The sequence below is a fragment of the Ranitomeya variabilis genome, chromosome 4 (genome assembly GCF_051348905.1).
Source record: "Ranitomeya variabilis isolate aRanVar5 chromosome 4, aRanVar5.hap1, whole genome shotgun sequence".
In the NCBI taxonomy this organism is placed as follows: Eukaryota; Metazoa; Chordata; class Amphibia; order Anura; family Dendrobatidae; genus Ranitomeya; species Ranitomeya variabilis.
In genome coordinates this window covers 579,106,150-579,178,238 of record NC_135235.1, presented here as the reverse complement: position 1 = coordinate 579,178,238, position 72,089 = coordinate 579,106,150, and the positions used below count along the sequence as shown (strand labels likewise).

At 44.3% G+C, this 72,089-nt stretch overlaps 1 long non-coding RNA gene across 1 annotated transcript; it reads left to right on the top strand.

Annotated features, from left to right (window-relative positions):
* The first annotated feature begins 29,066 nt into the window (after nucleotides 1-29,066).
* On the top strand, nucleotides 29,067-69,631 carry LOC143769184 (uncharacterized). The gene is made up of 4 exons (XR_013214250.1): nucleotides 29,067-29,207; nucleotides 30,760-30,818; nucleotides 67,990-68,138; nucleotides 69,227-69,631. It is a non-coding gene; the product is annotated as an uncharacterized LOC143769184 (long non-coding RNA).
* Nucleotides 69,632-72,089: the final 2,458 nt, after the last annotated feature.

Genomic DNA, 72,089 nt, shown 5'->3' with positions numbered 1-72,089 from the left:
ACTCCAGGACAATCCGAAGATTCCACTTGACCGGAGGAAAATCGAGGATGAAACCCCAAATTACAGAAAAACGGGGACACCAAGGTGGCAGAGCTGGCCCGATTATTGAGGGCGAACTCCGCCAAAGGCAAAAAAGCAACCCAATCATCCTGATCCGCAGACACAAAACACCTCAAATATGTCTCCAAGGTCTGATTAGTCCGCTCGGTCTGGCCATTAGTCTGAGGATGGAAAGCAGACGAAAAAGACAAATCTATGCCCATCCTAGCACAGAATGCCCGCCAAAATCTAGACACGAATTGGGTCCCTCTGTCAGAAACGATATTCTCAGGAATACCATGCAAACGAACAACATTTTGAAAAAACAGAGGAACCAACTCGGAAGAAGAAGGCAACTTAGGCAAGGGAACCAGATGGACCATCTTAGAGAAACGGTCACACACCACCCAGATGACAGACATCTTCTGAGAAACAGGCAGATCCGAAATAAAATCCATCGAGATGTGCGTCCAAGGCCTCTTCGGGATAGGCAAGGGCAACAACAATCCACTAGCCCGAGAACAACAAGGCTTGGCCCGAGCACAAACGTCACAAGACTGCACAAAGCCTCGCACATCTCGTGACAGGGAAGGCCACCAGAAGGACCTTGCCACCAAATCCCTGGTACCAAAGATTCCAGGATGACCTGCCAACGCAGAAGAATGAACCTCAGAGATGACTCTACTGGTCCAATCATCAGGAACAAACAGTCTACCAGGTGGGCAACGATCAGGTCTATCCGCCTGAAACTCCTGCAAGGCCCGCCGCAGGTCTGGAGAAATGGCAGACAATATCACTCCATCTTTAAGGATACCTGTGGGCTCAGAATTACCAGGGAAGTCAGGCTCAAAACTCCTAGAAAGGGCATCCGCCTTAACATTCTTAGAACCCGGTAGGTACGACACCACAAAATTAAACCGAGAGAAAAACAACGACCAGCGCGCCTGTCTAGGATTCAGGCGCCTGGCAGACTCAAGGTAAATTAAATTTTTGTGGTCAGTCAATACCACCACCTGATGTCTGGCCCCCTCAAGCCAGTGACGCCACTCCTCAAAAGCCCACTTCATGGCCAAAAGCTCCCGATTCCCAATATCATAATTCCGCTCGGCGGGCGAAAATTTACGGGAAAAAAAAGCACAAGGTCTCATCACGGAGCAGTCGGAACTTCTCTGCGACAACACCGCCCCAGCTCCGATTTCAGAAGCGTCGACCTCAACCTGAAAAGGAAGAGCAACATCAGGCTGACGCAACACTGGGGCAGAAGAAAAGCGGCGCTTGAGCTCCCGAAAGGCCTCCACAGCATCAGGGGACCAATCAGCAACATCAGCACCCTTCTTAGTCAAATCAGTCAATGGTTTTACAACATCAGAAAAACCAGCAATAAATCGACGATAAAAGTTAGCAAAGCCCAAAAATTTCTGAAGACTCTTAAGAGAAGAGGGTTGCGTCCAATCACCAATAGCCTGAACCTTGACAGGATCCATCTCGATGGAAGAGGGGGAAAAAATGTATCCCAAGAAAGAAATCTTTTGAACCCCAAAAACACACTTAGAACCCTTCACACACAAGGAATTAGACCGCAAAACCTGAAAAACCCTCCTGACCTGCTGGACATGAGAGTCCCAGTCATCCGAAAAAATCAGAATATCATCCAGATACACAATCATAAATTTATCCAAATAATCGCGGAAAATGTCATGCATAAAGGACTGGAAGACTGAAGGGGCATTTGAAAGACCAAAAGGCATCACCAAATACTCAAAATGGCCCTCGGACGTATTAAATGCGGTTTTCCACTCATCCCCCTGCTTGATTCGCACCAAATTATACGCCCCACGGAGATCAATCTTAGAGAACCACTTGGCCCCCTTTATACGAGCAAACAAATCAGTAAGCAGTGGTAACGGATATTGATATTTAACCGTGATTTTATTCAAAAGTCGATAATCAATACACGGCCTCAAAGAGCCGTCTTTCTTAGACACAAAGAAAAAACCGGCTCCTAAGGGAGATGACGAAGGACGAATATGTCCCTTTTCCAAGGACTCCTTTATATATTCTCGCATAGCAGCGTGTTCAGGCACAGACAGATTAAATAAACGACCCTTAGGGTATTTACTACCCGGAATCAAGTCTATGGCACAATCGCACTCCCGGTGCGGAGGTAGTGAACCAACCTTGGGTTCTTCAAAAACGTCACGAAAGTCAGACAAGAATTCAGGAATCTCAGAGGGAATAGATGATGAAATGGAAACCAAAGGTACGTCCCCATGAGTTCCTTTACATCCCCAGCTTAACACAGACATAGCTCTCCAGTCGAGGACTGGGTTATGAGATTGCAGCCATGGCAATCCCAGCACCAAAACATCATGTAGATTATACAGCACAAGAAAGCGAATAACCTCCTGGTGATCCGGATTAACACGCATAGTCACTTGTGTCCAGTATTGTGGTTTATTACTAGCCAATGGGGTGGAGTCAATCCCTTTCAGAGGTATCGGAGCCTCCAGTGGCTCCAAATCATACCCACAGCGTTTGGCAAAGGACCAATCCATAAGACTCAAAGCAGCGCCAGAGTCGACATAGGCGTCCGCGGTAATAGATGACAAAGAACAAATCAGGGTCACAGATAGAATAAACTTAGACTGTAAAGTGCTAATTGAAACAGACTTGTCAGGCTTCTTAGTACGCTTAAAGCATGCTGATATAACATGAGTTGAATCACCACAATAGAAGCACAACCCATTTTTTCGTCTAAAATTCTGCCGCTCGCTTCTGGACAGAATTCTATCACATTGCATATTTTCTGGCGTTTTCTCAGTAGACACCGCCAAATGGTGCACAGGTTTGCGCTCCCGCAGACGCCTATCGATCTGAATAGCCATCGTCATGGACTCATTCAGACTCGCAGGCACAGGGAACCCCACCATAACATCCTTAATGGCATCAGAGAGACCTTCTCTGAAAATCGCCGCCAGGGCGCACTCATTCCACTGAGTAAGCACAGACCATTTGCGGAATTTTTGGCAGTATATTTCAGCTTCATCTTGCCCCTGAGACAAGGACATCAAGGCCTTTTCCGCCTGAAGCTCTAAATGAGGTTCCTCATAAAGCAACCCCAAGGCCAGAAAAAACGCATCCACATTAAGCAACGCAGGATCCCCTGGTGCCAATGCAAAAGCCCAGTCTTGAGGGTCGCCCCGGAGCAAGGAAATTACAATCCTGACCTGCTGTGCAGGGTCTCCGGCAGAGCGAGACTTCAGGGACAAAAACAATTTGCAATTATTTTTAAAATTTTGAAAGTGAGATCTATTCCCCGAGAAGAATTCAGGCAAAGGAATTCTAGGCTCAGACACAGGTGCATGAACAACAAAATCTTGCAAATTTTGTACCTTTGTGGCGAGATTATTCAAACCTGTAGCTACACTTAGAACTAGAGGAAAAAAAAAAAAAAAAAAAAAAATTGTAGCAGACTTCTTTTTTCTCTCCTTTCTCAGCCAGTAATTTAACCCTTTTTTGGGCCGGTCAAGCTGTCATGATTCTCAATGGCGAGAGAACATAGCCCAGCATATATGAGAACTAGCTCTTGGAAGATGGAAACTATACTGACCATGAACTAAACCTGCCGCACAACTAGAAGTAGCCGGGTAGCATGCCTACGTTTTTTAACCCTAGATGCCCAGCGCCAGCCGGAGAACTACCTAATCCTAGCAGAGGAAAAGACAGTCCTGGCTCACCTCTAGAGAAATTTTCCCAAAAGGCAGACAGAGGCCCCCACATATATTGGCGGTGATTTTAGATGAAATGACAAACGTAGTATGAAAATAGGTTTAGCAAAATCGAGGTCCGCTTTCTAGATAGCAGGAAGACAGAAAGGACACTTTCATGGTCAGCAGAAAACTCTATCAAAACACCATCCAGAAATTCCTTTAAGACTCTAGCATTAACTCATAACACCAGAGTGGCAATTTCCGATCACTAGAGCTTTCCAGACACAGTAACGAAACAGCAGCTGTGAACAGGAACAAAATGCAAAAACACACAAGGACAAAAGTCCAACTTAGCTGGGAGTTGTCTAGTAGCAGGAACAAGCACAGAAGACTTCTGATTACATTGTTGACCGGCAAGAAACTGACAGAGGAGCAAGGTTATATAGCGACTCCCACATCCTGATAGGAGCAGGTGAACAGAGGGGATGATGCACACAAGTTCAATTCCACAAGTGGCCACCGGGGGAGCCCAGAATCCAATTTCACAACACTACCCCCCACAACTTTAGCCAAATGACCCCCAATTTCCAATGCCTATCTATTATTAATAATAATAATAATAATAATCTTTATTTATATAGCGCCAACATATTCCGCAGCGCTTTACAGTTTAACAGTTTCAAACACAACAGTCATAGGTAACAATGTTAACAATACAGCAATAAAGCAAAATAAGACGACCCTGCTCGTGAGAGCTTACAATCTACAATGAGGTTGGGAGATACAAAGTACAGGTGTGTATTTACAATGATGTATTTACAATGATGGTCCAGCCATCTTCAGGGGGTGGGGGGTAGGTGAGATAGTGAATGGGCTACACACACACACAAACATAAAATGACTGATTAGGGAACGCGATAGGCCGCTCTGAACAAATGAGTTTTGAGTGAGCGCCTAAAGCTATGCAAGTTGTGGATGGTCCTAATATCTTGGGGTAGAGCATTCCAGAGGATTGGCGCAGCACGGGAGAAGTCTTGGAGTCGGGAGTGGGAGGTACGGATTAGTGCAGAGGTTAGTTGAAAGTCGTTTGCAGAGCGCAGAGGTCGGTTAGGCCGATAGACAGAAATGAGGGAGGAGATGTAAGGGGGTGCCGCACTGTGGAGAGCTTTGTGGGTGAGAACAAGTACTTTGAATTGTATCCTGTAATGAATGGGCAGCCAGTGTAATGACTGGCGAAGAGCGGACACGTCCGAGTAACGATTAGCCAGATGGACGACCCTGGCTGCTGCATTAAGGATAGACTGGAGAGGGGAAAGTCGCGTGAGGGGGAGGCCAATTAAAAGAGAGTTACAGTAGTCCAGACGGGAGTGGATTAGGGCGACAGTGAGAGTTTTTGTTGTCTCCATGGTGAGAAAAGGGCGGATTCTAGAGATGTTCTTTAGGTGTAAGCGGCACGAGCAGGCAAGAGATTGTATGTGGGAGGTGAAGGAGAGATCGGAGTCAAACATGACACCCAGACAGCGTGCCTGCTGCCGGGGTGTTATTATGGTGCCACCCACGGAGAGGGAAATGTCAGATTTAGGGAGGTTAGTAGAAGGCGGGAGCAGAAGAAGTTCAGTTTTGGAGAGGTTGAGCTTCAGATAGAGAGCGGACATGATGTTAGAGACTGCAGACAGACAGTCAGTGGCGTTCTGTAGTACAGCGGGGGTAAGGTCAGGGGCTGATGTGTATAGTTGTGTGTCATCAGCATAAAGATGGTACTGAAAGCCAAATCTGCTGATGGTCTGTCCAATTTGGGCCGTGTAGAGGGAGAAGAGAAGGGGGCCAAGGACTGAGCCCTGAGGTACCCCGACAGTGAGAGGAAGAGGAGATGAAGTGGAGCCGGAGAACAGAACACTGAAGGAGCGTTCAGAAAGATAGGAAGAGAACCAGGAGAGAGCAGTGTTCTTAATGCCTAGTGACTGGAGCCTAGAGAGTAGGAGAGGGTGGTCAACAGTGTCGAAAGCTGCAGAAAGATCGAGGAGAATGAGCAGAGAGTGGTCACCGTTACATTTTGCTGTCAGAAGGTCATTGGTCACCTTGATGAGTGCAGTTTCTGTTGAATGTAGGGGGCGGAACCCGGACTGTGAAGGGTCTAGGAGGGAATGAGTGGAGAGGTAACGGGTAAGGTGGGAGTAGACTAGGCGCTCCAGGAGTTTTGAGATGAAGGGTAGATTGGAGACCGGTCTGTAGTTGTTTGCACATGATGGGTCAAGGGTGGGTTTTTTTAGTAATGGAGTAATGATAGAGTGTTTGAAGGAGGAGGGGAAAATGCCAGAGGAGAGGGAGAGATTAAAGATTGCAGTTAGGTGAGTTGTGACGACTGGAGAGAGAGACTGGAGGAGGTGTGAGGGAATGGGGTCGGTGGTGCATGTAGTCGGACGAGAAGAGGAGAGGAGCTTGGAGACTTCTTCTTCTGTGATGGGATCGAATGTGGAGAGTGAGCCAGGGGAGATGCAGGGAGGAATGGGAGTCATTGCACTTGGTGTCTGGGAGCGTATTTCCTGACGGATGTTATCTATTTTCTCTATAAAGTGGGAGGCCAGGTCATCAGCACAAATGTCTGTGATAGGGTCTTGTGCTTTTGGCCTGAGGAGGGAGTGAAATGTGTCAAAAAGTTTCTTGGGGTTGTTGGATAGTGAGGAGATCAGGGTGGTGAAGTAGGTCTGTTTGGCAAGGTGAAGGGCAGAGTTATAGGTCCTTAACATAAATTTGAAGTGCAAGAAGTCTTCTGGGGTGCGAGTTTTCCTCCATAAGCGTTCAGCACACCTGGAGCATCGCTGGAGGAATCGGGTTTGCGATGTGAGCCAGGGCTGTTTCACTCTGTGTTTGGAGGGTCTGAAGGTGAGGGGAGCTACTTGGTCTAGGGTGCTTCTAAGAGTGTCATTGAAGTAATGTACAGCCAGATCAGGACAGGGACAAGAGGAGACTGGGGACAGTGATGAGTGTAAGGAGTCTGAAAGTGTGTGAGGATTAATAGCATGTAGATTTCTGAATGTGTGGTAGGTAGGAGAGTGCTGGGGTGGGCGAGGAATTGTGAGTGTGAAGGAGAGAATGTTGTGGTCAGAGAGGGGAAGTGGTGAGTTATCGAGGTGGGGAATTGAACAGAGCCGGACAAAGACCAGGTCCAGGGTGTTACCGTCTTTGTGTGTTTCAGAGGTTGAGAGCTGTGAGAGGCCGAGAGAAGTGGTTAGTGATAGAAGCTGGGATGCAGATGTGGACGTGGGGCTGTTAATGGGAATGTTGAAGTCTCCCAGGATAAGGGTTGGTAATTCTGAGGACATGAAGTGCGGCAGCCAGGCTGAGAAGTCGTCCAGGAAGTGGGTAGGTGAGCCTGGGGGCCGGTATATGGCCGCTACTCTGAGGGAGAGGGGACGGAAGAGCCTGATGGTGTGGACCTCAAAAGAAGGGAATGAAAGTGAAACAACTGGGGGTATAACCTGGAACGTGCATAACGTGCATTGGGGGGACAAGAGTATGCCGACTCCACCACCAGGTCTGTTAGTGGGTCTTGGGGAATGGGAGAATTGTAAGCCACCATGGGAAATGGCAGCAGGGGAGACAGTGTCAGAGTCTTGGATCCAGGTTTCAGTGAGGGTCAACAGATTGAGAGAGTTGTTCAGAAAGTAGTTGTGCAGGAAAGGGAGCTTGTTACATACAGACCGTGGATTCCAAAGGGCACAATTGAAAGGGAGAGGTGAGGGAGTGCAAGTAATATTAATAAGGTTAGTATGGTTTTGATATGAGATAGGGTAGCAGTTGAGGTTGGGGGATGGGGGACCGGGGTTGGGGGATATGTCCCCCGAAATCAGTAGGAGTAACAAGATAAAAAGCAAGTAGTTTTTTGAAGTGTTTGTAGTTTTTTTGTGCAGTGTGTTTGGGTAAGATGGGCTGAGGTTTTTCATGAAGGTGAGAAGTGCATGGGAGCTGTTCATGGGAGAGGGAAGCAGTGAGGAGCTGATGAGTATGAGTCGTGGTGGAGGGGGGATTGGGCGGTGAATGTGGATTGCAAGGGAGCATAGGAGGATAGGAATAAGGCACATGGTGAGAAGGGAAAAGAGAGTGTGTGTTACCTGACTCCTGCCCTGACTAACTGCCATGGAATAACTGCGGTATCACGACGCTTATCTTCCGTGACGCTTTGCTTATGTGACGCGTGCACCCCCACTAGCGTGCCCCCCTAAGGATGGTTCTACATTTATAGTCCAGTGATGGGTCAGAAGAGATGGATTATTGGACCAGGGTGGGGATAATTTGGCAGCTGGGGCCAGCACACCAGGGGGTGGTTAAATGATCAAAGGCATTGTGGCTGGCAACATGCTATAACACCTTCACCTGATTGTATCTAGAGTGGCCACAGTAATTGATATACATCAAACAGTGAGTACATCCTACAATACAACCAATGAATTATACCAAACATTACGCAGGTGGAGCGCCCCCACACCGCCGCAGGGCCGAGGGGTACCCGGAGCCGGGCCTCTGGGATCTCAGTCCTGGGGTTGTCACGGTGGCTAGACCCGGTCCGTGGCCCTGTCTGTCAGTGGGGGACGTCCGTTGCAAATAGGTGCTGTTAACGGTGGTATAGCGGTGCAGTTGTGGGGTGCAGGTCGCGGTAAATAACGAGGACACCAGGTTGCAGTCTCTTTACCTCTTTACTGGAGATCTCTCGGTCCTCAGTCCAGAATCCGGTCCACCAGGCTGCGCAAGTCCGGCCGGTCCAATGGCACCTCCAGAGTTCTCCTCACAGGTGGAAATCAGTGCCTTCCTTCTTAGCGCTTTGTGTTGTAGTCCTTCCCTGCTGTGCTTACGGAAAGTACCCCACAACTGTTGTGTCTGTTTCTTAAGTTCCCTCACAACTCGATTAACTGATCTTCTGCTAATCTTCCGTCCCTTCCTGATGTTACAGTAAGAACGGCACCCGTTTGTCAGGTAGGCCTGGAGTTCTTCCGGGACCCTAGAGACGCCCCTCTCCCGCAATTGCCCCCCAAGACTTCATAGGTGATATGTGGTAGACAGCCCGCCTGAGACTGACTGTCCTGCCGCTGTTTGGAGTATGGCTTAAAGCTGTATATTATTCCACTCCCTCGGCGTTCCGGCCACCGGTAATGCGCCTCAGCAAGGTGCTGCCTCTTTCAACAAAACCCCTGCTGGTATTCTCCTTCTGCTCGATTTCGTTTCTCACTCAGCACAATCTATCTCGCTTCTAATCCTTTCTTAGGGCACCGCCGCTATTCTGAGCAGGCACGGTCCCGTTACGTTCCTTCAATGCCAAGCCTCTGCCAGGATCCCACCCCTGGCAGAGACCCTACTGTCTCTTCCTCCACAACACCCTCTCTCACTAGGTGTTGCTTCGTTCGATCCAGTCAGCTTTCTCTACTAACTTCCTGCCTGACCCCCAGTTTACCCACTATGGTGGGGAGTGGCCTAATGAATAGCACCCTTAGCTCCCCCCGGAGGCCCAGCTGTGAAACATATTGGTGTCTGTGATACCTGATTGGAGGAACTCCTTCAGTGCCATCGAACGCACCATGGCTCCCCTTAGTGGCGGAGCCACAGTACTGCAACGACCAGGACTCTGGGGCGCTGCACTCCCCCCTGGTTAAACACAGTACTCCGGGACTGGGAAGAAAACAACAATACAGGTTAGCAAAAAGACATACAAATTTGTTGAGTGCAAAACAATAAGCATACTTGAACAGGCTTCCCTTTATGGGAGGTGAGGACACTTTAACGTTACAAAACATAATCAAATATCATAGCAACAGGCTACAATTAACTCTCATTACCCAACCGGGTATTCTACTAAGTGCAAATGCTGGAACAATAAATTAACATTGCCTTTAGGAAACATACACTCTTAGTTTACCAAAGGCCTTCCTATAATCACATTACAGGGCAAGATAACTTCACATTCTCCTACTTTGAACCTGCAGGACCGCCTGTCCCTATGGCACCAGACCTACTGCCTCTCCTTTCTTTTACAGGACCGCCCCGTTCAGCCAGGGCCTACTGCCTTTCTCTACTATACATAGTATAGACATAACATTCCTTTCAATTTGAGAGCATGGAGCCCACTCTGCTTGGCTCCTATAAGGACTCACTCACTAACCCCTACGGGTCTACTTTCTGTCCTTAGTAACGAACTAACTTTCTATGGGGACGCAGGGTTTACCTTCTATCCTCACCTTCGTTATTACTTCTTTACTTTTAGTTAAACGGAACTCTACATCTACCCCTACGGGCTTTCTACATCTTTCTCTTCAAAGAACATTATCTAGGTTTCACATTTTAAACAAATTAAACACACATAACTTTTCCATGAAAAACAGTTACATTTCCTTCAAAGCTTTATCTTGACATTACTGTTCTAAAACAGTATCACTTTCAAGTTCAATTCTAACCTCCCCTTTAAGAGGAGATCAAGTCTTTCTGAGGTAGCTCTTCTTCTCAGCCTACCAGTCCATGCAAAGGCTCCGGAATGGTATCTTCGCAAAATGTCTTTAAACAAAACCAGTAGGAAGCACCTTTAAGAAGGTGCAAACTATTTACAAGAAAGTTCAAATCATGCACAGTCCATGATTTCGCAGTTTGTGTAACTTTGTGCAAAACTTCAAGAAAACAACAATAGTGACCCCGGGTCAACAAAGGGGTCACCTTTTTAAAGTTTACCCTGGACGGGTTTAGCAGCAACTTAAAGAACAAACAGTAACTATTTACATTTTCAGGTTTCCGAGGTTTACTCTTGCTCAGGTGGCTTGGGCTCCTGCCCCCCGGCCACTGTGGTGCCAGTGTCCGCGGTTCGAACGTGCAGATGAACTCGACTGGCCAACTCGGTGGCCGCTACCAGGCGCACTGTCGCGATGGTGACAAGGTCGGGTGCTCCTGGGACCAGATCCGAGGTGGTAAGGGTCGCGGCTCCAAACATACACCGCCGAACATTCCGTGCATACCACCCGAGCGGGTTCTGGTGGCGGCTGTAGGTCACCTGATCCCCCTTTTGCAATGGTTCTCCACTTCGGCCACAGCAGGGAGCCCTCACGTTACAGTGCGCAACAAAAACGTCAGTATCCAATCCCGGCTCGTGTATGAGGCCCCACCCCCTTCTTGCATGGTAGGCCAACACAGTGCCCCGCCTTATCACGTCTCTGTCATCCCATGCCGGAGGGGATTGTTGTATTTTCGGTGGACCCATCGGCTCGGCCTCTTTCCGGCCTTTCCACTGTAGAATCAAGCACTGTCTATATTGTTCCCACGTAAGCACCGCAAGAGTGGACCCGTTCTCCTGGGATCCATCTGTCCCAACCCAGGGACTGTCCCACCGAAGAACTACTCCATCTAGACTCACATCCACGGGCTCCCCCACTCTAGTCGACAGCGGTGGCACCATCCTCCCCAGGTCACCAGGGGATAACACCATTAACCCTGCCGAGAAGGGTCGACCTTTACTGAGATGGAGGTGGGTCGTGGAAGCGGACTCGTGAGGGGGAGCAGGGGCGTCTTCCGTACCTACGCCTGATGTGGTTCCACCGATGTCGATCCGGTCCGCTGACAAGAACGCTGGAGTTGGCTGCTGCTCGGACCGCGGCTCTTCCGATGCGGCCCCCGAACGCTGCTCCGCTCGCTGTGGTTCCTCCTCCACGGACTCCAAGGTCAGGGTTGGTGGACTCAGCTCTGCTATCTGTTCCAGGAGTTTCAGGTCCTCCGGCTGCAGGGGACATAAGTCCGTCTCCGGTGAAGAGGGGCAAGCCGGAGTCGCATCTTCCTCGCTCAGGCACTTGCTGTTCATCATCGCTGCCTGATAGTCGGTGGCAGTGCATGCACCTGACTCCGCCATTTCTCCGAGTAGCACACAGTCTCTCAATAAAGCTACAGTTCATGCACAACAAATCACAGTCTCTAGGCACACATGACCTGATTCTTCAGGCTTAAGTAGATCCTGTTCGTGACGCCAAGATTTGGAGCGCCCCCACACCGCCGCAGGGCCGAGGGGTACCCGGAGCCGGGCCTCTGGGATCTCAGTCCTGGGGTTGTCACGGTGGCTAGACCCGGTCCGTGGCCCTGTCTGTCAGTGGGGGATGTCCGTTGCAAATAGGTGCTGTTAACGGTGGTATAGCGGTGCAGTTGTGGGGTGCAGGTCGCGGTAAATAACGAGGACACCAGGTTGCAGTCTCTTTACCTCTTTACTGGAGATCTCTCGGTCCTCAGTCCAGAATCCGGTCCACCAGGCTGCGCAAGTCCGGCCGGTCCAATGGCACCTCCAGAGTTCTCCTCACAGGTGGAAATCAGTGCCTTCCTTCTTAGCGCTTTGTGTTGTAGTCCTTCCCTGCTGTGCTTACGGAAAGTACCCCACAACTGTTGTGTCTGTTTCTTAAGTTCCCTCACAACTCGATTAACTGATCTTCTGCTAATCTTCCGTCCCTTCCTGATGTTACAGTAAGAACGGCACCCGTTTGTCAGGTAGGCCTGGAGTTCTTCCGGGACCCTAGAGACGCCCCTCTCCCGCAATTGCCCCCCAAGACTTCATAGGTGATATGTGGTAGACAGCCCGCCTGAGACTGACTGTCCTGCCGCTGTTTGGAGTATGGCTTAAAGCTGTATATTATTCCACTCCCTTGGCGTTCCGGCCACCGGTAATGCGCCTCAGCAAGGTGCTGCCTCTTTCAACAAAACCCCTGCTGGTATTCTCCTTCTGCTCGATTTCGTTTCTCACTCAGCACAATCTATCTCGCTTCTAATCCTTTCTTAGGGCACCGCCGCTATTCTGAGCAGGCACGGTCCCGTTACGTTCCTTCAATGCCAAGCCTCTGCCAGGATCCCACCCCTGGCAGAGACCCTACTGTCTCTTCCTCCACAACACCCTCTCTCACTAGGTGTTGCTTCGTTCGATCCAGTCAGCTTTCTCTACTAACTTCCTGCCTGACCCCCAGTTTACCCACTATGGTGGGGAGTGGCCTAATGAATAGCACCCTTAGCTCCCCCCGGAGGCCCAGCTGTGAAACATATTGGTGTCTGTGATACCTGATTGGAGGAACTCCTTCAGTGCCATCGAACGCACCGTGGCTCCCCTTAGTGGCGGAGCCACAGTACTGCAACGACCAGGACTCTGGGGCGCTGCACTCCCCCCTGGTTAAACACAGTACTCCGGGACTGGGAAGAAAACAACAATACAGGTTAGCAAAAAGACATACAAATTTGTTGAGTGCAAAACAATAAGCATACTTGAACAGGCTTCCCTTTATGGGAGGTGAGGACACTTTAACGTTACAAAACATAATCAAATATCATAGCAACAGGCTACAATTAACTCTCATTACCCAACCGGGTATTCTACTAAGTGCAAATGCTGGAACAATAAATTAACATTGCCTTTAGGAAACATACACTCTTAGTTTACCAAAGGCCTTCCTATAATCACATTACAGGGCAAGATAACTTCACATTCTCCTACTTTGAACCTGCAGGACCGCCTGTCCCTATGGCACCAGACCTACTGCCTCTCCTTTCTTTTACAGGACCGCCCCGTTCAGCCAGGGCCTACTGCCTTTCTCTACTATACATAGTATAGACATAACATTCCTTTCAATTTGAGAGCATGGAGCCCACTCTGCTTGGCTCCTATAAGGACTCACTCACTAACCCCTACGGGTCTACTTTCTGTCCTTAGTAACGAACTAACTTTCTATGGGGACGCAGGGTTTACCTTCTATCCTCACCTTCGTTATTACTTCTTTACTTTTAGTTAAACGGAACTCTACATCTACCCCTACGGGCTTTCTACATCTTTCTCTTCAAAGAACATTATCTAGGTTTCACATTTTAAACAAATTAAACACACATAACTTTTCCATGAAAAACAGTTACATTTCCTTCAAAGCTTTATCTTGACATTACTGTTCTAAAACAGTATCACTTTCAAGTTCAATTCTAACCTCCCCTTTAAGAGGAGATCAAGTCTTTCTGAGGTAGCTCTTCTTCTCAGCCTACCAGTCCATGCAAAGGCTCCGGAATGGTATCTTCGCAAAATGTCTTTAAACAAAACCAGTAGGAAGCACCTTTAAGAAGGTGCAAACTATTTACAAGAAAGTTCAAATCATGCACAGTCCATGATTTCGCAGTTTGTGTAACTTTGTGCAAAACTTCAAGAAAACAACAATAGTGACCCCGGGTCAACAAAGGGGTCACCTTTTTAAAGTTTACCCTGGACGGGTTTAGCAGCAACTTAAAGAACAAACAGTAACTATTTACATTTTCAGGTTTCCGAGGTTTACTCTTGCTCAGGTGGCTTGGGCTCCTGCCCCCCGGCCACTGTGGTGCCAGTGTCCGCGGTTCGAACGTGCAGATGAACTCGACTGGCCAACTCGGTGGCCGCTACCAGGCGCACTGTCGCGATGGTGACAAGGTCGGGTGCTCCTGGGACCAGATCCGAGGTGGTAAGGGTCGCGGCTCCAAACATACACCGCCGAACATTCCGTGCATACCACCCGAGCGGGTTCTGGTGGCGGCTGTAGGTCACCTGATCCCCCTTTTGCAATGGTTCTCCACTTCGGCCACAGCAGGGAGCCCTCACGTTACAGTGCGCAACAAAAACGTCAGTATCCAATCCCGGCTCGTGTATGAGGCCCCACCCCCTTCTTGCATGGTAGGCCAACACAGTGCCCCGCCTTATCACGTCTCTGTCATCCCATGCCGGAGGGGATTGTTGTATTTTCGGTGGACCCATCGGCTCGGCCTCTTTCCGGCCTTTCCACTGTAGAATCAAGCACTGTCTATATTGTTCCCACGTAAGCACCGCAAGAGTGGACCCGTTCTCCTGGGATCCATCTGTCCCAACCCAGGGACTGTCCCACCGAAGAACTACTCCATCTAGACTCACATCCACGGGCTCCCCCACTCTAGTCGACAGCGGTGGCACCATCCTCCCCAGGTCACCAGGGGATAACACCATTAACCCTGCCGAGAAGGGTCGACCTTTACTGAGATGGAGGTGGGTCGTGGAAGCGGACTCGTGAGGGGGAGCAGGGGCGTCTTCCGTACCTACGCCTGATGTGGTTCCACCGATGTCGATCCGGTCCGCTGACAAGAACGCTGGAGTTGGCTGCTGCTCGGACCGCGGCTCTTCCGATGCGGCCCCCGAACGCTGCTCCGCTCGCTGTGGTTCCTCCTCCACGGACTCCAAGGTCAGGGTTGGTGGACTCAGCTCTGCTATCTGTTCCAGGAGTTTCAGGTCCTCCGGCTGCAGGGGACATAAGTCCGTCTCCGGTGAAGAGGGGCAAGCCGGAGTCGCATCTTCCTCGCTCAGGCACTTGCTGTTCATCATCGCTGCCTGATAGTCGGTGGCAGTGCATGCACCTGACTCCGCCATTTCTCCGAGTAGCACACAGTCTCTCAATAAAGCTACAGTTCATGCACAACAAATCACAGTCTCTAGGCACACATGACCTGATTCTTCAGGCTTAAGTAGATCCTGTTCGTGACGCCAAGATTTGGAGCGCCCCCACACCGCCGCAGGGCCGAGGGGTACCCGGAGCCGGGCCTCTGGGATCTCAGTCCTGGGGTTGTCACGGTGGCTAGACCCGGTCCGTGGCCCTGTCTGTCAGTGGGGGATGTCCGTTGCAAATAGGTGCTGTTAACGGTGGTATAGCGGTGCAGTTGTGGGGTGCAGGTCGCGGTAAATAACGAGGACACCAGGTTGCAGTCTCTTTACCTCTTTACTGGAGATCTCTCGGTCCTCAGTCCAGAATCCGGTCCACCAGGCTGCGCAAGTCCGGCCGGTCCAATGGCACCTCCAGAGTTCTCCTCACAGGTGGAAATCAGTGCCTTCCTTCTTAGCGCTTTGTGTTGTAGTCCTTCCCTGCTGTGCTTACGGAAAGTACCCCACAACTGTTGTGTCTGTTTCTTAAGTTCCCTCACAACTCGATTAACTGATCTTCTGCTAATCTTCCGTCCCTTCCTGATGTTACAGTAAGAACGGCACCCGTTTGTCAGGTAGGCCTGGAGTTCTTCCGGGACCCTAGAGACGCCCCTCTCCCGCAATTGCCCCCCAAGACTTCATAGGTGATATGTGGTAGACAGCCCGCCTGAGACTGACTGTCCTGCCGCTGTTTGGAGTATGGCTTAAAGCTGTATATTATTCCACTCCCTCGGCGTTCCGGCCACCGGTAATGCGCCTCAGCAAGGTGCTGCCTCTTTCAACAAAACCCCTGCTGGTATTCTCCTTCTGCTCGATTTCGTTTCTCACTCAGCACAATCTATCTCGCTTCTAATCCTTTCTTAGGGCACCGCCGCTATTCTGAGCAGGCACGGTCCCGTTACGTTCCTTCAATGCCAAGCCTCTGCCAGGATCCCACCCCTGGCAGAGACCCTACTGTCTCTTCCTCCACAACACCCTCTCTCACTAGGTGTTGCTTCGTTCGATCCAGTCAGCTTTCTCTACTAACTTCCTGCCTGACCCCCAGTTTACCCACTATGGTGGGGAGTGGCCTAATGAATAGCACCCTTAGCTCCCCCCGGAGGCCCAGCTGTGAAACATATTGGTGTCTGTGATACCTGATTGGAGGAACTCCTTCAGTGCCATCGAACGCACCGTGGCTCCCCTTAGTGGCGGAGCCACAGTACTGCAACGACCAGGACTCTGGGGCGCTGCACAGGCACATTAAAATAAGTTGCTAGATGGTATAGTGGCAGATGAGACATGGACAGCAAGCAGAGGTGGGAAGCTATACCATTAATTCTAATGCAGCAGATGAGACATGGACAGCAAGCAGAGGTGGGAAGCTATACCATTAATTCTAATGCAGCAGATGAGACATGGACAGCAAGCAGAGGTGGGAAGCTATACCATTAATTCTAATGCAGCAGATGAGACATGGACAGCAAGCAGAGGTGGGAAGCTATACCTGTGTGAAGAGAGAAGATGGATGTTAGTTCTGTGCCATGGAATAACTGCGGTATCACGACGCTTATCTTGACAAGCTTCAGTAACAAGAATGGATGTTTTTGCCATTAAAATGGGCACTGTAGGTGTTTTCCTGGCCTCCACTCACTGCCGACTATGCTTCCCCATTGACTTGCATTGGGTTTCATGTTTCGGTCGATCCCCGACTTTTCGCGATAATCGGCCGATTTCACTCGACTCGACTTTTGACAAAGTCGGGTTTCGCAAAATCCGACTCGACCCCAAAAAAGGAAAAGTCGCTCAACCCTACTCACCACTCCAACCCCACTGTTACTCCCGCTAAAATCCCAAGGCCTTTGACTCTGCTCCAGGATTTCTGGCTTTGATGTAGCCCGAGAGGATTGTGTGCAAAAGGTCAATGCGCAGTGACCTTGCACATGTATGTGCAGAATCCTTGCTGGCCTCATCAATGGTGGAAGTCCCAGGTCAGATTTAGAGGCCCAGGGATTTCAGCATGAGTGGTGGAGATCTGAAGATGTTCAAGGACAGGTTGGGTAATGTGGAGAAAATTGTTTTGTTTAAAAATGTTTTACATCTTATAACTTCTCTGTGAAACGAATTTCCCTGAAAAATCTGCACGAACAGGTGAATGAGCCGCTCCTTTCGAGTCACCATCAGATTAGCTTGCTTGTCGGACTTCCTCTTCATGCTAAACAGATCATCATTTAATGTGCACCAGGAATACAGGAAGGGGATCAATAATGGAAAATGTAATGTCACTCGATGTCAAATAAATGTTCATTACGGATGGAGGAACCCTTGAAGGCATCTTCCGGTAACATGGGAAACAATCCAGGCCTGGAGCCAAAGCATCTTATCACTGAAAACATGAAGCAGGCCTGAAATAGCTCCCTTTTTAGAATATCATTTTAATAATTACCTATCTACTACTTACCTCTCGCTTCTTCCGTTTATTTTCCATGTAATCTGACACCCCCCAAGCTCCTGCGATTCTCTGATAATTGCAGGGTGAATTGTTTGTAGATTTTTACCTGTCATATTCAGTGAAATGCTCATACATAATTCCAAGACTTTCTCTCACGTTCTTCCTCCTTATTTACTGCTACACGAGTGCTAAAATGATCTCCGGCATCATAGAAGACTGACTGCGCTGGTAAACCACAGTAGACAGAGTAACCACGGGGCATATTTGTATTATTTGCAAGTGAATAATTCTAAAATGGATTTGTCAGAAACTTACAATACAACTTGCATACATTATTAAATAGATCTCTTAGGCCTGATGAGACTGGTGTATTTACTTTGGAAATCCATTTTAGAATGGCTGTGTAACCCTTTTGAACTTTTTTTCACAGCTGATATTACAGGGGACTTACAAGATATGATAAAATTGTCCCAGATGGGGTATATGAGATAAGATCAAATCTGCAGTGATGGCCTGCTGTATACCACGTGGCGTTATTTCTGTGATTGTCGGGAAGAGCCACAGTCCTGAAATGGCTAGGCGAATTAACTGGTGAGTTCTTGGTCTTTTATAATTGTATCCCGACTTCTGGTTCGCATTACAGATGCTATACGATTTAGTTAGTTAGGGCTCATTCTCACTTGCAAGCAACTTGGATGAGTCTTGCACGGCAATACCTGGCACTGCACCCAGCACTCAGGAGCGGAGCGTGCGGCTGCATGTATTGCTATGCAGCTGCACGCTCTGATCTGAGTGCCAGGTGCAGTGCCAGGTATTGCCGTGCGAGACTCATCCGAGTTGCTCCCAAGTGAGTATGAGCCTTAAGAGTAGACTCGGACTGGCCCACCGAAGGAAGGCATACAGGCCAGCAGCTGCCTAGGGCCCCCACTGCTCCAGGGGCCCCCAGCCAGTGGCTATGGGGCCCCTGAGTCAAGGGGGCCTGCCCTGTGCCAGCGTAGCAGCAACTGGAGACAGGATCCTGTCCCCGCAAAATGAATATTCACGCTTCCCCACGCCACTATGGGTGTGGAGAGGCATGAATACCATTTCTCTTTAATAGCGGGCAGCGTTAGCCATTGGCTGCAGCTAACACTGCCCGCATGTAAAGCACCACATACACACACGCAGGCACACACACACAGCGCAGCTCACCTCCTGGTGTACTGCTTCCTGTCTGAGACAGCCCAGCTGGATGGCGTCATCATCCAGCATGCTGTATCAGACAGAAAGCTGTCGGCGAGGAAGAGGCTGCCGGGATGTGCTGCTGCTGTGGGGAGGTGAGCTGTGCTGTGTGTCTGTGTGCCTGCGCACATGTGTGTGTGTGTGTGAGATGAGCTGCTGCTGCGGTGAGCTGTGTGTGTGTGTGTGTGTGTGTGGTGAAGGACAATGGTGTTGGTGGGGGGAGACAAAGATGGAGGTGATAGGCAATGATGGTGGTGGGGTGGAGACAATGATGGAGGTGATGGGAAATGATGGAGGTGATGGGCAATGATGGTGATAGGGAGAGGCAATGATGGAAGTGATGGGCAATGATGGTGGGGGAGACAATAATGGAGTTGATGGGCAATGATGGAGGTGATAGGCAATGATTGTGGGGAGACAATGATGGAGGTGATGGGCAATGATGGAGGTGATAGGCAATGATGGTGGGGAGGCAATGATGGAGGTGATGGGCAATTATGGTGGTGGGGGGAGGCAATGATGGAGGTGATGGGCAATGATGGTGGTGGTGGGAGGCAATGATGGAGGTGATGAAATGGGCAATGATGGTGGTGGGGGAGGCAATGATGGAGGTGATGAAATGGGCAATGATGGTGGTGGGGGAGGCAATGATGGAGGTGGTGAAATGGACAATGATGGTGGGGGAGGAGGCAATGATGGAGGTGGTGGAATGGGCAGTAATGGGGTGGTGGGGGAGAATGATAGGGGTGGTGGGGGAGAAGGCAATGATGGAGGTAGTGATGAGGACAATGATGGGGGTGGAGAGGGGCTGCATTATACTTTATGGGGGGCTACATTATATTCTGTGGGGGGACTGCATTATTCTCAGGGGACTACATTATATTATGGGGGGACTACATCATACTATATGAGGGGGCTACAGTATACTCTATGGGGGGCTGCATTATATTCTTTGGTGGGGCTGCATTATTCTCTCAGGGGACTACATATTACTATATGAGGGGGCTATAGTATACTCTATGGGGGCTCCATTATATTCTGCAGTGGGGCTGCATTCTCTCAGGGGACTACATTATATTCTGGGGGGGCTACAACATACTATATGAGGGGGGCAGCATTATGCCCTATGAGGGGGCTACAGTATACTCTATGGGTGGGCTGCATTATATTCTGTGGTGGGCTGCATTATACTATATGAGGGGGGCTGCATTATACCTTATGAGGGTGCTACATTATATTCTATGGTGGTGATTGCGTTATACCTGAGGGGGTTGCATTATATTTTGTGGAGTGCCGCATTATATTCTATGAGAGGGGACTGCATTATATTTTATGAGGGGGCTACATTATATTCTATGAGGGGGCGACATTATATTCTATGAGGGGGCTACATTATATTCCATGAGGGAGGCTACCCCAACCCCTGCTACATAATTAAGACGTGATCTACCTTATATTATACCCTGACATTAGAGCTTTTTACCACACAATTGGTGGTCTTGTATCTATTTCTATGTAGCTACATATCGGGCCCCAAGAATGATTTTCTCTGGTGGGCCCAAGGTGCTCAAGTCCGACGCTGCTTAAGAGGGTAAGTTGCATGGAACAACAGAAAGAACAGAAGGGTACTAAATAAATCTGACACCTGATTTGTCTCAAGTCACTTACGACCTGCATTGAAGTCTATGGCAAGTGAGTCACTTGTAACAGAATTCAGCCCATTTGAAAACATTTGCGACTCCATGTCGCAGTCACAGGTCACAATGCAACAAAAGAAGATCAATAGATGCAATGTTTCAATGTGACACTGCAATTGCATTGCACCATTATTTAGCAGATTTCCATTGCAAATGGCCAGGGTCCCTCAGTAGGAAAGATCTAACAATTACAGGAGTCTTCTAATCAGAGTTAATAGAAAAAAAATATTTATTTCCAAGATATATAATAATTTTTCTCTATGGTGTATATAGCGTTTTGTTTTTTTTTTGCGATTTTTTTTTTCCTGCAGGTAAAATACAGTAAACCACAGCAGATACCACAGCGGCAATTTGTCTTTCAACTGTGTACTTTTTATGCATTTCTTATCCGGATTTTATATTGTTTTTTTTTTCATATTAATTTCAATGGATAAAAAAATGCAGTAAAACTCGAAAAAAAGGGCATGACATTTTTGCACCGTTTTTTGAAATGTGTGACTTTTGGGCTAAGAGGTCGCAAAAACAGCTCAAGGCAGGAAAAAAAAATTTTTTGACTTTGCGTCAAATTCATGAATTGCATTTGTCATTTTGAGGAATTTGGAGCCAAAAAGAAAACTACGGTAATACCACAAGACAGAAAAGGAAAGGGACTTAATAAAAAAATGGAAATGATGAATTGAGGCCTTAGTGCTTTTAGGAGATAATACACCCTAAAGTCCCTCTACGCAATGGATAGCTGTCAGCCTAACAAGGGTTCAGCCAACAGCTATGTCTCCTGACTCCTGGATCCTTCTCTCCCTCCGACATCATCTGTCAGGGGAAAGTCAGCCAAGACCACCAATATCCTGAGGTCTAATGTGTATGGTGACTTTAACTTATGGCATCAACAGACCATGGGCCTGATGCTTTATAGAAGCCTGATGCTTTATAGAAGCCTGATGCTTTATAGCAGGGGTGGGGAATTTTTTTTGTGCCAAGGGCCATTTGGATATTTATACCATCCTTCGGGGGCCGTGCAAACTCCACCCACAAAGTGCATCCTGACTCTGGCACTGGTGTCAGGACGTAATCTTTCATTGCATGCCCTTCAGTGTTCAGTGAACACTGCGTGTGTGTGTTAACAGAGCAAGAAGAAATTAATGAACTGGTCATAATCAAAATATACCTCCATGCCCAAGAATGCGGTCCCTGAGGATCTGCTCGGGGGCCTGATAAAAGGTCATCGAGGGCCGTAAATGGCCCGGGGGGCCTGAGGTTCCCCACCCCTGCTTTGTAGAAATTAAAGTTCACACAATACGGGAGCATGCTCTGCCCCAGATACTAAATATTTGCAACATTGCTCATCAATTGTGAAATGTTATAGGAAATCTGTCAGCATATTTTTGGTAAGTAATCTGAGACCAGCAGTATATAGGGGAAGATACCCTAATTCCAGAAATATGTTACTTACTAGGAGCTGCAGTTTCAATACAATCAGTGTTTTAGCAGCATGAGATTATCACCATAGGACTAGGTGTCTCGCGCCTCCTGGTCAACTGTTCTGTGTAACAGCCCACATCACTGATTAGCATCTTCATGCCTATGCATAGTGCTGCATGTATACCGACTTAATCCAAGCTCAATTTTTGTGTTTTTTCTCTTTCTTTTTGCATTTTGTGCAAGCTGGGACGTGGCCTCCCTTTCCTGAGCTGGTAATTACATTTAAAAGCCTCCCCAGACTGTGTCCATAGATTGGTACTCGGTCACTTTGTCTGCTCTTATTCACACACTGAAGTCAACTCTGACACATGATAAGGTTTTTAATATTAGATAGTGTAGGTTCCGTCCCGATCAGGGGCACCTTGACGACGGTGGGATGGCTTTTATGCTATTTTTGATCAAAAACAGTATTACTAAGAACCCTGAGTTATTTAAATGCATTTGCTTTTTACTTATCTAGTTACAGCAGGGTCTTTTGCTCATTTTGTTTCTTGTAGGTTTTGTGCGCTTTATGGCCAATGTGAACATGCGTTTATGTGCTGCATGTATACCAACTTAATCCAAGCTCAATTTTTGTGATTTTTATAATAATAATAATAATCTTTATTTCCATATAGCGCTAACATATTCCGCAGCGCTTTACAGTTTTGTACACATTATCACCGCTGTCCCCGATGGGGCTCTTTATATTTTTTAAATCTCCATCTGCCTCACTGTGCATCCAGCTTCACACAGCAGAATGGGTAGTCCTAGTCTTATCTGCTAAAACTACAGTTCCCAGCAGCACTTGCTTCAACTCAGTGCTCTTGTCCTGTGTGTCACTGACTAGCCTTGTTTCTGAGTTATTATTAAGCTAATTTAAGTGTTGACTTTATCTTTTGCTCCTATGCACTGTCTGCTCCTGTTCAGTATTCGGCTCCCTGGAACTTTTTAACCTTTTCCCACATATCATGCTTCAAACATAAAGATGCCAAATGTAAATTTTTGGTGAAGAATCAACAACAAGTGGAACACAATTGTGAAGTTTAACGAAATGTATCAGTTATTTTACATTTTTGTGGAAATTCAAAAACTGAAAAGTGGGGCGTGCAATATTATTCGGCCCCTTTACTTTCAGTGCAGCAAACTCACTCCAGAAGTTCATTGTGGATCTCTGAATTACCCAAAGTTGTCCTAAATGCCTAATGATGATAAATATAATCCACCTGTGTGTAATCAAATCTCCGTATAAATGCACCTGCTCTGTGATAGTCTCAGGGTTCTGTTTGAAGCACAGAGAGCATCATGAAGACCAGGGAACACAACAGGCAGGTCCGTGATACTGTTGTGGAGAAGTTTAAAGCCGGATTTGGATACAAAATGATTTCCAAAACTGTAAACATCCCAAGGAGCACTGTGCAAGCGTTCATATTGAAATGGAAGGAGTATCATACCACTGCAAATCTACCAAGACCCGGCCGTCCCTCTAAACTTTCATCTCAAACAAGGAGAAGACTGATCAGAGATGCAGCCAAGAGGCCCATCATCCCTCTGGATGAACTGCAGAGAGCTATAGCCAGGGGCGTAACTACCGCGGTCGCAGCGGTCGCCATTGCGACCGGGCCCCGCAGGTCAGGGGCCCCGGGCCGGCAGGTCTGAGCAGGGCCAGGCTGGCCATCGGGCACTTCTGGCAAATGCCAGAAGAGCCGATGCCAGTAGTGGGCCGCTGCACTGTTCCTCCCCCGGAACCCCCCCCAGTGCCGCCGCCGCCGCCGCATTTAACTATACCGGCGTCTATGACACCGGTATAGTTCAATGCAATGATGGGAGGAGAGAGCGTCACCTGACGCTTCCTCTCCCATCATTCCCCGCTCTGCCTCTGACAGTACACTGCGGGTGCGCGATGACGTCATATCATCGCGCACCTGCAGTGTCCTGGGCAGACTTCAGCCGCCAGGAGCAGCGCGGGCAAAAGGAAAGGTGAGGAGAGTTTTTTTTTTTTTTTCTTTTTAACCGGACTGTGGGGCCATTATCGGGGGGGGGGGATGAGATGAGATGTGGGCTGTGCTCTATATATCCCTGTGCGGGCTCTGCTGTATATACCCCTGTGGGGACTCTGCTGTATATATCCCTGTGCGGGCTCTGCTGTATATATCCCTGTGCGGGCTCTGCTGTATATACCACTGTGCGGGCTCTGCTGTATATACCACTGTGCGGGCTCTGCTGTATATACCACTGTGCGGGCTCTGCTGTATATAACACTGTGCGGGCTGTGCTCTATATACCACTGTGCGGGCTCTGCTGTATATAACACTGTGCGGGCTGTGCTGTATATACCACTGTGCGGGCTCTGCTGTATATAACACTGTGCGGGCTGTGCTGTATATACCACTGTGCGGGCTCTGCTGTATATAACACTGTGCGGGCTGTGCTCTATATACCACTGTGCGGGCTCTGCTGTATATAACACTGTGCGGGCTGTGCTGTATATACCACTGTGCGGGCTGTGCTCTATATACCACTGTGCAGGCTCTGCTGTATATAACACTGTGCGGGCTGTGCTCTATATACCACTGTGCGGGCTGTGCTCTATATACCACTGTGCGGGCTGTGCTCTATATACCACTGTGCGGGCTGTGCTCTATATACCACTGTGCGGGCTGTGCTCTATATACCACTGCGGTCTGTGCTGTATATACCACTGTGCGGTCTGTGCTGTATATACCACTGTGCGGGCTCTGCTGTATATACCACTGTGCGGGCTGTGCTGTATATACCACTGTGCGGGCTGTGCTGTATATACCACTGTGCGGGCTGTGCTGTATATACCACTGTGCGGTCTGTGCTGGATATACCACTGTGCGGTCTGTGCTGGATATACCACTGTGCGGTCTGTGCTGGATATACCACTGTGCGGTCTGTGCTGGATATACCACTGTGCGGGCTGTGCTGGATATACCACTGTGCGGGCTGTGCTGGATATACCACTGTGTGGGCTGTGCTGGCACCCAACACCATGTTGCAGTGCAGGAGATTCCTGCAACAGTCCGAGGCGTATCTAGGGGAAGCGGGGCGGGGGAAGGTGGGGGGGTTGTGGGGGCGGGGGAAGGTGGGGGGGGGTAGGGGGGGGTAGGGGGTGGGGTAGGGGGGGGTAGGGGGGGGTAGGGGGGGGCCCCATTTGGAAGTTCGCACCGGGGCCCATAACTTTGTAGTTACGCCACTGGCTATAGCTGAGGTGGGACAGTCTGTCCATAGGACAACAATCAGTCGTGCACTGCACAAATCTACATTGCTCTTTTCAGCCCCCTCTTGCAGTGTATCTTGGAGGGTATATAGAGTCTGGATGATTGTCCTTAGAGAAATGATATGTGCAAAACAGAGCAAATTTAAAAATGTGTTATATTGGCATAAATGAATAAATACTGTACATGTGCACATTATTAGAAGAGCACATTGTGATTTTGGGAATAACGCTTTGTTATCAGTTGTATGTAGAATTACTTATGTAATTGCAAGCTGTTTAGATGTTAGGTTGGTTGCAGTTTCACAGAGAATACAGAACTAAGGACTATATCGTTGCTTTTTATCATTGTTGAGGCTTCACCTTTTGCTGAAGTTCCTGTGTTTTTCAGTTCAGGATTGAGTTTTTGTTTGAAGAGGAGTTAAAACCTGAGCTTGGTCTGTTTTTCTATGATTACTAAAGTGAGGGGGCTTATGGGCTGGTTGCTATGGTACCTACATGTCGTAAGAGAGCCATTCTCTGTGGTATTAACATACTAATAGCAGGAAAGCGTTGTTTTTTTATCAGACATTAAAATGTCTATTTAGATCGTAACTCTGCAAGAGCAGAACTGTTTCTCTAATAAAACAGTAACTCCCATCGTATGTAGGGTAGAATGAGCCAAATATTGGACTAAATGCTTCACGAATCTTCTCTAATGAGAGCTGAACGCGATGTAGTTTAGTAAATAATGGTAAATTTGTTTTCTTCCTACGTCTATGTCATATTGAAGTATAATGGAACTGAAAATGAATGCATGTTTAGAAAAGTACTGACATGCTTATTTTTATTTAGAGATTTTGATGAATATTTTATAAACTGTCCCTTTTGGGGTGTTGATTAACAATAGCAGTCAAAGCCTATTAATTCACTGACACTACAGTCCCCCATACACATTAGATTAATGTTGGATGAACCCACAGGTGTCAACAGGTTCAGCCGACGGTCTAATGTGTATGGTGGCGCATACCAACTTATCATCAGGTGAGAGGTCAGTTGGGCATTTCTGATTTTGGACTGTCAGTCGCATTGTTCTCTGGGAGATAGGCCGCCGGTATGACATGTTAATATAAGAAAACTGACTGAACAGCAATATAGTCTGAACTGGTGCATAACCAGAAAAGTCATATAGCAAATAGATCAATGGCTGCACTCAAAATTTACTGTGCTAAGGCAAGGAAATGTGCAATACATGAAATGTGAATAGCATAATGGCTTGGGAAATTTATGAAAAAACACATGAGATTCTTAGCACAAGATTTGGCCAAAAGTTGTGAGCCCATCCACCAAACGTCAAGGTAATCTCAAAACGGATGGGTACCTCAGCTGACTACCTACTGTGAACACTTACCTATGGCTAATAACATGGTAAAGCCTGCTTTTATAGGAAGCTCAGAACCAACTGTGTCTGGATGTAATTAAAATCACAGCATGGTGAAGGGCGGAGCGTTCAAGTCAGAAAAAATAGTACATAGTAAATATAAGAAAACTGACTGAACAGCAATATAGTCTGAACTGGACGTTTGGTGGATGGGCTCACAACTTCAACCAACGGTACTTCAGCCAGCCCATGGGACTCAGATGGTGCAGAGGGCGAAGCAAAAGGTAGGCTAACCAAAGCTAACAGACAATTCTCTATTCTCCTCCTTCTAGACCTGTCCTCTGCCTTCGACACAGTTGACCACTGCCTCCTACTACAGATCCTCCCTTCCTTTGGTGTCAAAGACCTTGCCCTATCCTGGATCTCTGCATACCTTAACAACTGCACATTTAGCGTTTCCTACTCCCACACTACCTAGTCATCTCGCCCTCTCACTGTTGGTGTCCCTCAAGGCTTTGTCCTAGGACCCCTTCTCTTCTCAATTTATACCCTTGGCCTGGGACAACTCATAAAGTCCTATGGCTTCCAGTACCATATAAATGCTGATGACACTAAAATCTACCTCTCTGGCCCAGATGTCACCTCTCTGCTGTCCAGAATCCTACAGTGTCTATCAGCCATATCCTCCTTCTTCTCCTCTCGCTTCCTCAAGCTCAATGTGGACAAATCTGAAATAATTATCTTTCCTCCATTTCACATATCTTTCCTACCTGATCTATCTATCACAATTAATGACATCACACTTTCCCCTGTCCCGGAAATCCACTGCCTTGGAGTAACCCTTGACTCTGCCCTGTCCTTCAAACCGCACATCCAAGCTCTCGCCACCTCCTGTCTCCTCCAGCTCAAAAATATTTTAAAAATCTGTCCTTTTCTCAACCCTCACTCTACTAAAATGCTTGTGCATACCCTAATCATCTCCAACCTTGACTACTGCAACATCCTCACGTCCCCCCGAGGAAGCTCACGCGAAACGCGCGTCGGGGCCGCCGGACACACACTGACACCAATGATATTGGGGTAAGATTGGCAATGATATATGATTAGCACTTATTCCTACTGTGGGGGTTGGAGTAGTGGTACTAATGAAAGGAATGGCATATGTCGTGTTGTAGGTAGCACTATGCACTTTAAACTGAGTAAAATGCTCCATTGAACTATCAGTAGGCCCAGAGTAGGTAGCTGTGTTTGCCTCCTTTATACCCCAGGTGATACCTACGGTGTGATTCGTCCGCCGCACATGCATTATGCGTACACTTTGTCTGTTATGTCTGTAATATATGTGATTTATTTCATAAAATTTGATAATTCTTTTACTTATGACTCAATGGGTATATATACTCCGTAGTTTCTCTATAGGATTTATGCATTAGTGGAGTTTCCCTGTTATCCTTTATGTCTTTTGCGGGGCTTACTTCCGTTTGGAGCTTTGCAAATGACATGCATCAGTGGTTGTTGTATTTAACATCCTCCTCTGTGGCCTACCTTCTAACTCTCTCGCACCACTCCAGTCCATCCTTAACTCTGCTGCCCGACTAATTAATCTCTCTCCTTGCTACACTCCTGCTTCCCCTCTTTGCAAATCCCTTCACTAGCTCCCAATTTCCCAGTGTATCCAGTTTAAACTACTAACACTGACCTACAAAGCCATCCATAAACTCTCTCCTCTGTATATTTCTGAATTAATCTCCCAATATCTTCCCTCATGTAATCTTCGGTCCTCCCAAGACCTCCTTCTCTCCTCCACACTTATTCGCGCCTCACCCAATTGCCTCCAAGATTTATTCCGGATATCCCCCATCCTCTGGAATTCTGTGCCCCATCACATCTGGATCCTTCAGACGGTACCTGAAAACCCATATCTTCAAAAAGCTTACAAACTGCAATGACCATACGGCCACCTCAACACCATCGGAACTACTGCAACCCCCGACCTACTGTCTCCTTCCCCATAATCCTGTAGAATATAAGCCAGCAAGGGCAGGTTCCTCTTCCCTCTGTACCAGTCTGTCATTGTTAGTTTGTTTACTGTAAGTGATATTTGTATTTTGATGTATCCCTTCTCGTGTACAGCACCATGGAATCAATGGTGCTATATAAATAAATAATAATAATAGTAGGAGGAGGGTATCAAAGTTAAAGGGGTTATCTGGGACTATATTTTTTTTACAATGTGACTATGAACGTACAGGGGAGCAGTTGCTAACTACCTGTCTGTTGTGCTTTGTGCTAAAGAGCAGTCACAGACAACTCCTCCCAGTGATTCAGTGGCTTCCATTGAAGTCATGTCTACAGAGCAGCGGCTTATCTTCCACTCTGCTCTGTTGACGGAGCGTGACTGTTGATGTCATGCTCATTGACAGTTGGCACCCTTCTGTGTAACTGCGGAAAGCCGGCTCTCAATAAGCATGAAGTCAATAGTCACACCCCAACAACAGGGCAGCCTGGAAGAAGAATAGCTGCTCCGTTGATGTGGAGCAGCTGCATTGCTGGCAGGAGTGGTTGGTGACCACGCTGACTTGGTGCTGGAAACGACAGGTATGTAGTTAGCAACTACCTGACTCTTAGTTTTAGGTTCATATTTTAAGATTAGACATAAAACAGTGGAGTCCAAATGAGACTTCAAAATGCATTACGAAGTCTGCTCTTGTCCCTGGCTCTGCATCTCAGAGGACTCCCTCAATTGAAAGCATGAAGGCCAAGTAAAATACACCCTATTGTTATAGCTTTGCATGCAACTAATAACTAGAATAACTAGTAGAAACTTGAAAAATGTCCATCATTTTTTTTGTTTGTTTTTGGATTAATCATTGATGGCAAATACTGACTCTGACCAAAAAATGCTGAAAATCTGATCCTGCACACCACTGACATTTTTGTTTTCCCACATATGAGAAAGAAACGGATGTCTGAATAAGCCATTGGAAATATAGGCCAATGACGAACTGACAAATGGGGCCCTATCTTGAAATAAAAAAATAAGTTCTCCTTCTGTGACTAGTCTACTTTTATGGTGTTGTATATTTTACATGTACAAATAATTGTCTGCATTTCCACTTGCCTGTTTGCTGCCTAATTGACTGCTTGATACAAAATCGGACTGTTTTTATACGTCACCGTAAAAGTGATGTGATTAATAGGCGTTTTACAAAACATCCCCAGAGTCAGCTCCTAATCATGTTACACTGCATTAATGAATTGAAGCGATCCTCAAGGAGGAGAAGACAGGCAGTTAACAAGTGATAAAATGATGCTCTGAGAAGTCTACGCCGCCTAATAACACTGCCCAAGACCTCGCTACATAAACACACTCTGGATATTGATGGAACAATCTAGCCCAGTAATTGTGTGTCCGCAGCCTCGGAGGTCCATCAATGTGCCGAATAATGTGGATTTTAACAGCCATAATCTCATCCAATATAACGATGGGTCATAAAGAAAATTATCTGCCACATATTGAGGTTTATAAAGTGAACCTTAAAAGAATTGAAATGGCGGTGAGATTTCTTGAGTTGACATCTGTGAGTCATGTGGCTATTCATGTTATTGTGGTCCTTTATTTTTAAAAGGCAATCGTTTATATGGCAACTTGAGAAGTAAGACTTTTGTGCAGCAGAGATTTTTCTGAGTGGCCAGGAGACATTATGGGGTCTGGCCAGTGAACGGTGTCAGGAGCGTTCACAACTCATGGAGCCTTACAAACCCAATTTTTTGCCTTGTTCATCAAAATGCACACGGCACACTTAGCACGGTGATGCTATCAGTGCCGTTTCACTGAGCTAGCTACAACGATTTCCAGTAGCCAAAAAATAATGACATTTTTAAAAGTCTCATGCTCACTACTTTCTTTTCTTGTGTAAATTGACTTGTGGTATGCTTTTTTATTCTTTCAACCTTTTTATTACATTTTTTCCTATTGAGATTAATGAGAAAAAGTTGTATTTTCATCTGAGACATTGATAATATATCCACAGCTGAAGAAGTAAGGGAACCACAATTTTATATTTGAGGGAGTCACACAGGTAGAGTCCGCATATATCAAACACTTACTTTATGTCCATGGCCGTTACAAGTTACTTTTATTCCCTAGGAAGATGAAGCCAATATCGCCCCCACCTCAACCCCAAAGCCCAGGAATCAGAGACTAAGGTAACTGGTCCCCTAATGCGTTCCCCCTCTGATGGGTTACGTGACTAGTGCGGAAACCACTTCCACTTGAATTGTTACCTTTACAACAAAAATTCCAGTAAAAGTTAAAAACTGGTGTACTTTAGGGGTGAGGCTTAACAACTGGAATTTCACAGTTAGAGCTCATACTCATCGGCGAGGAAAATGGACGAGTGCAATCAGATAAAAAATTGGATTTCACTCTGACCAATGTTAATCTATGTGTCCCTGCTCATCTGTGTTTTTTTATCAGTTCAGATCTAGGTGAGAAAAAAATTGCAACATGCTGCGATTGTCCTCGCATTTTGGACGAGACTCGCCAAAGAAAATCAATGGGTGTGATAACAAAAAAAAATCGCACGGCACTCGGAGCATGAGAGTGCCGTCCGATTTTTACACACCCATATCCTTTGAAAAGCCGGCAATTCATCTGCCACATACAGTAAAATCACAGCGTCACTGGACAGAATAGAAGAGATATATACAAATAGATAGATACAGTGCCTTGCGAAAGTATACGGCTGCCTGGAACTTTTCAACCTTTTCCCACATATCATGCTTCAAACTAAATTTTTGGTGAAGAATCACCAACAAGTGGAACACAATTGTGAAGTTGAACGAAATTTATTGGTTATTTTAATTTTTTGTGGAAATTCAAAAACTGAAAAGTGGGGCGTGCAATATTATTCGGCCCCTGTAACTTACGGTAATACTTTGTTGCGCCACCTTTTGCTGCGATTTCAGCTGCAAGTCGCTTGGGGTATGTCTCTATCAGTTTTGTACATCGAGAGACTGAAATTCTTGCCCATTCTTCCTTGGCAAACAGCTGGAGCTCAGTGAGGTTTGATGGAGATCGTTTGTGAACAGCAGTTTTGTAGATTTTGATTTATGTTTGGGATCATTGTCTTTTTGGAAGACAAATCTCCATCCCAGTCTCAGGTCTTTTGCAGACTCTAATAGGTTTTCTTCAAGAATGGTCCTGTATTTGGCTCCATCCATCTTCCCATCAATTTTAACCAACTTCACTGTCCCTGCTGAAGAAAAGCAAGCCCAAACCATGATGCTGACACCACCATGTTTGACAGTGGTGATGGTGTGTTCAGGGTGATGAGCTGTGTTGCCTTTACGCCAAACATATCATTTGGGATTGTTGCCAAAAAGTTTGATTTTGGTTTCATCTGACCAGAGCACCTTCTTCCACGTGTTTGTTGTGTCTCCCAGGTGGCTTGTTGCAAACTTTAAACAACACTTTTCATGGATATCTTTGAGAAATGGCTTTTTTCTTGCCACTCTTCCATAAAGGTCAGATTTCTGCAGTGTACGACTGATTGATGTCCTATGGACAGACTGTCCCACCTCAGCTTTAGATCTCTGCAGTTCATGCAAAATGATCATGGGCCTCTTGGCTGCATCTCTGATCAGTCTTCTCCTTGTTTGAGATGAAAGTTTAGAGGGACGGCCGGGTCTTGGTAGATTTGCAGTGGTATGATACTCCTTCCATTTCAATATGATCACTTGCACAATGCTCCTTGGGATGTTTAAAGTTTTGGAAATCATTTTGTATCCAAATCCGGCTTTAAACTTCTCCACAACAGTATCACGGACCTGCCTGTTGTGTTCCTTGGTCTTCATGATGCTCTCTGTGCTTCAAACAGAACCCTGAGACTATCACAGAGCAGGTGCACTTATACGGAGACTTGGTTACACACAGGTGGATTATATTTATCATCATTAGGCATTTAGGATAACATTGGATCATTCAGAGATCCACAATGAACTTCTGGAGTGAGTTTGCTGCACTGAAAATAAAGGGGCCGAATAATATTGCATGCCCCATTTTTCAGTTTTTTAATTTCCACAAAAATTTATAATAAACAATACATTTTGTTCAACTTCACAATTGTGTTCCACTTGTTGTTGATTCTTCACCAAAAATTTACATTTGGTATTTTGGTATCTTTATGTTTGAAGCATGATATGTGGGAAAAGGTTGAAAAGTCCCAGGGAGCCGAATACTTGTGCAAGGCACTGTATAAAGATGCCAGTCACATACAGCTCTGGCAAAAATCAAGAGCCCACCGCAAAATTTTCAGTTTGTCTGAATTTTCTCTTTATAGGTATATTTTTGAGTAAAATGTAAATTGTTCTATTATTCTATAAACTTCTGTCGACATGTCTCCGAATTTCCAAGCAATACATTTTGTTGTTTTTTTTCTGAAAAGGAGAAATGGTCCAATTTTTTTTTTAAAAATCCAGTGCTTTCAGACCTCAAATAAAGCAAAGAATACAAGTTCATAATCATTTAGAAACAGTAATACTAATGTTTTAACTCTGGAAGAGTTCAGAAATCAATATTTTGTGGAATAACCATGATTTACAATCACAGCTTTCATGCATCTTGGAATGCTTTCCACCAGTCTTTCACACTGCTTCTGGTGCAAAAAATTAAGCAGTTCTTCTTTGTTTGATGGCTTGTGACTATCCAGCATCCTCTTGATTACATTCCATTTTAAATGGGGTTCAGGTCTGGAGATTGGGCTGCCCATGACAGAGTTTTGATGTGGTGGTCTCTTAATTTTTGCCAGAGCTGTATATAATTAGTACAGTGCTTATGCAGCTTATTGTACATGTATTTTTTTACTTACTGAATTATTTTCTGAAAGAAATGGCGTGGGATACCACGACATTTTATTAACCAACAGAGGGAAAGCAGACAGCTGGGGCAGACATTTATAGCCTGGTAAGGGGGTAATACCCATGGAGCTTCTTAGGCTATTAACCCCTTCACCCCCAAGGGTGGTTTGCACGTTAATGACCGGGCCAATTTTTACAATTCTGACCACTGTCCCTTTATGAGGTTATAACTCTGGAACGCTTCAACGGATCTTGGCGATTCTGACATTGTTTTCTCGTGACATATTGTACTTCATGATAGTGGTAAAATTTCTTTGATATTACCTGCGTTTATTTGCAGAAAAAATGGAAATTTGGCGAAAATTTTGAAAATTTTGCAATTTTCCAACTTTGAATTTTTATGCCCTTAAATCACAGAGATATGTCATGCAAAATACTTAATAAGTAACATTTCCCACATGCCTACTTTACATCAGCACAATTTTGGAACCAAAATTTTTTTTTGTTACGGAGTTATAAGGGTTAAAAGTTGACCAGCAATTTCTCATTTTTACAACACCATTTTTTTTTAGGGACCACATCTCATTTGAAGTCATTTTGAGGGGTCTATATGATAGAAAATACCCATGTGTGACACCATTCTAAAAACTGCACCCCTCAAGGTGCTCAAAACCATATTCAAGAAGTTTATTAACCCTTCTGGTGCTTCACAGGAATTTTTGGAATGTTTAAATAAAAATGAACATTTAACTTTTTTTCACAAAAAATTTACTTCAGCTCCAATTTGTTTTATTTTACCAAGGGTAACAGGAGAAAATGGACCCCAAAATTTGTTGTACAATTTGTCCTGAGTACGCCGATACCCCATATGTGGGGGTAAACCACTGTTTGGGCGCATGACAGAGCTCGGAAGCGAAGGAGCGCCATTTGACTTTTCAATGCAAAATTGACTGGAATTGAGATGGGACGCCATGTTGCGTTTGGGGAGCCCCTGATGTGCCTAAACATTGAAACCCCCCACAAGTGATACCATTTTGGAAAGTAGACCCCATAAGGAACTTATCTAGAGGTGTGGTGAGCACTTTGACCCACCAAGTACTTCACAGAAGTTTATAATGCAGAACCGTAAAAATAAAAAATCATATTTTTCACAAAAATTATTTTTCGCCCCCAATTTTTTATTTTCCCAAGGGTAAGAGAAGAAATTGGACCCCAAAAGTTGTTGTACAATTTATCCTGAGTACGCTGATACCCCATATGTGGCGATAAACCACTGTTTGGGCGCATGGGAGAGCTCGGAAGGGAAGTAGCACCGTTTGACTTTTCAATGCAAAATTGACTGGAATTGAGATGGGACGCCATGTTGCGTTTGGGGAGCCCCTGATGTGCCTAAACATTGAAACCCCCCACAAGTGACACCATTTTGGAAAGTAGACCCCCTAAGGAACTTATCTAGAGGTGTGGTGAGCACTTTGACCCACCAAGTACTTCACAGAAGTTTATAATGCAGAACCGTAAAAATAAAAAATCATATTTTTTCACAAAAATTATTTTTCGCCCCCAATTTTTTATTTTCCCAAGGGTAAGAGAAGAAATTGGACCCCAACAGTTGTTGCACAATTTGTCCTGAGTACGCTGATACCCCATATGTGGCGATAAACCACTGTTTGGGCGCATGGGAGAGCTCGGAAGGGAAGTAGCACCGTTTGACTTTTCAATGCAAAATTGACAGGAATTGAGATGGGACGCCATGTTGCGTTTGGAGAGCCACTGATGTGCCTAAACATTGAAACCCCCCACAAGTGACACCATTTTGGAAAGTAGACCCCCTAAGGAACTTATCTAGATGTGTTTTGAGCGCTTTGACCCACCAAGGGCTTCACAGAAGTTAATAATGCAGAGCCGTAAAAATAAAACAAAAATTTTTTCCCACAAAAATTATTTTTTCAGCCCCCAGTTTTGTATTTTCCCGAGGGTAGCAGGAGAAATTGGACCCCAAAATCTGTTGTCCAAGTTGTCCTGAATGCGATGATATACCATATGTGGGGAGAACCACTGTTTGGGCGCATGGGAGGGCTCGGAAAGGAAGGAGCGCCATTTGGAATGCAGACTTAGATGGAATGGTCTGCAGGCGTCACATTGCGTTTGCAGAGCCCCTAATGTACCTAAACAGTAGAAACCCCCCACAAGTGACACCATGTTGGAAAGTAGACCCCCTAAGGAACTTATCTAGATGTGTGATGAGCGCTTTGACCCACCAAGGGCTTCACAGAAGTTTATAATGCAGAGCCGTAAAAATAAAACAAAAATTTTTTCCCACAAAAATTATTTTTCAGCCCCCAGTTTTGTATTTTTCCGAGGGTAACAAGAGAAATTGGACCCCAAAAGTTGTTGTCCAATTTGTCCTGAGTGCGCTGATACCCCATATGTGGGGGGAAACCACCGTTTGGACGCATGGAAGGGCTCGGAAGTGAAGGAGCGCCATTTGGAATGCAGACTTAGATGGAATGGTCTGCAGGCGTCACATTGTGTTTGCAGAGCCCCTAATGTACTTAAACAGTAGAAATCCCCCACAAGTGACACCATGTTGGAAAGTAGACCCCCTAAGGAACTTATCTAGATGTGTGGTGAGCGCTTTGACCCACCAAGGGCTTCACAGAAGTTTATAATGCAGAGCCGTAAAAATAAAACAAAAATTTTTTCCCACAAAAATTATTTTTCAGCCCCCAGTTTTGTATTTTCCCGAGGGTAACAGGAGAAATTGGACCCTAAAAGTTGTTGTCCAATTTGTCCTGAGTGCGCTGATACCCCATATGTGGGGGGAAACCACCGTTTGGACGCATGGAAGGGCTCGGAAGTGAAGGAGCGCCATTTGGAATGCAGACTTAGATGGAATGGTCTGCAGGCGTCACATTGCGTTTGCAGAGCCCCTAATGTACTTAAACAGTAGAAATCCCCCACAAGTGACACCATGTTGGAAAGTAGACCCCCTAAGGAACTTATCTAGATGTGTGGTGAGCGCTTTGACCCACCAAGGGCTTCACAGAAGTTTATAATGCAGAGCTGTAAAAATAAAACAAAAATTTTTTCCCACAAAAATTATTTTTCAGCCCCCAGTTTTGTATTTTCCCGAGGGTAACAGGAGAAATTGGACCCTAAAAGTTGTTGTCCAATTTGTCCTGAGTGCGCTGATACCCCATATGTGGGGGGAACCACCGTTTGGATGCATGGGAGGGCTCGGAAGGGAAGGAGCGCCATTTGGAATGCAGACTTAGATGGAATGGTCTGCAGGCGTCACATTGCGTTTGCAGAGCCCCTAATGTACCTAAACAGTAGAAGCCCCGCACAAGTGACCCCATTTTGGAAACTAGACCCCCCAAGGAACTTATCTAGATGTGTTGTAAGAACTTTGAACCCCCAAGTGTTTCACTACAGTTTATAACGCAGAGCCGTGAAAATAAAAAATCCTTTTTTTTCCCACAAAAATTATTTTTTAGCCCCCAGTTTTGTATTTTCCTAGGGGTAACAGGAGAAATTGGACCCCAAAGGTTGTTGTTCTATTCGTCCTGAGTACGCTGATACCCCATATGTTGGGGTAAACCCCTGTTTGGGCACACGGGAGAGCTCGGAAGGGAAGGAGCACTGTTTTACTTTTTCAACGCAGAATTGGCTGGAATTGAGATCGGACGCCATGTCGCGTTTGGAGAGCCCCTGATGTGCCGAAACAGTGGAAACCCCCCAATTATAACTGAAACCCTAATCCAAACACACCCCTAACCATAATCCCAACAGTAACCCTAACCACACCTCTAACCCTGACACACCCCTAACCCTAATCCCAACCCTATTCCCAACCGTAAATGTAATCTAAACCCTAACCGTAACTTTAGCCCCAACCCTAACCCTAACTTTAGCCCCAACCCTAACTGTAGCCTTAACCCTAGCCCCAACCCTAGCCCTAACCCTAGCCCTAATGGGAAAATGGAAATAAATACTTTTTTTTTATTTTTCCCTAACTAAGGGGGTGATGAAGGGGGGTTTGATTTACTTTTATAGCGGGTTTTTTAGCGGATTTTTATGATTGGCAGCCGTCACACACTGAAAGACGCTTTTTATTGCAAAAAATATTTTTTGCGTTACCACATTTTGAGAGCTATAAATTTTCCATATTTTGGTCCACAGAGTCATGTGAGGTCTTGTTTTTTGCGGGACGAGTTGACGTTTTTATTGGTAACATTTTTGGGCACGTCACATTTTTTGATCGCTTTTTATTCCGATTTTTGTGAGGCAGAATGACCAAAAACCAGCTATTCATGAATTTCTTTTGGGGGAGGCGTTTATACCGTTCCGCGTTTGGTAAAATTGATAAAGCAGTTTTATTCTTCGGGTCAGTACGATTACAGCGATATCTCATTTATATTTTTTTTTTATGTTTTGGCGCTTTTATACGATAAAAACTATTTTATGGAAAAAATAATTATTTTTGCATCGCTTTATTCTCAGGACTATAACTTTTTTATTTTTCTGCTGATGATGCTGTATGGTGGCTCGTTATTTGCGGGACAAGATGACGCTTTCAGCGGTACCATGGTTATTTATATCTGTCTTTTTGATCGCGTGTTATTCCACTTTTTGTTCGGCGGTATGATAATAAAGCGTTGTTTTTTGCCTCGTTTTTTTTTTTTTTTTCTTACGGTGTTTACTGAAGGGGTTAACGAGTGGGCCAGTTTTATAGGTCGGGTCGTTACGGACGCGGCGATACTAAATATGTGTACTTTTATTGTTTTGTTTTTTTTATATTTAGGTAAAGAAATGTATTTATGGGAATATTTTTTTTTTTTTTTCATTATTTTGGAATATTTTTTTTTATTTTTTTTTACACATTTGGAATTTTTTTTTTTTACTTTTTTACTTTGCCCCAGGGGGGGACAATACAGATCGGTGATCTGCCAGTTTGCATAGCACTCTGACAGCTCACCGATCTGATTGAAGTGCAGGCTGCTTCACAGTGCCTGCTCTGAGCAGGCTTCTGTGAAGCCACCTCCCTCCCTGCAGGACCCGGATCCGCGGCCATCTTGGATCCGGGTCTGGAGCAGGCAGGGAGGGAGGTAAGACCCTCGCAGCAGCGCGATCACATCGCGTTGCTGCGGGGGGCTCAGGGAAGCCCGCAGGGAGCCCTCTCCCTGCGCGATGCTTCCCTGCATCGCCGGCACATCGCGATCATGTTTGATCGCGGTGTGCCGGGGGTTAATGTGCCGGGGGCGGTCCGTGACCGCTCCTGGCACATAGTGCCGGATGTCAGCTGCGATATGCAGCTGACACCCGGCCGCGATCGGCCGCGCTCCCCCCGTGAGCGCGGCCGATCGGCTATGACGTACTATCCCGTCAAGGGTCAGATAGGCCCAGGTCACCTCGACGGGATAGTACGTCAAAGGTCACAGAGGGGTTAATATCAGCTCCCAGTTATATACTTAGTCTTTCCTGGTTAATAAATTGGGGACCCCTCAAAAAATGACAAAAAGGTTAGGCAGACAGCTGCGGGCTGATATTAATAGCCTAGGAGGCCATGGATATTGGCCCCCTCCCAAACTAAAAACATCAGCTCTCAGCCACCGTAGAAAAGACGTATCTATATGATGCGCCAATTCTGGCACTTAGCCTTGCTCTTCCCAATTGGTGCAGTGGCAAGTGGGATGATAGTATTCGGGTTGATGTCACCTTTGTATTGTCAGGAGACATCAAGCCCAGGGGTTAGTAATGGAGAGGCATCTACCCTCAGTACTAACCCCATAGTGATATTGTATAAAAAATACACACACCATGAATAAATTCCTTTATTTGAAATAATAACACAGACTCCTTTAATGAATCTACATTTACCAAAAACACGTATACTCACATCAACGCCCAATCCACTGAAGCCAATGTCCCCTGTAACAGAATTAAAATAATAAACAACCATTACTTTATTTATGGTGTGTGTATTTTTTTAAAATATCACTATCGGGCTAATGTCAGGGCATCCTATGCCTTTCTTCTCTGAAAGGAATTTATTTACTAAAAAAAATGTACAGTAAACAACACACAAAGCAGATGTGTGTGTGTATATATGTGTATATATATATATATATATATATATCAATCTTGAGGAATATTTCCTTGGAAAACAATGTGCATATGTCTCCAATCTTTAGTTCTCCAGGTATTGCAAAAGGGAAACTGTCAGCTGATTCATGCTGCCTGAACTGCGGGCAGCATATACAGAAATTGTATGAATAGGAGGACACAGAGTTATATTGAACATACAATTTATTTAGAGATAAATACAAGAAAAACCAATTTATGCATGATAAAAATGGATAATACATATCATGATGCAACTTGTGAACTACCCAGGTGAGTAAATATGACTTATGGGCCACACAGAGAGCCAAGAAAAAGCCTGCTAATACTTAGTGCTAAATATAATCCAGCATAATTAGACCTTGCACCTATGCTACAGTATTCAAATGGCAGGCCACTAATGCCCATGTATACATCATATCAATTTTGGCAATACATCCATACGCAACGTGCATTAGTCTCAATATTTACCCATGTGGTATTTCTCAGCTTCCCGTGTAGGCCTCAGTCACCCCAACGCGCGTTTCGCGTGCTAACAGTAGCCTCGCTTCCTCAGGGGGCGTGGCTTAATTCCTATCCTAGTCCTGTTTATATATTGCGCCGTTCCGGTCACCTGACCGTGCGGCCACCTATCCATGTGAACTTTAAGTGCGCTTGCGTTTATATAGTGTTCAGTTACCATGGTAACCCATGGTCTGAGTCAATGCCCATATATATATATCTATTCCCAATCGATTCACTGTGTGATCGCGGTATAGTGCCGCTGTGAATAATACCTTACTTGTCAAACCGCTCAAGCAGCCGCCTGCTATATAGCGCTAATAATGTGTATCCTCGCGTCATCCCCTCACACGTCGCAACCCCGCCCACCCGGGTCACGTGAGCGAGCCGGCGCCAGGCTCGCACCACGCCCCCAGATGGTCCAAGATTCACAGCGTGCGAAGGGGACTGCAGCGGTCCGGTATGATGAATCATACTAAAGACATGTGAACTTTAAAGTGATGTAGTGCTAGTATGCTAATGGGACAAAAGTGCAATATACTTAAATTAACATTCAATGGGACTGCATGGTCAAGTATGATGAATCATACTAAAGACATGTGAACCTTAAAATAATATAGTGCTAGTATGCTAATGGGACAAAAGTGCAATATACTTTGAATATAAATAACATTCAATAGATGCCATTACAATACAATAATTACAATAAGAAAAAACAAAAAAATAAATAAATAAAAAGCAATGTCATGTATGGCAGATAAAGTGCAATCAGTGCCCTACTGAATAGTGAATTTATAAATTTACCATTGATAATATTATCCATATAATAATGACAAATAATAAATGGTGGAATGCATTAAGATATAACTGCGGAAGAAGTCATTTCTGTGGTTTCCCTCAGTCTCATGAATACAAGAAAATATTTCACCAGCACTTGTGTCCATATTGTCCAGTGGTGTGACTTTAATGTCCAAAATATCCCCTTCTAGCCACCTCCTCATCTATAACACAAATGTTTGCTGCATCTTCCTTTTTTCTTTTTTTCTCTCTTTTTTTCTCCTCTCATGAAACATCTTCCAATTATATCCACAGTTATTCAAAATGTATCCATCCTACCGAAATTAGCTAAGAAAAAAATTACAAGGCAAAAAAACATATTAAAACCACATAAAAACACTTTAAAAACTAGGACAGACCGTAAACTCTGGGTGGGGTGTATTCTCATGGAATGGGCTTATTTCAGACAAGAGGGGGAAAGCTATCTAAGGCTTTAGAACTTTATAGGTAGGAAGAGAAGCCGTATGCCTCATTCAACCCTTTGGGTGTAATGGTCCCCAAGATGGTTATCCATCTACATTCCCTCTGTGCTAATATCCGATGTATATCACCCCCTCTGACCCCACACTGAATATGTTCGATACCCCTAACTCGGAGCATGCCAGGGTCACACCTATGGTATTCCTTAAAGTGGCGTGGAATGGTTTTCAATTTAGTGATATCCTTTTCTATTTTTGCCGCCATGATGTCCCTGACATGCTCACGAGTACGGATACCCAAACGTCTTGACGTAAGCCCGATATAAATCTTTGGGCAACTGCACACTGCATAGTAGATAACCTGGGTCGTCTGACACGTGATATGATGTTTGATGTGGTAATTCTTCCCATCTACTGATTCAAAAACTGATGTTCGACTAATGTTTTTGCACGAAATGCAGTCTCCACATGGAAAGCATCCCATGGGTGGGCCACTAGAACCAAATGCATTTTTTGGGGGAGGGGGGACATAATGACTGGAGACCAACATGTCTCTAAGATTTCTGCTTCTTCTGGACGTCATCATTGGACGTTCTGTCAGAGATTTAGAGAGTGCTGGGTCCGTCATCAGTACTCCCCAGTGTTTTTGAAGACACTCTCTCATGGTGGTCCATTCTCCATTATATGTCGATATAAATCGGATAACGTTATCCTGCTTAGGTTTCTCTCTGTTGCGGGGATATAGTAATGCCTCTCGTGTTTGGGATTTTGCCCTCAAGTACCCTCTCTTTATACTTCTATTACTGTAACCCCTCGATTTGAATCTTTCTCGGAGGTCTTCGGCTTGTTTTTCAAATTTAAGTTCCGAGGAACAAATCCTTCTCATCCTGAGGTGCTGCCCAACCGGAATGGCCCTGATGGTGCTTCCTGGATGACTTGAGTCTGCATGTAGCAGGGAATTGACAGAGGTGGACTTCCTATAGACATCAGTCTGCAGGTAACGGTGTTCATCCACCTCAATTTTGACATCAAGGAAGTCCACCGCCGTTTTACTAATCTGATACGTCAATTTAATATTGAATCTATTAAGATTCAAATCCTGCATGAAGCTCTGTAGTTCACTCTCAGATCCCTGCCATATTATAAGCAGGTCATCAATGTATCTCAGCCAGCACTGCACATGGTCTGCGGCCCGGGCGCCCCCCCCGCCAAAAATCTCCCGCTCCCAGTACCCTAGGAAGAGATTGGCGAACGAAGGCGCACAGGCCGCACCCATGGCAGTGCCGCGCTGCTGGAGGTAAAAGGTGTCCTTAAAAACAAAGAAATTTTTAGTGAGGATGAATGTAAGCAGCTCCAATATGAAGTCACACATCAGGCCATCCCGGCTGTCAGACCCCAGGAAGAAACGGACCGCCTCCAAACCGTCTTCATGTCGTATACATGTATATAATGACTCTATGTCAGCCGTGACAAGAATCATATCTTCCTCCAACTGAATCCCATTGATCCTGCTCAGCACGTCCGATGTGTCCCTGGCATAGGAGGGAAGGGTCTCAACTAAAGGTTTAAGGTAAAAATCAACAAATTTACAAATAGGATCACTCAGACCTCCCATACCAGAGACAATCGGACGGCCGGGGGGATCAATGGGATTTTTATGAACTTTTGGGATGAAGTATAGAGTGGGTACTTTAGGAAACCTAGTCAGCAGTCCATCATGGATTTTTTTAGGGATAAGTCCTATATCCAGGGCTTGTTCCAGGATATTCTCTAGTTCATGGGAAAACTCATCCATTGGATTGTGTTCCAATTTAAGATAGGTATCCCTATTTCTCAGATGTCTCATTGCCTCTTTTTCATAGAGGACTTTAGGCCATAAAACAATGTTTCCCCCCTTGTCCGCTGGTTTAATTACAATATCATCATAAGCCCTCAATTGTTGTAGGGCTGCCCGTTGTTTTGCTGTCAAGTTATCACATTGACGCCTTGTACTTATTTTTTCAAAATCTTGTTTCACCAATCTGGTGAAAATCTCCACTGCCGGGCTCAGGGACAAGGGGGGAAACCTTGTTGATTTAGGGTAACAGCTTTTAGGAAACCTACCAGTGGGACCTGATGTTTGTTCCTCCAGGAGATCCTCCAATGCCTGCTGTGCCTCTTTTTCAATTTGATCCTCATCAGGTATAGACCCCTCCTTTTCAAATAGTTTTTTTAAAATTAATTTTCTTGAGAAGAGATAAAGGTCTTTGGTGGCTGTAAACAAATCAAAATTATTTGTGGGAGAGAAGGTTAGACCTTTTTGAAGAACATTAATTTGGTCATTACTCAAAACATGATGGGATAAATTAATCACCTCTAATCCCTTTTTATCTTTTTTGGTCTGTTGGTTGTTCTGAATATTCTTAGTTCTACCATTTCTCTTCTCCTGATTCAAGCCTGAATTCCTTAAATCATAATATTTGGGTCTAGATCTCACTGATTCCTCACTTGAGGTCATTGAGACATTAGAGGCTGATCTGGCACGGGAGGATCCCCTGTGTCGATATGTTCTTCTGTTCCATTTATATACTGTGTTTGATTGTAGGTCTCCAATATCTCTCTGGAATTTTTTTGACTTGGTGTCACATATATTTTTCTCCCACCTCGCATATTCTTGCTCTAATATACAGAAATTGACTGTGTTATGGCAGACGTGCATGTTGTTTTCTAAAACGTTACAGTATTCAAAATACTTTGAAAAGCTGTCCCGAGACTATTCATCTGGGGTCTATGGTCCATGGCAGCTTCTCCCCACCCCACTTTTCTTGACTGACAGGTCTCTCCCTATGTGTGTATACTGACCTGTTAGTCCAGTTGACAGGGATGGGGATAAATTTCCTGGGACCTGCCTAGGACTAGTCGTCGGAGATACATAGTCCTTGTCCAGCTTTTCGAAGCATGTAAAACATGCACCACTGCAGTCATTCAGCCGATGTCTGATTCATGCTGCCCCTGTTTTGGGCAGCATGGATCAGCTGTCATGTTCCCTTTAAGTCCTATTATTCTGGTTTGTGGTTGTAGTTACACAATAGATGTAGAGCCACAGATTAAACACTAGGTCTACATGTTCTCATGGTCACTAACGGCTTGTTCATCTTTTCATCATCTGCTATCGTATTAATAAAAGAAGACTGAAACAAATGAAAAACCCTTCGTATGTGCTTTGTTTTCTTAGTAGTTATTCCTTCTCTTGTTTTATCAGCTCTTTTCCCTTGAGTCTTCTTCTCAATTTTCCCAAGCTCATAATGTAGCTGCTTTTTTTCTGTGAAGCAAATTAATGTTTTTGGGTATCTACAGAAGACAAGGATATTATTTGGTTTTCCAAGGGGAAATTAAATGGGAGAAAAATGAAGTAAAACATTCTTACTGTCTGTGGTTCTCTAATAATGGACATTAGCAAATGAGAAAAACGTTAACTATATCATTGCCAGGTTTCAGGCATAATAATTTATATTTGTTCTAAAAATGGACAAAACATAATTTTCATAGCTAAAAGAAATACATTGCGCTGCTAATATAATTCGTAATACTGTGTTGACACATATACCACATAGCAAGTACTGATGATCATTTCTTCTCTCTTGTAAAGATATATATATATATATATATATATATATATATATATATATATATATATATATATATATATATGTATACAGTGGGGCAAAAAAGTATTTAGTCAGTCAGCAATAGTGCAAGTTCCACCACTTAAAAAGATGAGAGGCGTCTGTAATTTACATCATAGGTAGACCTCAACTATGGGAGACAAACTGAGAAAAAAAAATCCAGAAAATCACATTGTCTGTTTTTTTATCATTTTATTTGCATTTTATGGTGGAAAATAAGTATTTGGTCAGAAACAAAATTTCATCTCAATACTTTGTAATATATCCTTTGTTGGCAATGATAGAGGTCAAACGTTTTCTGTAAGTCTTCACAAGGTTGCCACACACTGTTGTTGGTATGTTGGCCCATTCCTCCATGCAGATCTCCTCTAGAGCAGTGATGTTTTTGGCTTTTCGCTTGGCAACACGGACTTTCAACTCCCTCCAAAGGTTTTCTATAGGGTTGAGATCTGGAGACTGGCTAGGCCACTCCAGGACCTTGAAATGCTTCTTACGAAGCCACTCCTTCGTTGCCCTGGCGGTGTGCTTTGGATCATTGTCATGTTGAAAGACCCAGCCACGTTTCATCTTCAATGCCCTTGCTGATGGAAGGAGGTTTGCACTCAAAATCTCACGATACATGGCCCCATTCATTCTTTCATGTACCCGGATCAGTCGTCCTGGCCCCTTTGCAGAGAAACAGCCCCAAAGCATGATGTTTCCACCACCATGCTTTACAGTAGGTATGGTGTTTGATGGATGCAACTCAGTATTCTTTTTCCTCCAAACATGACAAGTTGTGTTTCTACCAAACAGTTCCAGTTTGGTTTCATCAGACCATAGGACATTCTCCCAAAACTCCTCTGGATCATCCAAATGCTCTCTAGCAAACTTCAGACGGGCCCGGACATGTACTGGCTTAAGCAGTGGGACACATCTGGCACTGCAGGATCTGAGTCCATGGTGGCGTAGTGTGTTACTTATGGTAGGCCTTGTTACATTGGTCCCAGCTCTCTGCAGTTCATTCACTAGGTCCCCCCGCGTGGTTCTGGGATTTTTGCTCACCGTTCTTGTGATCATTCTGACCCCACGGGGTGGGATTTTGCGTGGAGCCCCAGATCGAGGGAGATTATCAGTGGTCTTGTATGTCTTCCATTTTCTAATTATTGCTCCCACTGTTGATTTCTTCACTCCAAGCTGGTTGGCTATTGCAGATTCAGTCTTCCCAGCCTGGTGCAGGGCTACAATTTTGTTTCTGGTGTCCTTTGACAGCTCTTTGGTCTTCACCATAGTGGAGTTTGGAGTCAGACTGTTTGAGGGTGTGCACAGGTGTCTTTTTATACTGATAACAAGTTTAAACAGGTGCCATTACTACAGGTAATGAGTGCAGGAAAGAGGAGACTCTTAAAGAAGAAGTTACAGGTCTGTGAGAGCCAGAAATCTTGATTGTTTGTTTCTGACCAAATACTTATTTTCCACCATAAAATGCAAATAAAATGATAAAAAAACAGACAATGTGATTTTCTGGATTTTTTTTTCTCAGTTTGTCTCCCATAGTTGAGGTCTACCTATGATGTAAATTACAGACGCCTCACATATTCTTAAGTGGTGGAACTTGCACTATTGCTGACTGACTAAATACTTTTTTGCCCCACTGTATATATATATACACACACACTATCGTTACAAAGCTTAGGGTCACTTAGAAATTTCCTTATTTTTTGAAGAAAAGCACAGTTTTTTCCAATTAAGCTAACATTAAATGATTCAGAAATACACTCTATACATTGTTAATGTGGTTAATGACTATTCTAGCTGCAAAAGTCTGGTCTGTAATGCAATATCTTCATAGGTACTGTATATAGAGACCTGTTTCCAACAACCATCACTACAGTGTTGTTATGGTACTTTGTGTTTGCTAACTTTGTAAGAAGGCTAATGGATGGTTAGAATACCCTTGAAAACCCTTGTGCAAGTGTGTACCTATAAACTTGACCTTCCTTTGAGCTAGTTGAGAATCAGGAGCATTACATTTGTTGGTTCCATTAAACGCTCAAAATGGCCAGAAAAAAAGAACTTTCATGTGAAACTCGACAGTCTATTCTTGTTCTTAGAAATGAAGGCTATTCCATGCGAGAAATTGCCAAGAAACTGAAGATTTCCTACAACGGTGTGTACTACTCCCTTCAGAGGAGAGAACAAACATGTTCTAACCAGAGTAGAAAGAGAAGTGGGAGGCCCCGCTGCACAACTGAGCAACAAGACAAGTACATTAGAGTCTGCAGTTTGAGAAATCGAAACGTCACAGGTCCTCAACTGGCAACTTCATTAAATAGTACACGTAAAACGCCAGTGTCAACATCTATAGTGAAGAGACGACTCCAGGATACTGGCCTTCAGGGCAAAGAAAAAGACAACGCCCAGGAGTTTTTCCTTCAGCAGATTAAGTGTTTCAAGGGGTTAACAGGCAATTTTTATAAGGGCTGGGTTTTTTGTGGACAACCATAGAGCAGGTAGGAGGTTGCAAACTTATCTCCATCCCAGGGTGTGGTTTGGGGCTTAAATAGCTGGCCTCCAGAGGCAGTGGGTGTTCAGTGTCTGGAGAGGAATACTCCAAAGAAGTGGTTGTGCTGGAACCCACCTGAACAGGGTGTGTTCTGTTAAATGGGAGAGGGAGGAACCCCACTACCAGAAGGATTGTACTTTGCTCAGAGGGCCAAGTTTGTTTTACTTCAGCTTGGTTTATGCTGCCTATAATTAGAGATGAGCGAAACTTTCAAGGTTCAGTTCGGATTCACTGAACAGATCGATGTTCGCCGAACAATTTACCGAACAGTTCGTCGAACGTATCCGAACCTCATTGAATTCAATGGGAGGCAAAACCAAATGCATAGACACCTTCACGTGGGCAAAAAGCTGCCCAAAAAGCTCAAATTAGGGGCAAACACCATGAAAAGTGGCATCAATTGATCCACAGTAGAAATTTTATAATGGCGCAGCAGTCAGGCATGGGTCATGCATGAGACAGGGTCTGAGACAGCATTTACAGCTTGGAATTGAGGTTTCAATGAGGACCTGGTGGTTAAGGGAGTGGTGTAATCTTTCTTAGCTGGGAGACCTGATACCTCATGCAATACCTCCAATTTTTTTTTTTATTCTCACCACACTCAGATGGCACAAACATCAGTTTCATACAGTACTATTGGTACAAAAGTGTAAGGAAAGTAACACAGGTAGTTCACTGAAGGTGAGTGCAGGCCTGCCTGTCTGGGAGCCCTACTTACACAGGAAACCCACCATATGGAGACCCAACTTTGAGTCGACACATTTGAAAAAAAATTATTGTCACACACCACTAAAGTGGTATCAATTTCCACAGACTAGAAATAATAGGCCTCTGACACACTTTCAACTATCGGCAACCCACCTGCTGGAGACCCAACTCCACATTTCAAAAAATAATTGTCAAAAATTTGGGGGGAAGATTTATCTTTTAACTATTCAATTACTGTTACATTTAAGATTATTATATTACTGTGCTGTGATGTGCTACTGTAACAACATCACCTTTATTTGCTTGTTAAGCTGGAAAAAACAAAACTTACCGTACATACTTGTGTATAAGCTGAGTTTTTTAGCACATTTTTTGGTGCTGAAAACTCCCCCCCTCAGCTTATACATGAGTCAGTGTACCAGAAAGACGGCGGGGGAGTGGGAGCGGTGTAGCAGCTGGTCACAGAGGCAGGAGCAGGGGGCTGCGGCTAAAGCCTGTGCCCGCTGCTAAAGAGAAATGAATATTCGCTGCCAGTGCATACAAGGACGGGGATAAGGAGCCATGCATAAAGGGATGGGGAGTCATGCATACAAGGACACGGATGGGCAACCATGCATGCAAGGATGTGGACGGGGAGCCATGCATACAAAGATGGGGATGGGGAGCCATGCATACAAGGACAATGACGGGGAGCCATGCATACAAGGACAGGGACGGGGAGCCATGCATACAAGGACGGGGACAGGGAGTCATGCATACAAGGACAGGGATGGGGAGACCGACCTGCATAGAAGGCAGGGATAGGAAGACATGCATGCTAGGATAGGGATGAGGGGACAATGCATACCCGGCTTATACTCGAGTCAATAAGTTTTCCCAGTTTTTCATGGCAAAATTAGGTGCCTCGGCTTATACTCGGGTTGGCTTATACACGAGTATATATGGTACGTTATGATGGATGAAGGGATGGATAGATAGATCCATGAATACATTTGGGTCCTGGAGCTTCATTTTACTCCTCTGAGTATCTCCCATTTCCAATAACCACAACAGATGTTTCATCCAGGGATTGATAATCCGGCAATGATTTCCCTTCCCCCTTCCTGCCACTTTAATCCAGAGAAAAGCTGGGGGTCACATACCTCTTTTCCTCTAAAACCTCTATTGCTTGTGTTATTCGCGGAAAGCAATGGAAGATGTCACAACTAGGGTTGAGCGAAACGGGTCGGCAATTTTCAGAAGTCGCCGACTTTTGGCAAAGTCGGGTTTCATGAAACCCGACCCGACCCCTGTGTGGGGTCGGCCATGAGGTCGGCGATCTTCTGAATCTGGAATCGGAATTCCGATACCGATTCCCGATATGTTTAAGATATCGGGAATTGGTATCGGAATTCAGATTTAAGTGTAAAATATAGAATTAAAATAAAAAATATCGCCATACTTACCCTCTGACGGGCCCTGGTACTAACCGGGAACCTTCCTTCCTTAGAATCAGCCTTCCAGGACCTTGCGGTGACGTCGCGGTGACGTCGCGGCTTGTGATTGGTCGCGCGGCCCCCATGTGACCGCTCGCGCGACCAATCACAAGCCGCGACGTCACCGTGACGTCACCGAAGGCCCTGGAAGGGCTGATTCTTAGGAAGGAAGGCTGTCGGAAAGAAGCAGGGCGTGTCCGAGGGTGAGTATATACCTAATAGGAATATACTCACCCTCGGCTTCGTTCCGGAAGCCTTCCTTCCTAAGAATCAGCCCTTCCAGGACCTTCGGTGACGTCACCGAAGGTCCTGGAAGGGCTGATTCTTAGGAAGGAAGGCTGCCGGAAAGAAGCAGGGCGTGTCCGAGGGTGAGTATATACCTAATAGGAATATACTCACCCTCGGCTTCGTTCCGGCAGCCTTCCTTCCTAAGAATCAGCCCTTCCAGGGCCTTCGGTGACGTCACGGTGACGTCGCGGCTTGTGATTGGTCACGCGAGCGGTCACATGGGGGCCGCGCGACCAATCACAAGCCGCGACGTCACCGCGACGTCACCGCAAGGTCTTGGAAGGCTGATTCTAAGGAAGGAAGGTTCCCGGTTAGTACCAGGGCCCGTCAGAGTGTAAGTATGGCGATATTTTTATTTTAATTCTTTATTTTACACTTAAATATGGATCCCAGGGCCTGAAGGAGAGTTTCCGCTCCTTCAGACCCTGGGAACCATTGGAAACCCAATGCACTGCATTGGGTTTCGAGTTTCGGCCGACCCCGACCCCGACTTTTTTATAGGATCGGCCGATTTCACTCGACCCGACTTTTGAAAAAGTCGGGTTTTGTGAAACCCGACCCGATCCTATAAAAGTAAAGGTTGCTCAACTCTAGTCACAACCACTTAATCATTCTGTATTATGTCTCCGGCTAAGTGATCCTGGCACCTTAAGAAACATTTAGATGGGGTCAGTAAGCAGCTGTCTTTTCATCATAGCATAGTGTATTAGACAACCTATGGACCTGGCTGAGACAGAACTCATCTTTATTAAATATCGCAGTGATGGTGGAAGACGCCACATCATTGTTATTAACTATCATAAGAGTTGTTATGATATGACTGAAATATTTGCTGATATAAGCACATCTCCAAAGGCTGGCGGGTAACTTGATGATCACTGGGTAGTCTGACCACTGGGACTCCTAGCGAACCAAAGAATAGAGATTTGCATGAGGTGCGCATGCTCGAACTTCACTCCATTCATTGTTAATGAGTACAGTGCTCCCTTCAGGATGGAGCTTCAAAGCTCATTTTCCATATTGCTATGGAACCAGTAGTGAGACCCCCAACAATCAGCAAGATATCTTGTGTTTTGGGGAATAAACCTTAAATGGGAAACTGTCCGCTAATACATGCCGCCCAAACCATGAACAGCATGTATCAGCTCCCTGCTGTGTGATCACAGCCACGTATGTCTTACTCTGAAACACTACTGCATTTCAGAGCAAAAAATCATAGTTTTAATCAATGCCGGGGACCAAGCCACGCTATTGACTAGTCATACAGACATGTTCCCGCTGACTTCTCCCCACCCGCTGACAGTGACTTACAAGCGTCTCCTGATACGCGCACAGGTATAAAATACCTATTGTGAGGCAGGGGAGTCAAGAGGTCCAGGAGAGTTTGTCATAAACAGAGAGGCAAGGCAAAGGGTAAGCAGGTCACAGTCTGAGCTCTGAATTCTGGGAAGGTAGCAGGTCAAGACAAAGGGGCTAAGCAAACGAATGGTCAGAGGCAAGGTCCTAGGTTGGGCAGCAAAAGATCAGAATAAAAGAGCACTAGAGAACAAGGCGCACACAAGCGAGCTAAAGCTAAGACTGGCAATGAGCTAACCAGGAAATCATTCAGAATGAGAGATACCTGGACGAAACTCAGCAGGCCACACCTAAATGGGGGGCTGGTGTTGTGAATTCTGCTCTTGGGCTCCCTCCGGTGGTTGTAAGTGGTAGCGCTGCTGTCTCTGAATCGCAGCATTTATCAGGTGTTTTCACTTTTTGCAATTTTGACTGGGCTATTTAGTCTTGCTTCACCCTTTAGTCAGTGCCAGTTGCCCATTGTTCCTTGAGGATTCACATCCCTGCCTGGTCTCTTCTGCTTTGCAGTTCATTTCAACAAAGATAAGTTCTGGCCTTGATTTTTGCTGTCCACATGCTGTGGCCTTATTGTTCAGTTCTTTTCCATGTTTTTGTCTTGTCCAGCTTGGTCTGTATAAGGATTTGTTTAGCCAAGCTGGTATCTCTGGAGATGCAGATATACCCTCCATATCTTTAGTTAGCTGTGGAGATTTTGTATTTTCTGTGGTGGATATTTTCTAGTGTTTTAATACTGACCGCATAGTACTCTGTTCTATCCTTTCTATTTAGCTAGAAGTGGCCTCCTTTGCTAAATTCTCATTTCAGTCTGTGTATGTTTTTTCCCTCTTCTATCACAGTCAATATTTGTGGGGGGCTGTCTATCCTTTGGGGATTTTCTCTGAGGCAAGATAGTTTTCCCTTTTCTATCTCTAGGGGTAATTAGTCCTCCGGCTGTGTCGAGATGTCTAGGGAGCGCTAGGTACATTCCACGGCTACTTCTAGTTGCGGTGTTAAGTTCAGGGTCTGCGGTCAGTACAGGTACCACCTTCTCTAGAGTACGTCTCATGCTGCTCCTAGGCCACCAGATCATAACAGGCTGGGCTGTCACTTAAGGTACTAACAGCCCAGCATGCCCCTACCACTGATTGGGCAACTGGGCTATAATTAACAATGCAGACAGTCCAGCACGCCACTGCCAATGATTGAGCGACTGGACTGTCATTCCCAAAACTAACAGACCAGCACGCCCCTGAGCTATCACTCACTGTGTCCTTGGGGCCTTGTGAATGGTAGGATCATGTTATTTATAATGAGTGGGCCAGTGTAACATCATCGCAAGACTTCAGAACCAGTTGGATTTTTTGCACCTTGCTTGTCACAGTATCTTGTAATATAAAGCCAACTTTGCCATCTCATTGAACAGGGGGTTGGACACGATGACCCTTGAGGTCCCTTCCAACTCTAACATTCTATGATTCTAACTTGCCAAAGTGTAGCCCCAGCCTTTTAGTCAGTCAAAATGTATACAGCAGAATACAGTAATTTCCAAGCTGTTCAAGCTAGTGCAGTGAAAGGTTTTGCCAAGTTGACCCCACTAAGAAGAGGTTATAAACCATGACCTAAGAGTTGTGGCTGAAAGCTTTGAGCCTGACACATATTTCATTTTTCATATTTGCTGCTTAAGTGTTTTAAATCTTTTACTCAGATGTTTCTATGGTTACTGAAGTATAAATATCAGCATTTCTTACATTGTTTAACTTTTACTGACAAATACTTCATGTTTATATAAAGACTCAATATTTACTGTGTTGTCCCTTATTTTTCAAGACTTCTGCCCTTCATCCTGCTGGATATCAACTTCTGGGCCAAATCTTGACTGGTTGCTGCTCATTCTTGTCTAATCAGTGTTTGGAATGTATGACAATTTCTGTGTTTTTGTTTGTCCACACACTTTTTGAGGACTGATCACAGGTTCTCAATGGGATCGAGATTTGGGGAGTTTTCTGACCATGTGTAGAAATCGCAGGAGAGTGAGATGTCATCACGGACAGGAGGCAGATCAAGAGTTAACAGGTTTATTAACAACAGGTATATCCCGCGCAGAGAGTGGCAGGACGTGGGGGGGGATGTTAGAAAGAAGGGCAGAACTGGGAGCTAGGACGGGGCAGGGCAGGAATGAACTATAGTTCAATAGGAAGAAACATAGGCAATAAAACTTATCAGTCTGTAGTCTTCTTGATTGCAGCATCTTGGTTCTCCAACGATGGCACCAACAATGGCACGTGATGTCTCGGAGGTGTCTGTAGAGGACGGGGCTCCAATCCACAGAGCGGGTGAAGAGTCTTTGAAGGGTGCGGGGAGTTCCTGCACTCACGAATGCCAAACACTGCTCAGACCAGTACCAAGAACCGCCGGAACAAGGCTTTGCTCCACGGTGTATACAGGTACTTGGCTAAGAGGTTCTGGCCTAGTCACCTGCTTCTCACTGCCCTGCGCACATGTTACAGTCTCTGGTTTCAACTATGAGTCACCTCCTGGTGCGGAGGATAGCGGGGAACTGGCAGTCGGTCATTCACCTACAGTGGACCGCTACTCAGGGGATCTGTCAAGTCAGCCTGCGCTCAAGGGATGCTCTGCTTTCACAGCCGACACTCCACCCAACTGTCCGCTTAGCTTTCCCAACTGGACCCTGTCCCTTTTCCCGCTCGCAACACTTTTTAGCAGGACCCTGCCTACTGCAGTCACATGCAAGGGTCGGTCTTTGTCTGAAATACTTCCATCCTGCAAGATTGGTGACAGTCCCGGTATTTCCTGAACCAGTGTGAGAAACTTATACCCGATCTTGTTCTTCCTCTTACACATAGACCAAAAATGTAAACATTTTTTTCATCAAACCACTTTGTTATTACTTTTCCCTTTTTACATGGTCTCCATCCTGCTGGAAAAAAACATTGTTCACCACCAAATTGCTCCTTGACATTGGGAGTAGTTGCTCTTAGAGGATGTTTTGATCCAATTCTTTATTCATGGTGGTGTTCTTAGGCAAAATTGTGAGTGAGTCCCCCCAATGGATGAAAAGCTCCCACACATGAATGATCAAAGGATGCTTTACTGTTGGCATGACACAGGACTCATGGTTGTGTTCACCTTTTCTTCTTCGGACAATCATTTTTCCAGATGTCCAAAACAGTCTGATGGGTGCTTCATCAGAGAAAATTTAGATTTTTGTTCTCTCTCTTTCCTGTGATTTACATGAGTAAATAATGAGACAAGCGTCCTACCCCTGCTCTACGGCCCCTGTACCTGCTTCTGTGGCTAGTAAACAAAGGTTTTGAAGATTTCCTCTTTGAACAAATTATTGGAATAGACACATTGCCACTTGCAGTCTATTTACAAAAAAAGAACATGTGCACACAACATGTATTTCAGGGGGATTCTGCCCGGAATTTGCCTGAAAATGTGCTGCATAAAATGAACATAGTACACAGCACTGTTAAAACAACATTGCTGTGTACATGTTAGATCTTATGTCAACTATTTTAACTTCTTCAGGGTTCAAAAACCCTGAAGCAATTAAAACAAGTGACAAGCTCATTCTTCAAGAAGCTTCCCCAAGGAAATCACCAACTCTATATACTTAAAGTATAGAGTGAAAGTTTACCGTAAGAACAACAGTAAAACTGTGAGCAAAGCCACCATAGGAAAACTACCGTTGGTATGCCGTGTGCACATATCCTAAAGTATAGACTCCTGTGGACTTGATTAATGGCCAAAGCCATGGGTGAGACTCCCACATTCATGCTTTAAAGAAAGCTAAGGATCCTGTTAAGTTGGATTCTTATCATCCTGCTTCTTTGATTAATACTGATTTTAAATTATTAGCAAACAATTTAGCTACAATGGTAAAGAAATTTATTGAATCTATTATTCTGGACCAATGGGGATTTATCCTGAGAGAGACACATATCTGATCATATTAGGTGGATCTCCAGTTGCCTCTTGCAATCTTCGGGAAAGAACAGCTCTATCATTGGATGCATCTATTAAAATTTGACACAGTGGAATATTGCTGTCTTTGGGAGATTTTTTATTGAAAATAGGTTCGAGCATGAATTAATTTTAGGGTTTTGGTTGCAATATTATTGCTAAAGCTTCTCAGGTGACATGTGAATGACCGAACATAATGCTGCAACCTCTGCCCTGGTCTCCAGGCGGTTTCATGATGGTAGCGTGTGAATATTTAGATTTCTGAGACTAGTTATTCCTTTCCTGTGATCTGTGTTTTGTTGCTGTGAGCTGGTAATATAATTACCTCTCTGCTGGAAGCCATGGACGGTACTCCTTTCTATATAAACCTGGGAAGTCTCTGGCTGCCAGTCATTTAATTGGGCTAGGCATAGTCTCAGCTCTGTTGAATGTTGTGCTATTTTATTTATTCAGTTTATTGTCCTCAGTTTGTATGTTCACCACCCGCGTGATTTCCAATTTTGTACCTTCTTGGTATCAACCTCGCATGATGACCTTCTTTCCGCCAGTTTTCTCCACCAGTTTGCAGCATACTTCATGACTCCACTCCAGGGGTTCCTATGTACATCTAGATCCCTGATCAGTGATTAAAGAGAGAAGGTTAGGGCAACCCTTGGGATTTGGTAAACAGATTCGCTTGCTCTGAGCCTGTCCATAAAAGCTCTATTAGCAGCTGCCAGGCTGCCACAAATATTGTTCCCATGACATCATGTTTATATTAATAACTCAGTTTCTTCATCTTTGTTAGTAACATGGTGGACCCATGAAGGTTGCCCCCTTTCTACTTTGTTGTTTAATATAATTGTGTAGTCTTTAGTCTCTCTTATTAGATAAGATGGTGAGGTGGAGGCAATTTACTTTGGTGATATTACAAAAAATGTATCACTATACTGTGATGAATTTAGCCTTATTTTTGGGATCTCATAAATAGAAAGAGTGAGTGTTTGAATTGTTTAGTAGATTTGGACATGTTTATGGTTTTGTACTGTAGATCATTTACACTAAATCGGCATATCTACCTTATGATGATTTGGACAATTTTGCACCCGGGGATATCTTAGTCTTTAGTCCAGGCTCTTCTACTAAATATCGTGGTTTGAATGTTTCTGTTGATGTTAAGGATTTTATCAGATTAAAGGGATTGTCTGGTCCAATTCAATAAGTCTGCAGTCACATTGTGCGCTGGAGGGATTTGGTGTTTTCTGAGTCGGGACCGGAGGGTATTTATGAGTTACACATGCTCCTGGCCAGTGGGCACGGCCTTGCTTCCATACACTGAATGGATGCGTCACTAGACAGGGCATTGCCTCGCTCAATACAAGTGTATATAAAAAGAAAATTTAACCCTCCAATATTTGATACAAAGGTAACAAAAAATTTTTATTGCATAAAGTATCCACTGTTTGCAATTTTTAATGTTTCGGCCTATGCTAACTAAACTAAAAAGCAAAGCCACAAAAAGAGGAATAAAAATCCTCCAAAAATTCAAGAATGAATACAGCAAAAAGGGGCAGCAGTGTTTACCTGCACAGTTCTAAGAACTAATGCACTTTCAGGATGTAGCAAACCCATGTAGTAAAGATTGCGACAACACAGGTGCAAAATACTGATGAGACAACCACTCACAACCTACCAATTCATATAGGGGGTGATTGCTTAGTATTAAATTTCACAAAAGCTGCTTGTATTGGGCACTTGTAACACACAGGTAATGCCCACTGTCTGGCTTACAGTCTATTAGTGACACCCATGCTATTAGATTAGGCGGGCAGTCCAGCACTATCTAAGTGCATCCCATGAGATCAGACACCCTGGTTTACAAAACCAAAAATGCTTGGCTTGGCTGCACCCAAATGAAATGCAAAAATATAGATATACATAATATATGAGGCATTGGTTGATATTTTGGCAAAGATATGCAAGCTCGCAACCCGCATCAAGGGTTCTCACACTTGCGAGCCTTAAAAACGGGCTAACCATTTTTTTGCTGTATTATTTCTTGAATTTTTGGAGGATTTTTATTCCTCTTTTTGTGGCTTTGCTTGTAACATTAGTTTTTTTTGTGTCTATAAAAACGTACACAGCATGAGAAACAAGGAGAATTGGAGCTGCTAACATAGGAAGAGAAATATGATGTCATAGGTATCACTGAAACTTGGTGGGATGATACTCATGATTGGAATACAAACCTTGAGGGCTGCAACTTATTTTTTAGAAAAAGGATTAACAAGAGGGGAAGAGGTGTTGCATTGTATGAATACATAGAATCTCCACAGAGATCCAAGCTTCAGAGAATGTTAGCTCTGCAGAAACTGTTTGGGTAAGAATTCAAGGAGAGAAGAACAGAAAGGACACTATTGTAGGTGTTTACTATAGGCTACCTGGACAGACTGAAGACATGGATGAACTCTTTTTACATCAGATATCTCTGTCCTCCAAAAGTATGACATAGTGATCATGGATGATTTCAACTATCCAGATATTTGTTGGAAATCTCTCTAAGGTAAAAGTAATGGGTCCAGAAAATTCTCATCTTCTCTCACTGACAACTTTATCAATCAAAAGGTAGAAGAGAGAACAAGAGGATCTGCAGTTTTGGACCTAATTCTTACCAACAGAGAGGAAATGGTTGAAGAGGTAAAGGTGGCTGTAAAATTAAGAGGCAGCGATCATGCTATCCTCAAATTTTGGATTACAAGATAAAGAAAAACAGTGAGGACTCAGACTTTAAGTTCTCACAGCACAGTAACAATGCCAAAAGAAGGAAGAATTGGAAGCATTTAAAGCGTTACGGATGGATGAACACAGAACATAAAACACTTGTTAAAAAGGAAAAATGAAATGTAAATGGAAAGAGGGGGCATAGCTAAAGAAGAATATAATGATGTCTGCAGGGAATACAGGGCAAGCGTTAGTTTTAGAGATGGGCGAACTAGAACGGTAAAGTTCGGCATCCATACTGAACTCCTATTGTTCAGGCACAGACACCAAACAAGGACTTCACCAGGAAGTCTGTGTAAGGGTACTGTCACACAGTGCCATTTTGATCGCTACGACGGTACGATTCGTGACGTTCTAGCGATATCGTTACGATATCGCAGTGTCTGACACGCAGCAGCGATCAGGGACCCTGCTGAGAATCGTACGTCGTAGCAGATCGTATGGAACTTTCTTTCGTCGCTTGATCACCCGCTGACATCGCTGGATCGGTGTGTGTGACAGCGATCCAGCGATGTGTTCGCTTGTAACCAGGGTAAACATCGGGTAACTAAGCGCAGGGCCGTGCTTAGTAACCCGATGTTTACCGTGGTTACCAGCGTAAAAGTAAAAAAAACAAACAGTACATACTTACATTCCGGTGTCTGTCCTCCGGCGTCTCAGCTTCTCTGCACTGTGAGCGCCGGCCAGCCAGAAAGCGAGCACAGCGGTGACGTCTGACGTCACCGCTGTGCTTTCCGGCCGCTGTGCTTACACAGTGCAGAGAAGCTGAGACGCCGGAGGACAGACACCGGAATGTGAGTATGTACTGTTTGTTTTTTTTACGTTTACGCTGGTAACCAGGGTAAACATCGGGTTACTAAGCGCGGTCCTGCGCTTAGTAACCCGATGTTTACCCTGGTTACCCGGGGACTTCGGCATCGCTCCAGCGCCGTGATTGCAACGTGTGACTGCAGTCTACGATGCTGGAGCGATAATCATACGATCGCTGCGACGTCACGGATCGTGCCGTCGTAGCGATCAAAATGGCACTGTGTGACAGTACCCTTACTGTTCAGGTTCGGCCCCCACGAACACCGGGTGTTTATCGTGCTGTCATGTGCATGACAGTGTGGCAAAAACTGCTTCTGATCAGCGGTAAAACCATTACCGCTCATCAGACTGGCGCGGTTCCTATTCTGTCAAATTTCAGCATGAGCCCACAGCTGTGATCGAAGGTATAAAGTTTATCTTCAATCACTGGTGCAGGCTGATGGGACTACTTCTCCCATCAGCCTACGTCTGCTGCCACTAATATCAGCGAGAGCTGGTGGCAGCTGATAGGAGAATTCATCAGCAGGCACCTGCGCTATATATAAATAGTTTTTTTAAAAAGACATCATTGGTTCCGCTGTATTTTTGATAACCAGCCAGGCAAAACTGACAGCTGGGGCAGCCCTCATCTGTCAGCATTAGCAAGGCAAGTTATCAAGAATAGAGGAGTCCCCACAATGTTTTTTAATTATTTAAATAAATAATTAAAAAATATGGCGTGTGCTCCCCCCATGTTTGATAACCAGCTTTGCTGGTAGATAGAGAGATTGTGAGGGAACACTTAGCTAATTTAAGTTAATTTAAATCTCTTGGTCCAAATGAATTACATTCTAGGGTACTGAAAGAGTTAGCAGAGGAAATTGCAGAACCACTAGCCAGAATCTTTGAAAAATTCTGGCGAACAGGAAAAGTCCCAGATGATTGGAGAAGGGCAAATGTTATCCCCATCTTCAAAAAAGGAAAAGAAATGGAGCCAGGTATTTACAGACCAGTGAGCCTTAGTTCTATACCAGTAAAAAGATCTTTGAACAAATTATTAAACAGCATGTATGAACGTACTTGGATAAGAATACAGTAATTAATCAGAGCTAGCATGGGTTTGTAGCAAACAAATCATGCCAGATTAATCTAAGTTCCTTCTATGAAGGAGTCACTAACTGAGTAGTTAGGGAATTGCATTAGATATAGCATATCTCGACTTCAGCAAGCATTTGATAAAGCATCTCATGCTATCCTTATTGAAAAAATGACCAATTATGGGTAGTGTTGAGCATTCCGATACCGCAAGTATCGGGTATCGGCCGATACTTGCGGGTATCGGAATTCCGATACCGAGATCCGATACTTTTGTGGTATCGGGTATCGGTATCGAAACAACATTAATGTAAAAATGTGTAAAAGAGAGAATTAAAATAAAAAATATTGCTATACTCACCTCTCCGACGCAGCCTGGACCTCAGCGAGGGAACCGGCAGCGTTGTTTGCTTAAAATTTGCGCGTTTACTTCCTTACGTGAAGTCCCGGCTTGTGATTGGTCGCGTGCCGCCCATGTGGCCGGGACTTCACGTAAGGAAGTAAACGCGAGAATTTTAAGCAAACAACGCTGCCGGTTCCCTCGCTGAGGTCCAGGCTGCGTCGGAGAGGTGAGTATAGCAATATTTTTTATTTTAATTCTTTCTTTTACACATTAATATGGATCCCAGGGCCTGAAGGAGAGTTTCCTCTCCTTCAGACCCTGGGAACCATCAGGAATACCGTCCGATACTTGAGTCCCATTGACTTGTATTGGTATCGGGTATCGGTATCGGATTGGATCCGATACTTTGCCGCTATCGGCCGATACTTTCCGATACCGATACTTTCAAGTATCGGACGGTATCGCTCAACACTAATTATGGGATTGACGGTTAGGTGATCATATTCAAAGATTGGTGACAAATGGCTGCACATGCACATGGAACAGTGTTTTAAGTGAAGTGACACAAGGCTCTGTCCTGGCCCCACTGTTGCTTAACATTTTTATGCAAATAATGAATATCTATACATTAGTTCATCATGCAAAGAAAAAGGATCACATGATGGAAACAGATCATATGAAAACATTTTTTTATCTAAGATACAATTTTTTTAGAGACATAGGAGATAAACAGTTCATGTATAACATGAAGTAATAGCCTGATAAAGATTATGAACATGATTCCCAGATTCATAGAGCATAGAACAGATTAATGTAATAAATTAAAATTATAGGACAACACAGATCAACATAATGTGTTATGTACACAAGAAGACATAAGAAAAGAATAAGTTTTACAACGATACTGCTCTGTGCAGACAAAAATGGCTATGGGAGCTGCAAAAGAATAAATAAACGCTATATAAAACAATGTTCCTGATGGAGGTTATAACAGTAGGCTGTCATACATTTTAACATGGACCAAGGATCCTTTACTTATCAGGAAGGTTTTAGGACAGTATCTACTGTGTAGGGTGCATCACACTTACTTCTGGCCTGCAGGCCTCCAATGGCTCCAGATTTTCCTCTTCTGGAACCGTGGCAGCAATCAATCCAGGGGACACAGGTTTTGAAAAAACTCTGAAACTTTCACCGAACAGTAGACAGTTTTTACAATCAGGAATATAGGATAAGGCCCAATGGGTTGTCGTCTTTTCCACAGGTACCAGACACAACTTCAGCCCTGGTTCTCGGTATAGATGGAGTGTCCCTCTTCCTTTTCTAGCACTAGGAAGTTGTTTCCACCACTAGCAGTGTACTCGAATTAAAATACCTTCCATATTTCCCCGTAGCTTCAGAAGCTAAGTGCGCCCAAAGGCCCGAACGTTCATCTCGAGGTTTCCCAGGCTGGTAAAAGGGTGGTTTTGGCAATACACTGCCCTGAGTATTAGGCCCACGTTATCCCTAGCAGCCAAATGCGTGAGACTGTTGCTGCCACTTCACACTACTGCCCTGCACAGAACCGTCACTTCCTGAACTTGACACTAACTCTCAGTTCCTCCTCCCCAAACTGGGAAGGCCATTCCAGTCAAACCTGCCTAAGCTAGACTGTGCAGTCCCATTGGTTGTTACCCTTGACACCATGCATGAATATAAAACACATTTAACCCCTTAAGAGTATCAGGGAGCAGATAATCAGCTTCACCACTCTTACATTTGCTCCAGCTGATTTTGTAAATTTTACATAACTCACCAGTTTGAATTCCAAGGAATTATTTGATGTCATATCTAGAGATATGACGTGGAGGAGTAGACAGAGGCAGCCAAGGCTAAAACCTATCTATTTTCTTTTCTCATTGGATCAGTTTGAAGGGTGATGCTCGATCAATTTTTTTATTTCACTGCTGATCATCTTAAATCTCTGTTATTCTATGGGTAATCTGCTGTTGATAGGAACTAGTGATGAGCGAACGTGCTCAGATAAGGTGTTATCCGAGCATGTTCGGGTGTTATCCGAGTATCTCGGGCATGCTTGAGTAATACGTTTGATTCACCGCAGCTGCATGTCTCATGACTGTTAGACAGCCACAACACATGCAGAGATTGCCTCTTTGTTATGCAATCCCCTCATGTTACGGCTGTCTAACAGCCGCGAGACATGCAGCCACGGGGACTCAAACCTATTACTCGATAGCACCCGAGCATGCTCCGATAACACCTTATCCGAGAACATTCGCTCATCACTATTAGGAACTTACCGACAACTCCTTGGTTATATGGGATGGAAATACAACACATTTCATTTGCTAAAGTCTCACACTTTTCCTATGGTTTCTCTATGTGTAGAATCCTCATTTCATCTTGTTCATAATATTTGGAGTAGAGATAAGAAAGACAATAATATTTTTGATGACTTTTTGTTCACTCCTATTTGGCATAATCTTATTTTAAAACAGATTAATAATATAGATCCATCTTTTTGGGAAAGGAAAGGACTATTTCAGTTGGGATAGATAGATAGAAAGGGCTGTGCTTTTCTTAAATGATCAAAAGTATAACCTGAGTAGCAAGAACTTTCTTTATTATTTTGAAATTGTGCATGTATTTAAACTGAGAACCCTGTATACTTACTTAGTCATCTAAACATCCCTCCAGCAACTGAAATAATTATGGGTGTTTTTCATCTAATGGTCTTAAATGATTAATTATTTAAATCTCTTTTTGAACAATAAGCTGAATAGAGTTGCTTTCAACATATTTTTTAATTGGGCCCCTGATGTCAGCCCGATTTGAAATTCAAGCCGTAAGGCCGTTTGTAAAGGAATCCAATAAGTCTCCTTTTTATTTTATAATTGTCAATTTTTATTGAAAATATACATTTCCAAAGTGATTAACATATAACATGAATATCGACATTCTCTTATAGGCAACAGTGTCTAACAATAAATTGTCAAATCAATGAACCAGTAGGATATTGCCAACATTATATTAGGTGGCATTATAACGAATGATATACCAGCAGAATGTTCAACCATTGTATACATGAATCGGTACACTCAAAAGTGGGGGACCAACCAAACAAACACAGGACAGGACATTAACAAGGGGTGGGTATCTGAAAAACAGAAAGGGGAGACCTGGAGTGGCTATATAGCCTAGAGAATCGGGTTCATGTATTTATTGAGGCCCAAAAAGAGTCCTAAGGAAATCAGATAGAATCAAATCTATCAATCGCAGGGCTGCGTGGTATTCAAAATTTCTAACATCATTAATTCTGGCATATAAGTCAAGTGTAGATGCGGGAGAAGTTTGCTTCCAGTGGGACTCCACCAAACATCTGGCAGCCGTCAAGATGTGTAAGGGTATGTGTCCACGTTCAGGATTGCATCAGGATTTGGTCAGGATTTTTCATCAGTATTTGTAAGCCAAAACCAGGAGTGGAACAATTAGAGGAAAAGTATAATAGAAACATATGCTCCACTTTTGCATTTATCACCCACTCCTGGCTTTGGCTTACAAATACTGATGAAAAATCCTGACCAAATCCTGATGCAGTCCTGAACGTGGACACATACCCTTAGAGGAGCCTAGTAGTTTTTTTGTTAGGGAAGAAGGGAAAATGTTAAGGAGAAAAATCTGGGGGTCCAGAGGCAACGTCAAATCCAAGACCTGGCCTATCAATCCCTGCACCTGCTTCCAATATGGGTTAATCAGTGAGCAATCCCAGAATATATGAAAGATCGATCGTCCCGAAAGGTTGCAACTCCAGCAGAGGGGAGAGATAGACGGGTCCAACCTATGTAAGGATTCAGGTGTGTGATACCTGAAATGAAGGATCTTGTACTGGTTTTCTTTATATGTGACACAAGATGGCGATATAGCTGCTCTCGACCAGACAAGCCCTCAATCTACACCAGTCAAGGCTTTTCCTAAATATCTCTCCCATCTAAGCATGTAGGGATGTCTCATAAAGGAGTCTGCATCAGGCTTTTGAATGATGTTATAAATTGTGGAAATGAATCCCTTTGTTGATGTACCGTTTCTGCATAATCTTTCAAAAGCGGTTGGGAGGCAGAGCTGCAGACCCTGGAAAGTGGTTAAGGCGAAGTGTCTAATTTGAATATACTGGAATAGCGAGAGACCCTGTATGGATAGATTGGATTTCTAGGTATGGGAGTATGGATTCCGTTCTATGATCTATAATATCAGCAACGTTGAACAAATTTGTGTGAGACCACACTCCCATCATTGGGTGGGTCAAACTATCAGGGAAGCCTGGGTGGTACAAAAATGAGATAAGAGGAAAGTTTGTTGATGAAAGTTTAAGTTTTTTGGAACAAGTTTTCCAAATGCTTTTAGTTAGGGCCATTGAGCCAAGGAGGTCACACGCTGGTGGATTGTAGGAATTATTCCAGATCAGGGAGTTAGGATGAGCAGGAGCAAGCCACAGTTTTTCAATTTCCATCCATTTTGTATAGGCAGGCTTGGAGGTCCAGGCTGGGATTCTACGCAAGTGAGTTGCCCAGTAGTAGTGAATAAGGTGTGGGACTCCAAGTCCCCCAGTATTCCTACTGTTCAACATAATTAACTTTGGGATCCTGTGACGCTTTCCGGCCCTAACAAAGCTCGTAATGCTTGCTTGTATAGATCGTAGATCTCTGAGAGGAACTGGTATGGGGAGGGTTTCAAATAGATAAAGCAGTTTTGGGAGGATAGACATTTTTATCACGGGGGGGGGATAGAGGCAGAGACATTCACTTTTTTAGCAGAGACCTGATTTCACGATATAATGCTGGGAAGTTTTTGTTATGTAAGGTTGAAAAGGAAGACGTAAAGTTAATCCCCAGGTAGATTCTAAAACTCGCGATAAGTCTCCTTTCAATGCTTTTAGAATTTCTGAAACTTACGTTCTCCATTGTTTTTTTTAGAGTTCTTGGAAATTAAATTCTATCCAAATAGAAGTTCAGATTGTGCTAATTGTGATCATAATGGAGCTCATGAGTGTTAGGGCTAGCAGAACACACCAAGTAATAGAGAGATAGATACGAGGTGCGTTCGCAGCCCAAGGTCCACCGTGCAGAGATACCTGCTGCAAAGTAGACACTGGACAGTGAGCTCAAACATGGGTTAAACTTCACCCCGTGTGAAATGTAAGCGACCTCTGTTGCTTCACAGAGTCGCGTTGTACACAGAAGCTAATACCCTAACTAGGGTTGTGCTTGCTCTGGAACTCTTCTGTGCAAACCGCACACATGAAGGAACCAGATGCTAAGCCAAGGCTAATTGCCTAGCTTTCTGCCTGAGTGTACAGCCCTAAAGCTAAGCAGAGTCACACCACATATATACAGAGTGGTAGAGTATCCACTGGCAACAGCCAAACACAAATGATACTAGCGCATGGCCGTGCGGCCATGCAAACCTTTTATAGTTGTAGCTCTCCAGGACCTTCCTAGTGGACCAATAGGAGCTGCTACAGGACCTGAGCGTGTGACCTCCAATGAGAGGTCTTCCCTCGGGCATGCTCAGAAGGAGAAAAGCAGGACTTAGTCCCAGGAGCGCCTGCTCGCCGCTGAACAGTACTGGTTATAATGGCTGAACCTGGAAGGGCAACAGTAACCAAATGTGCAGTGTTTGTCCGAGCCAGGAGCTGGGACCGATGTCTCCGCTCAGCAGATTCCACCGTGGCTGGAAAAGAATGGGAGACCACAGTGGACATGGTTTGAGATTCCCCCTGTGCAGCGGCAGGAACTTGACACCTAACAATGAGTTGCATTTATTTTGATATTGTACTGAATTTACACTTTTTTGTTGCAAGGAATCCTGCTGATTAACAGATTACTCAACATGGATATTGCTTTGAACGCTATTATCTGCTTTAAAAAGAAACGTTTGTTGTGTGTTGTCGTAAATGGAGTTATAATTATTCAAATCAAAAGCTGGGGGAATTGGATCTCTACCTGCACCTCTACCTTCCCCTTACTGTGAACAGGTAATTGAAGCAGGTTATCTGATGGAAAGCAGACATGTAGTATGTCCACAGAGTAAATTATTATTATTTATTTATATAGCACCATTAATTCCATAGTGCTGTACAGTAGAAGGGGTTACATCAAAATACAAATATCACTTACAGTAAACAAATCTAACAATGACAGACTGATACAGAGGGGAGATGACCCTGCCCTTGCGGGCTTACATTCTACAGGATTATGGGGAAGGAGACAGTAGGTCGGGGATTACAGTAGCTCCGATGGTGTTGAGGTGGTCGTGTGGTCATTACAGGCTGTAAGCTTCTTTGAAGAGATGGGTTATCCATGATCAGAGAATATATTCACATCTGTCGGTATAATTGCAAAAGTTTTGTTAGCTGGCAACCCACAGGAGTTTAATATCTCCCTGAAGTATGGATATATCATATTCATGTGTGGTATGAAGTGTGTTCTGTGAGATGACAGCCATATTGTTTCTCTAGGAGGTTCCTGTGGAATAATATGAACCGGGGTATAAATTAGGGACAAAACTAAGGTTTAGTTGCATGCAATCAGATGCCCTAATCTTTTCTCAGCAGAGGGAGCAGTGAGGGGTTTGGTAGTCGCCTTTATAACATCTCATCTTCCGAATATCGTTGTCAGACTCCGGGAGAAGCAACGAGTATAGCAAATCTGTTCTTAGTTCTTGTGGTGTTCTCCTCCACCAGAAGAAGAACACCTGCTGACATCTCATTTCAGGGAAAGAGCAGGTAGTGATGAAAACAGGGACTGTGGTGGCGGCAGCCATTGAAGATGTGGTTGGCAGGGACAGATGAAGTGTGGTGGCATCTACTGAAGTTGCGGTCACTTTTCCATCACCCCCCTGAAATATGACATCATCAAGGGACAGCTATGACAGAAGCTGTGGAAAGTGACCGCAGCACCACCCCCTGATGGCTTCCTATTTCATTAGGAATGATAGAAGCTGCAGAGAAGTGGCTACAGGGCCATCCCCCTGTGATGTCCTGTATGAGAACCCCCCAAAACAAAACATCAATAGAAGTAAAAAGAGTCTCACAGCCCACGTAGCATGTAACAGAGCCCACGTATATAGCACAACAACGTAGTATATAGCACAGCCACGTAGTATATAACACAGCCAGGTAGTATATAACACAGCCACATAGTATATAACACAGCCAGGTAGTATATAGCACAGCCACGTAGTATATAACACAGCCACATAGTATATAGCACAGCCAGGTAGTATATTGCACAGCCACGTAGTATATAGCATAGGCAGCATCAATAGTAAAAAGTTGGTCACACTTACAGGGTTAATGGCAGTGTTATGCCGCGGTGTCACGCAGTCCGTTTAACGGACTGCTAAAACGCTATGTGGGCACCGACTGGAGGGGAGTAGGGAGGGGCCAATTCACGGCCGGACTGTGCCTGTCGCTGATTGGTCACGCCCAGATGGCCACGGCCAATCAGCGACGCAGGATTTCCGTGACAGACAAACAGACAGAAAGACAAACAGACAAACAGATGGAATAGGACCTTAGACAGTTATATACCGTATATAGATTCTAGGCATCGGAACCCAACTTTAGACAATCTAAGACTCCACTGTATATTTAGATCTGGACCCGTTGAAGAACACACCGCGCAAAACGGCCACAGTCCACCTTCCTTTCCCCGCATCCCTCTGCACACCTGCCGCTTCCATGGACTTTGTTTGTTAAAACCTTTAATGGTTTAATAAAGACTATGACTTCACTGCAAATTGGGTGAGTGACGCATCTTTTCAAATTATATTTTGATCTGTGCCATTTAGTTTCAAGAATGTACAACAGGACCTGAAGACCAGATGATGGTAAATAACCTCTGATTTGCAATTTTTGAGGAAATGTTTGGGTTGTTTATTCTGCATACATTTGATTTTTGTGTCATTGATGTACTTATTCCAGATTGTGTAGATTAAGACAATATTGTATATATTTTATTATATTATTTCTGCCAAATTGCAATTGTATTAAAAAATATATATATATTAAAAAAATCACGATTTTGTAGCACAAATCAAATAAAAAAGAAATGGCACACTTTACAGTAGGATGGTAAACAATTCATGGTTTCAATATGAACATCGATTAATCATTTTTTTTCAAAATAAACAATGTAAATTATATAATAATATATGTAGATACAAAAATATGCCCATTTATGAAGAGTACTGTTGTAAGTACCATATATTGCAGATTATAAGAAGCACGGGACCATAAGACACACCCCAAATATTGGGGAGAAAAATAAGAAATTAATTGTTTTAATAAAATGGTGGTGCATCTTATAGTCTGTTTTTTCGGTGGCTTACCTGGGAGTGCAGCTGTGGTGGAGTGGAGTCCCAAAAGGCAGCGGCTCCTGAGATCTCACTTTGTGCATGCGCCAGGCGTCATTTTCCCAAGTTCCACCACAGTGAAAAGGATGGGAAATGTGGGGACACCCGACAATTTCTGAAAGTTCAGAGCCTGTGCAGCCTTGCCAAACACCCCATCCTTCCAGCCTGGTTCCCAAAGTATCGGCCCACTCCTGCCGCCGCCAGTTTCCTGCAGCAGTGTCCATGCCTCCTGGGACCTCGCTTCACCGCAGCCCCGCACCCCCAGTAAGCTACATTCGGATTATAAGACACACCCCTATTTCCTCCTCAAATTTTGAGGGAAAAAAGTGCTTTTAAAAATATGTTATGTAAGTTCTCTCCCACCTGCATATCTACCTACCTATCTATCTAAGATTCAATAGTCATTGTCACATCTTGTCAACTTCTCCTCTAAAAGGTGCAAAGGCTAAATAGGTTAATACTCCTCTTATTCCTCAGGTCTTTCCTTGCAGTCAGATCAACACAGCTTGAGCGAATCCTGAGAGTATATGGACATCACAGATGAGGGTCCGAATCACATGGGGCCACCTCCATTAACTATGGTCTAAAGATAGACCAAAAATTATGCATTTAGTTGACTTCATTGTTGCTGCAAACAATTAGATTCCAGCTTTTTCTAGTGCAGGGAAAAAATAAAAGTAGTGATTGTTTGCTGACAATGGTGACATTTCCAATTTTCTTTTGCACAAGTTTCCAGAAAATATGTTTTTCACGTCTGTCAGATATAGAGCAAATGCACCAAGGTTTGTACTTCAATCATTCATGAATTCCCCTTGCATTTCATACATTCCAGTCATTGGCACTCTTGCCCTACTCCTTAATGGGCACCTGGAGCCTCATGAACCCACACAGATATAAAACAAATTGCTTTTGGAATAAACAAGAATTAAAGGAACCGATCAAAATAGCAGAATCTTATTGCTTTCAATTAACTTGTTATTTTCCAATGTCTGACTCTGTCTCTACATAAATCCGTTGAATCTTAAACTTCTGCAGAATATGTTGGCACCATATAAAAAGATTATTATTCACCCAAAGAACAGTTCTTAGTCATATTGTGCGGTGGGCATACACTGCCATCTAATGGATGAAAACCTCGGCTAGGCAATACATCTGAATTACGGTATATACAGTATATGGTGAGCATACCTTTCTATATGATTTTACTAGTAGATGGACACTAAAGATATTACAAAGGCATATCAAAATAAGGATGTACAACGCTGGAGAATGATTGCCGTCTTCCCCTCTTCTCTGCACAGTTTTGGAAGCTCAGTTGGTGCAAATTGCAAGGCACAAGCCAATCTACTCACAGAGCTACCAAGATTAATAAATGTCGGAGATCTCAATCGCTTCAAGTTCTGTATCTGTCAAAGCAAGATCGGGTCATAAAAGATTTTCAATAATGTTTCTTTTCAGCAAAAAATCAGCCAGAATCAGAAAATGCACAGCAGTCATTGGACCGAAAAACATTTTTGTTCTACTTTACGCCACTTTTGTGAAATATATTAATGTGAATCTGTTGAGCCAAACTAGGCCACCATCCTCCTCCTAAGATTTGCCCACTTTTCAAACAACCAAAGTTTGTAATTTTTCTATTCCATTTTTAGATAACAACTTGGCGTTTCTGCATGGTACATAGTATTCAATCAATAGTCTGTACCCATAAATTGAAGGACATAGAGACCTATCATCAAATTCATAACACAACTACAAGGAACGGTGATATTAAGTCAAGAAATAATGTATCAAAATATAACCACTTTATTAATGATTAAAAACATCAGACAACAAGTGCAAAAAAGGTGATAGCACATAAACAGTGTTTTTCATTGCATTATTATTTGTTTCATTGCGTTACTTCTTATTACCCGTCTGGTATTGCTATGACGGTGTTGTGGAGTATGTGCTGATTGCAGCTACTCTGGCAAATATGTATATTGATACTATGGCAATGCCTGTTACCCCCATTGGCAGCAAATATTTATGGTTATTGTATTAGCTCCTCTTTTGAATATTTTTGGGCAACCAGTAATTAATATCTATATAAAAACCTCTCAGGATTGATTAGTGACATTAATCTCCTGGGTACATGCCTCTTGCTATTTTTACAGCATTTTCATGAATGTCGCTTTGTATATCACCTTTTTTGCACTTGTTGTCTGATGCTTTTAATCATTAATAAAGTGGTTATATGTTGATACTTTATTTCTTGACTTAATATCATCCTTTCTTGTAGTTGTGTCTATTCCATTTTTGTAGTGAAAATTGTTTGATAAAAATTAGATTAAATTCTGCCGCTTGTTCCTATTCGTCAGAGTTGGCGGAAATGTTATGAGTGAGTGACTTAAAAGGTTATTTAAAAAAAATGACTTTTCCTGAATAGGGAATAACTTGCTGAGGATGACCCAAGAATCATTAGAGAGCTATTATTAGGAAGATCCCAGGAAATTATTATATAATTGATTAAGCAGAACCCATGCCATAAAGAGCATTTATTATGTTTACCTATTCTCATAAAGATAAGTGTGTAATTTTCATTTGAATGGAATTTTTATGTAAATGCACAGTCCATTATAACACGATACTTGTCATATTTTTTTCACTTTTTGATCCTCACGATTATTCTTAGAACTCCCACAGCTGGCCTATACACTGAAAGCACGGGTATTTTTTCCCTAAAGAGCAAAGTATTCAATTCCCGACCTCCATTTACTTTCTTCTCACACTGTGCTGCATTATCTATCTATCTACAGTGGCATGTAAAAGTTTTGGCATCCCTGGTCAAAATTACTGTTATTGTGAACAGTTAAGCAAGTTGAAGATGAAAAGATCTCTAAAAGGCCTAAAGTTAAAGATGGCACATTTAATTTGTATTTTAGGCAAAAAAAAAGATGTATTTTTATTTTGTACAGTTTAGAAATTGCAAAAAGGAAAATGGACCAGTGCAAAAGTTTAGGCACTTTTGGAAATTTGTGTGCGGAAATATCTTTGTCCAAGGTTTCATTCCTTAATTAGCCTGTTAGGGTTATGGCTTGTTCACTATCATTGTTAGGAAAGACCAGGTGATTCAAATTTCCCAGCTTTATAAAAACCCAGCCTCCTCTAACCTTGTGCCAAAAAACAGCAGCCGTGGTTTCTTCTAAGCAGCTGCCTAGCACTCTGAAAATGAAAATGGTGGAAGCAGGAAAAGACTATAAGAAGAAAGCAAAGCGTTAAGTTGCCCTTTCTGCAGTTTTAAATGTAATTAAGAAATAAAATAAGAAAAAGTTCTGGAAAACCAAGCAAAATTTCAGTGAGA